We start from the raw sequence: 57735 nt of genomic DNA, 5'->3' as shown, positions 1-57735 counted from the left end.
GCGGCCAATTACAATCCCAAATAAAAATATTACAATAGCCATAAACATGAAGAGGGCTTGGATATGGAGTAGGCGATCAGCATGCACTTGCCCAGCCCCCGATGTAACCCGCTCCGTAGGACTTCTTTTCCTGTTCTGGTATTCATCACACCAAATAAAAGATTTCACATGGTTTTCATAATTGGGGCATTTGTAGTAATAACGGCCAGGATTCATTGCAGCTTCCCCCGCGCGTAGCGCCAACATGTTACCAGCCCCACACGCACAGGGTGGCCCCTCCGCGGCGGTGTCATGCTTCAACTCCATGTTTCTACAGACAAAAATGGAACCGAACAACTTAATCAATTTGGATGTTAAAAACAAATATCAACTACTATAGTATAGTTGACTCAACAACACATATCGATTAAATAAACAACAAACAAATGTATAATTGGTTAACTTGATTCCACATGGATATGGCAAGATTGTCTCTTTTCTGATTCCATTCTGCTGTAGGATCTATTGACTCAACGAAATCTACTTCTGCATTTTCAAGCACATCTTCCACAGATAAGTTCTCTGGCTCAAGCTGCATTTCAAATGGATCAGAGTCCATTTGACCTCTGATGAAGTTATGGAGCAAGAAACAAGTCATTATAAGTCTATTTTGTATTTCAATCGGATAGTAAGATGGGGAACGGAGAATTCCCCATCGCATTTTCATCACACCAAATGCTCGTTCGATAACATTCCGCGCTTTCGTGTGCCTCATATTGAATAATTCAGTTGGATTCTGTGGACGAATAGCATTGGGGCCCCATTCTTTGAGATGATACCTCACACCTTTGTACGGTGTGAGAAATCCGTCGCTGTTCGCATACCCATTATCACACAAGTAGTAGCTTCCTAAGAGAGGCAGTAGTGTGTCAAACAACAGAATGGTGTATGAGGGTTAGTATGTAGAAGCAAGAGTAGGCAAGGGGATTCCAAGGCAGTATATAACCTTTAGGGACTTTAAGTCCATTTGGTCTATTGATTGCATCTCTTAGGATTCGAGAATCACCGGCTGAGCCCTCCCAGCCAGATAAAACATAAACAAAACGAAGCTTTCTGTCGCAAACAGCCAGTACATTCGTCGATATTTGGCCCTTCCGAGTTCGGTATCTTGCTTTGTCTGCGTTGCTCACTGTCACGTTTATGTACGTGCCATCTAAAGCACCCAAGCAGCCCTAAAATATGAAAAGAAGTGTTCAAATTTAATAAAGTAAGGACTGAAATGAACGGGCTTTACAACCGAATAAACTGTACCGGAAAACACTTCCACCGTGGATCTGTACAACCATCATTTACGGGTTCAGGTGTAACTAGAAGATCTCCATGAAGTTGCAATATTGAACTCAAAATTGAGTGAATGTAGTGTGATATCGTTTGCAATGAGCGACGAAAATTGAAGCCCACAATGCGATTTTTGCTATGATGTGCCAAAACACCGAGGAACATTGCAACTTGCTCTTCGACTTTAACCCACCTTCCGTCAATCAGCCCAGTCCGCTCGCGGAGTAGAATGCATAATCGACCAAATGTATTACGATCCATTCTAAGATTGTTTATGCAATCAACATCAGTAAGGCCTACAAGACGCGTTAGGTGAGCGACTTGTGCCGGAACACGTTCTATTATCTGGTAAGGCCGAACATTTAATCGTCGTTGACGAAGTGATCGGCTGTCGCGCATACATTCCAGAATAGCTGTAAACAACAGCCTATTCACACGATTGACCTCGTGATACTCCTCCACAAGCAGCGACACATCATCACGTTCATGACTACCAGGCCTCGCAGGCAACATCTCCAAATACTGGGAAATGCGAGGGGTTTTGGGTGAATAAATAACAGAGTGCAGAAAGTATTTACAATTTGGGCAAAAATTCGGCAATTCAACAAAACAACCAAATCCATAACACACGACCTTCGTACTAGCAGGCGAATCCCCAAAGAAGAAAACAGAATTCAAAACCGAAGAACAACCCATGAAATTAAAATCCATAACTCAAAACAGAGCTCAAATCGCCAGAAAATACACGAAATATTATAACTTGGGAAAGAAAATTGCAAAGTTCGGAGAATTACCTACAATTCCAGCGATGTGTGGGACTCTCCGTCGTCTTCAGCGATGAAGAAATATCAGAATTTTGTATAGTTGAGGAGACGAGGGTTTGTTATTTCAAATTGGTGTTCAATTGTCGGTAGAAAATAATTCAATTTATCACAAATAGAGTAAATGAAGGGCTATTTTAGTCAAATAACTGGTTGTCTTGTTGTAGATTTCGAGGCATGAAATTTATCCGTAGCAGATCGAGCTGTTAACAATTGGGGTGAAACAGTGGTTTTTTGACGGAACGGAGCTCTATCTGAGTCCGTTATGGGTTTCATAATTTGCTACCAAACGAAGAGAAAAACATAGATAAAAAGCCTTAACCATGCTCCTGGCTACTACCAAACAAGATAGCATGGGACTGTGGTGATATTGAGGTTACGGGATGCAAATCTTGCCACCTGCTTGGAGACTTTGGCTTTAATCTGTAAACTCGATCGAAGATTAATCTAATTCCGCTAAAAGTCGATTCGGAACACCTATGGTTAAAAAAAAACAATTAAATCAAGAAAAACTTACATTAAGAGTAAAGAGTGCCAACTAAGTCCCAGCAATTTGGATTAATTACATAAATTACGAAAATTATTCGAATAACTGAAGTATATCAATGTGAGAGCTGGATGCATATTCATCTACACTTTATTTTATCTATGCTTATTAATATAATTAATATGATCATACCCACTATGCAATTATTGTTGTACGCTATATTATCAATTAATGATAGTATTATTAAAGTAGTGAAATATGGGTGGAAATAAAACACAATTTCAATCAAATACAAAATGAAATAGAGGATCTAACGATCTTATTTAAAAACATTTAATTTTATTCATCTGTAAGTTTCACTCGATCAGTTGGCCCCAATTAGTATATTAATTTGTCTATTTGTCACTACCAACTTACCATTTCACTACAAAAGAGCCTTCTTTGTGTAGTATATTTCGGTATTGATTGCATTGTTTACACGTCCATTAGTTAAATAAATAGTTTAAATTTTAATTAGTTTAGATCTTAAGAACTTATAAATTGGAAAATATAAATGAATTTTAATTAGTTTAGATCTTAAGAACTTACAAATTGGAAAACATAAATGACATGTATTAGTAAGGGCATCCACAGTGGGACACCCTAAGCAACGCTCTTTGTATCGCCACATCAGCATTTTATCCTCCTCCCATTCTACCTGCAGTGGGGCGGACTATAGTCCGTCCTAAGCGACGCCCTAAGCATTTTATTTATTATTTGAATATTTAAATATTTAAAAATTTGGAAAAAAAAAACTTCATTTCATTAAAATTAAAACATTACAATACGAAATAAAAAAACTACAAATTCTCAACGGCGGTGGTTGCGGTTCCAAACTTCTTCAATCATGTCGGTCATGAGTTGAGTATGGTCTTGTTGGTTGCGCATTGAGGCCTGTCGCTGTAGAACCTCACCGAAGCTCATCGGTAATCCTCGAGTGACAGACGAGGTCGCCGTGCTGGAGCTAGATCCGGCTTCATCATCCACCCAATCGGTGACATGTCCACGTTCTTGTTCGACTATCATGTTATGCATGATGATGCACGTATACATGACGTCGGCGATGACTTCCTTGTACCAGAAACGCGCCGGACCTTTCACGATTGCCCACCGCGATTGGAGCACCCCAAAAGCCCGCTCCACATCCTTCCGCGCGGACTCCTGCTCTCCTCTCACCAATTGGGCAGTTGATCGTCTTAAAAAAAAAGGCCACCTTGGGTATATGCCATCGGCCAAGTAGTACCACATATGATGTCTGCGGCCGTTGGCAGTGAACTCGATGGCCGGGCCACGACCCCTGCACTGATCGGCGAATAGGGTGGATGAGTTGAGGACGTTGATGTCGTTGTTCGACCTGGCTACACCGAAGTAGGCATTCCAGATCCAGATGCGATGGTTAGCGACGGCTTCCAGAATCATCATAGGGTGGCTGCCCTTGTAGCCACTGGTAAATTGGCCTCTCCACCCCACTGGCGGAGCTAATTAAGGACAAGGGGGGCCAAAATTTTATGCTTATTACTACTATTTAAGAGTAACTAATATCAAAATTATCATAATGGTCTAGTGGTATTGCACTTCTTTCTCATTGCTAAGGTCACGTGTTTGATTCTGTTTGACCACAATTTAATTTTCTTATTTTGTTAAAACAAATTGGTGTCTAAAACTGTAACCATTGGAAATATATTCAATAATATTTTATAATTGTGTACTTCTTGCTGTAACAATTGTTAATTTTTTATTATATTTAATAATTATTATAAGAAAATGAAATTTTTTTATTAAATATTAGTAAGGTTTAGAAAAATAAAATAGAATGTTTAGGTAATCTAAATGATGACGAATATTGTTTACGTTTTCACCGAAACTTTCCCCAAATAATGTAAAAGATGATTTCTGAGTAACAGTATTACTTCATGTAAAAATTTATCGCACCCCCAAATTAAAAGTTTTGGATCCGCCACTGCTCGACCTCGTCGGACAGTTCTTCCATTGCCAGTGCATACAGTTGATGCTCCCTAGCATCCCAGGGAGGCCGTGCACCGTCTCGTGCATCCGCATCAGACTCTGGCAATCATCAGCAGTCGGGCGTCGCAAATATGTGTCGCCAAAAGCCTCCACAACTAACTTACAAAAAGGGCCAACTGGCGGATCGCAACCGTGCACTTCTGCAACGGCGTAAGTCCGGGTCTGCCGATCCCGTCTTCCCGATACTGGAAGTACTCATCACGTCCCTCCAACGTGTGCACAATGCGGAGAAAAAGATCTCGGGTCATTCTAAAACATCGGTGAAAAACATTCGGGCCCCACCTTGGATTCTCGGCAAAATAATCTGCGAACAGACGTTCGTGCGCTACGTCGTGCTCACGGGGGACATACGTCCGACGTCGTATAGGGCGAGGGACCCGCGCCACCGCCGCCGCTTGCTCCCGCTGCATTTGTGCCAAACATTCCGCCTTGGCTTCATTAACGACATCGAATAAGACTCGAGTCAAGGTCCGTCTGCAGCCATCCGATGTACTCAAATCGTAGTTGTCGGGATTCATTTTTGAGACGATGAAAGAGAATAATTGAAGAAAAATTGAAGAGATGTGAAATTTGAGTGTGTGAAATGGTAGAGAATTGTAGTGTTTAAATAAGAAAAAATTTGGAAAAAAATAATAAAACGCGTGAGCATCGTTCGACCCATCGTCCGCGTCGTCCACAGTGGCGGACGATGCGACGGACGATGGGGTATCCTCCGCGCATCGTCCGCACCATTACGGATGCCCTAAACGTGGACGAAATATCGTAATTTCGCATTGAGATGAAAGGAAAACAGCATATGGTAGTGGAGTAATATATTGACTTGTTCGAGTTCAACAAGAATTATTTTTTAACAAAAAAATACTCCATACTTCAGTGGAAATGGATGTATAAGCTTATTAGAATATGTTATGATTAATAATTCAAAATATGCTTTCCAAATGGGATTAGAAATGACAAGAACAAATGTACAATACTTTTTCCTTGCTATAGTAAATCTCTAAACAATGAATCAAGAAATTGACCTAATACAATGTAGAAAAAATACATTAATAACCAAATCCTCAACCAGACCCGTTATCATTAATATTTGAATTTGAACAAAGATAGATGCAAAGTCCAATCTGAGTAGATGCAATCTCATTAATATTAGAGAATTAGAATAAGGATTTTTTGTGGGCTATATAATTTCATAATTATACTTTTCCATTGAATGCATATATATCTAATGAATCTTTTATTTCAGGAGATTATATTACTTAAATACACCAAGTGATGCGAATCTTCGAATCATCTAATAGATACTAATGCTCTAGATAAGAGCATGACATTTGCATGTGTTGAAAAAGAACCTTTATGTACAACAAAAATTTCAAAAAGTGAATATTGATGTGAGACATGGAGTATAATTATTTATTAATTTCTTATATTAAATTTTTTGGCCTAGTGCAGGTGGATTCTTGTTCCACAGCCTCTTAAAGGTGGTGGCGCCACCTTCTTAAGCAATTTCCGCCAACTACTCCACCCCCACCTGCCCCTTTTGATTAATCGTCAAAAATGTTATTCCATATACTTCACATTTTTAAATCTTGAATGAGTCAAAGTGGGCTTTAAATCTTGGACATATGAAATATTTTTAAAGGAAGAAATTTGTAAATGTAAGTTAGTAGTAATTATTGTCTTAAGGTTACGTTGCACTCTCTCTATCGCGCGCTATCAATAGTTTTACAAATATTATAAAGAATTGAGACTGGTTATGAAGAATTAATAGTGGAGTAGTATTATTTATGATAATAAGACAAATATTTTAAATTTGTATAGGAATTAGTATAGGAGTATTTAGTGGTATATTCAAACTTGAATGGTTCCTAGCTTCTGCGTCTATATATATTCTCATCAATCATATTTCTCATACAATTAGCTTAGACGCCATGAGCAATTACAACCAACCTCAAGGTGCACAGATATTAATTAATAAGTATAAATACATATCCTACTAATATACATATATGATTTTGATGTGATTCGTGTTTATTGTAATTGTAGCAGCTTATCCACCACCAGGCACGGCCGCAGCCTACCCGGTGGAGCCACCGGGAGGCTACATGGCGCCTCCGCCACAAGCTGGTTTTGCGGTGAATGATCCGCCCGCAGACACTCAGTCCAGGGGCGACGGATTCTGGAGAGGATGGTTACTTTTCTTCATTCTCTACTCTTTTTTAACACTCTTATTTTTGTGCATTTAAATAAAAACATTGGTTTTAATTAATTCTCTTCTCTTCTCTCCTCTCCTGATTGCAGTTGTGCTGGTTTGTGTTGCTGCTGTTTGTTGGATGCTTGTTTCTGAGCATTATGCAGTTTGGAGAAAAACATGGTCGTTTCATCTTTCATTTATTCACGTGTGTTTATTTTATTTATGTTCCACTTTTCATATCATGATTTGGGATTAAAGTATTGCTGTATTATTACTATATGTTAACAAGAATCATGACTTCCCCTTAAATCATGACTTATTGTCAGCACTCGTGATATTCGTGGGTGAGATCGAATGATTGGGATTATGAATATTATAGTACTAATGAGTAACTTAATGTTGTAAGTTCATTACGCTAACATATTATCTTATGGAGTTCTATAATTTTTAGTTAAATCAGTATGATCAACTTTAGTAAATACTATAAAATTAATTATAAAGAAAATATCGTTACTACTTTAATCAATTTTATAAAGTAGTAATTATTATTTCAAAATAAATAATTGATCATAAAGGAAAGTATTTTTTACTATAGCCAATCAAGTCAATTTTTAAAATTAATTAATGTACTTACTAAGTAGTACTACACCATAGACATATATATGCAAAGTTGTCTTTTTTTTGTTATGCTAAATACTTCATCTCATACTGTCATTTAAAGATGTTTATCATTAAATATTTTATTTAACTTACTTGTTAATAAATGAATTTAATACTACTAGCTCATACCACTCATATTTTTTCACAAAAATAAAATACTATTAGTAATAGTTTTCTACTAACTTTCTTCCTCGTTCCTTTACATTTCTATACATTTTCGACTAAACAAATTGATACATCTATTCAGTAGGGAGTAATATTATTTTGAAAAACCCAGAAAGCTAAAGCAAGATTCATTTTAATTTTGAATGCAAAAATAAGAAATAATATATGTAAAAAGTACCCCATAAATGTTTAACTTTATATGCCCACAACCTAAAATTTTATAGTAGCTTTTTATAATGTGGAAGCTCATAATTATTTACACATATCATTGGTTGATGAGTATACTTCAATTGGTTCATTTTAAAAATAATAAAATTGAGAACTGAAAACTCTTAACAGACTATAGTGGCTTATTAATAGTACATGAAATTCAAGCCCTTGTATTGACGTTTCAAATTTCGAGGATTCCAGCGCAAATATATTATTTTTGGTTCGTTAATAACCTCAATTAATAGAGTAACAGCTCCTTGTGTCAATATTCATCCCTTAATCCTAAATACCACTGGTGGTTGAAATCTGATGATTAAATCAAACAATACACACAAATCTAAAGCATCATCAACAGCTAGGAATGAATGTAAACCTACGCGGGTGAGCCAGTCGAACCGACCAAACCGCACCAGCCACAGCCGGGTCTTAGTCGAGTGTATTGATACAACGAAGCAACAAAAATGTTAAATAACCGAAGCATGCGGTGAGAAGAAACCACTGGAACCTAGCCGCAGCTTATCTTTCGTGTGAGGAAGAGGTTCCGATGGGGGCACGAAAACGGCCCCCGTCGAGGGGTTTCTTCTAGTCTGCAGCTCGTAGGCATATGTGGGAACGAATGGCCGCAGTAGGGTTTCTTTGGTCGAACGAGATATTAGAAACTCGATCCCGATGGAGGGTTGAGCTCAAAATCCCCAGGAATGAAAATCGGGAGCTGGTTCGAGACGGCATCCCTCTTGAATCTCGAATCTCGAGGCAAGTTGATGGGCAGCTTATCCTGTCCGTCTTTTGAGCTCGAGCCTCCTTCACCTCTCAGCCCGTCTCTGATCGGAGCACTGAGAAGGGGGCCGCCAAAGAAGATGGATTCTCCCGTGTACGTCAGCTTATCCGACTGGTGGACCGCGGGCTTAGCTAGGGGCGGTGGAGGCTCTCGAACGGGGGCAGCCAGTCTCTTATCTTGATTGCTTGTCGCTGCAGTAGTGTTTGGTAGAGCAGACGGTAAAGATGGCCTTTTTCGGGCTTCAGCTGTTGATAACGGAACGGAGACGTACCTCCCAGCTTCCTGATCCCAAACAACGGACGTTCTTTTCACGTCTCGAATGAAGGAAACTGCCGGAGCAGCAGTCAGAGCAGTCGGAGCAGAGAGCAGGAGGGTGTCGGGACCGCTATGCCTCTGCATAATCTTTTCGTCGAAACCTGAGGAGTTAGGGAAGACCGGGTTGTTTCTAGCCGGAACAGCCGCTGCTCTAGAGGCCAGCGGCTGATCTGAGACGAGAGGGTTCAGACCGCGAGGTTGTGGAAGAGGGCTCAACGAGACGGATTCGTGAACATGACCCGGACTGCTGAAACTGCTCATGCTTTGAGTCCCGGTCTCATACTCATCCCGGCTGCCTTGACTCGGGGCGAACGAGTGCCTCCGAGGCGACAGCCTGAGATCGTTCCGGGCATCTTTGTTTCCTCCGGTGTCGGTGCTCATGCTACTTTTGATACTACCGTTCTCGCTCGAACTTATCTCAGAATCAGGCAAACGACGACCATCAAGAGGACGCAATACAGACGACGATGCCCTTGCTTTTGCAGCTGCTTTCATTGCGTCACTCGAGTCTAGTTTAGCAAGCTTCCACGCACTGATCCGAACTCCCTTTTTCGGCCCCTTATTTCCCTTCTCACCCGATCCGTTAGCATCCGGATCAACTGTAGACGGGATCATACCAGGTCCTAACTGCGGTGCAACTTCTTCCTGAGATGCATAATTCGGAATCAGAAATAGTCTTCAAACACGGCATGGGTAGAAGAAGACGAGGACGACCCTTATAATCAAGAAAGTCACTCAATTAACGTAGAAGTGTACCTGATAGTCAACAAAAACCCGAGGAGGCGTGCACCAAGCACCCTTATATTGCAGCCCCAATGAACTTCCGCCACTGAAACCAGTCGTTGCAGAACCAGATGGAGAATATAAAATATCCGGGACCTCCTCGTCGACTGATGCTCCTGGAGGCACTTCGCTCATGGCCCTCATTGCCACGACATATTCGTAAGTTGTAATGCCCTGTCGCAATAAAGAAACCGATTAATCACTAGACGTATCCAAAGGAGATATATGGAGGAAGAAAACGGAGACTGCATAGAGGTGAGAGTCAACCTTTCGTATTAGGATCATGTGGAAAAAGAAAAGTTCGCCCAAGGGCACACATGCCAGCAAGGACACGGCCGAACATAAAGCCTGTAAACGAATAAAACACGAAATGATAAGAAAGACTCCACTTTATAATCACGTATTCAATTATTCAAACAATATATTCATGAAGGTGTTACCACAACAGTTGCAAATGGGGCACGGGAGAAACCATTTCCTAGCCGATCAACTATTTGAGCCTCCATATAATGCTTATTGGTGAAGCAACGAACTAGAACGCCAATGCCCACTCCAGCTTCAACAACAAGCTGGGGAAAGAGACAGGACAAGAGATCAGTCGCCCCGAACGTTTAGAGTCACTAACTCTATAATTCCTAGAGCCTTACCCAAACTAAACTGATGCCCATAAGTGAGATAAATGTGGCGTAGTTCTTCCGCCCTACGCAGTTATTGAGCCACTGCAAAGCATTACACAATGATGTCAGCTACTAAACACACAAATTTATTTCAATCTTCCTAATCAGAAAGGGACAATGCACGAAATCAGTGGATCTACCCGACAATGATGATCGAATCCATCCACACACTTGTCACAACTTCGACAGTGCTTGCTGAATTTCCGAACCTATAAAGAAGTATGCGGTCAGTGAGAAATAATACTAATAACAGATAGAAATCTCAGAAACAAATAATCTACCTCAGCGTTGCACAGCGTGCAAAACAAAGCATCTTCCCCTGTACCTTCCAGCTCAGCTGTTTCATCCTGTTTGCGGCAATCTTCAAGAACAAAGATTGCGCAGAGAAATCCGCCGAAAAAATGGCAGAACGAACTCCTTCTTGGAGGTACCGCTTGAGTGTTGGATTTCACAGACTCAACCGAACCTTTCTTACTAGAGTTAGCTCCAGCAAAGGAACTTCTTGAGGGAGAAGATGCACATGAATGAGTTCCATTACTACCTTCATCATATTTCCTTCTCAGACCATGTGCAATCGATTCACGCTTTTCCCTTGCCTCATTCATTAGCTCAGGGTCGAATTTATACATGATGCCGGGGTCTGCCGGGTTTATTGCAGTAGATCGAACATAAAGAATAAACACCAATATTGCCTGCACATGAAGAAAACCTTGATACAATCAGTCCTTTTTCAGTAAAAAAATGCTTTATTATTATAGGTTGAAAATTGTCTTTTCCACTTCAGAATATACAACTTCTTGAAATCGGAATCTTTATTTTATTTTCATGAATAATGGCTGCCTACAACCCAACGATGCTCACGCAAAAGCCAAGAGTTTCCTTCACATTATGATAGTTAAACAAGAAACCTTCACTGTATTGACCTTGATATTTAAGCAAAGCCTACTTTAAGTTCAACTTTGAAATAACACACTTCTTACATATTTCCATCGGAAGAGGCTCAAATAGCACCACTCATGTTCTTTTGCCACTCCCTTTAAAAAAATGAACCCCTTTTAATGGCTAAAGTCACTAAGTGAAGGGATCTCTATTGTACTAATTGAAAATATGCTACCTACAATTAGCTACTTCATTTTGCTCATTCTTTTAAAATCATGAATTCCATATTTGAGACATACTCCATGCCGAGCTTTTTAACTTTTAAATTTGTGTGGATCAATATTACTGCTGTCTAATCAGTGCCCATAGATTGTAAAGGTTGGTGTAAAAACATATGTATATGTGTGTCTGCAGATAAAGCACATACCACTGGGGAATAGACACCCATTAGAACGTACTCCCATATTCGGCCTCCAAGAAATGGAGCAAAGAAAGCATAAAATGCCACCACTAACAAGCAAAATACTGTAATAGCAACAACCTGCGAAAAGACAGATATTAAAGGCACGGTCAATGGGCTCACATCTGGAATAAGTTATGAGAATATTTGAAAAGCAACATTAATACAGAAAGTTAAAGTCATATCCTATTATGATGAGATCCAATCGCATAACCTATAATGATAAATGATGAGATGGCAGGCTTAAAGTAGCGAATAATCCAAATGTTGCTCAGATTCCTCACAATTTAATAAAACAGACCACTCGTTGCTACAAAATAGTGAGATACTAATGATCATTCCTTCAACCACACTTAGAAATTACTCTCTAGCAAAACACACAAGCCAATGCTAAAGCATCACCATTCTCATCGAACACAACCAAATCCACGAAATGTGATTGCACGGGCCACTAAACTTTGAAGTTAGTGACCTTGCTCTCTTACAAACTAAAATGATGTACACAAACTTGCCAATTTATTATACAGCTTAAACCAATTCAAGAAATATAAGTACATAGATCATAACAAACCCCAACCCCAAAAAATTCCAGTTCATAACACCACCATTAAATTAGTTGTAAAATTGGCCAATACCATACAAATCAGCATCCAAGCATAAGCACATAAGATTAAAGAATCCAAAAAAAAAAAACGTGAAAACAGGAAAATGAGCTAGAACAAAAACCTGAAAGGTGTGTGCCGGCAACTGCCACCCATGTTTTCTCACCATCACTTCCTCACCTCACCACAATAGCTGCTCTCACCCTTTCACCTCAACCCCCAAATTGCACGCACTCCAGCGTCAACTGTGTGTCAAGGTTCCAACTTTACCCCTCCCCACACCCTGAAAATCAACTTTACTCAAATGGGGTCAGCTAAAACACCTAAACAGCTAAACTCAAGAAGCGGGAAACAAATGCAGCAAAAACAAAAAAAAATCCCAAAGAAAACCCCCAAATTACCCTCTCATTTCACCTAAGCCGCTGCTGCTCTCCTTTTTCCTTCGACCCCCAAATTGCACGCACTCCAGTCTCCAGGGTCAACTGTGTGTCAAGCTTCCTACTTTACCTCTCCCCACACCCTGAAAATCAACTTTACCCAAATGGGTTCAGCTAAAACACCCAAATCTAGGAAGAGGAAAAAAATGCAGCAAAAAAAGAAGGCCCAGAGAGAAACCCTTTTCCCCTTTTCTCCCAATCAAAATATTCTACACAGGAATTGCACAACAGTACAAGACAAAAGTTACAAAACCACCGGAATTGGTTAAAGCTTTGTCCGTTTCCAGTGAGTTGCTGCAAGAAAAATTGAAGTAGAAACAGACAAAGGGACGGCGGGGAGAAGTTGAAGGCCCGGTGACTATGTGTTGTGTGTGTTTTTTGGAGTTGGTAAAGTGCAATTAAAACATTTTCCTTACATACATTCTTGATATAAAGGAAATGAGATTTTAATGTTGTCTTGTTGGTTAGGCCCCACCATAATTTATTAGTACTACTACTATTATTTTGAGTTTTTAATATTTTTGATGGGAATTACCTCAAAAAATCAAGGGAAATATTAAGTGTATATTTTCATTTTCTAATGTTATGCTTATAATTGTACTTATGAATGGCATTATTCTCAATCTCACCGGTCACATCAATTCTTAATGGTTGCTATAATAAATGATGAATCTAACGATAAATGCCTTTTTTTTTTCTTTTTTTCTCTTTGTAACTTCTCTCTCTATAGTATATCAAAAACTTGGAAATGTCTAGTGTTTCCGGTAATCTTTCTGGCGAAGGAAGAAACGGGTGTCGATGGCTCCGATTCGAGTACGAAAAATGTTGGTGTCGTGAAAGAGCTGATCTGAAAATTGTTGCCGATGCAAGACGTGAAAGCTACGGAATGTTGTATTTTGTTTGCCAGAACAAAGGTAAGGTCTGTGGCTGTAATTATTTTCGTTGGTGTTATCCCAAGTCCACGGGCGTGGATTGAGTTGGGCAGATTCGACGAGAAGATGTTGAGGTTGAGGGAGAAGAAGTTGATTCGGAACATGTAATTCGAAATTGTGGCGGAGCAGTCGGATGGAAGTGGAAAGATTTCTTTGTTGTATCGGTGGCTTGTTGTTCGTTAGTTATTGCAATTTTAGCTATTCTAGTTAGTTTGGTAGGTTAGGTTTAAACTTGTTGTTAGAACGTAATTTTGGTTGTAATTTTTGGATTCTGTTGCTATGGAAACTTAATTTTGGTTGCGATATTGTTCTGTTCCAGTTTTGAAAAATTTGGTCTATTGGCGTAAATATTTATGTATAGATAGTGTAAATATTTATGTTGTGATTCGATGGTGTAATTACTTATTAGTTTTGATGGTGTAAATAATGGTTATCTTTTAGTGTAAATATTTTAGCTTTGTTCAAGTAAATATTTTTGTCAAGTTTGCATATTCTGTGCTGAATGTACATATGTAATGAGTTTTTTTAGTTCAATTCTCCAAAAGTTATGAAATAGCAAAATCCAAATCAACAACAATACACAACATACTACATAAGAAGAAAGATTACAATATTCAACATTCTACATAAGAAGAAAAATTACAACACATAGCAAGAATATTGCAATCTTCATCTTTCGTGTCATTTTTCGTATTTGATCAATGATCGACTTAAGTGCTTCACACTCCTCAGTCTTCAGTCGCAATTCTTCTTCGAGCACACCATCCACCCTTGTTTTGCATCTCAATTGTTCTTTGAAGTGATCTCGTTCAAGCCTAAGTCTTTCAAAGTAGTTGTCTTCGCTTGTGGAAACCCCAGCGACAACCCAACGGAAAAAATTGCAATCATCTTCCTACATAATTAATAATGACAATTAAATTCTTACTACAAAGTCAAAGCCAAAGCGTGATATGATTGTACTCTACCTTCCAAATTCGGCATCGATAGTAACGTCGTCCAGGATTAGCATCCGTCGTCGCAATCTCAGCTTCAAGTCCATGATCACAATTAACATATTCTTCACGAGGCCAACTCGGCCAACTCACATTCAAACTTGATTGGGAGGAAGAAGACATTGGCGCAACAACCTGGCTTGAAATTAAACCATTGAACAGCGGTTGAGTTCTTGGTGAGGTGTTGAGGGTTTGAGCTCTTGGTGAGCTTCTATTTCAGATCTGGGAGGGGGGCAAGGGACTATATATAAGGATAGCATTCTGAATGCACTCAAAATTATCATTTTAGCTACACAAATATTAATATCGAAACTGATACTCACAAATAAATTTTGTAAATAGTCCCTGAAAATAATATCACATGTGGAACTCAAAATTCATTCAAATATCAAACACAGTACCTAATATAATAACGTTTCCAGTACCAAATCAAAAGTACCATAACATTACAATCCAAAAAAGGACAAATAAGTGGCTACATCTTGCCCACCACATACTACAAAAAATCATCAACAGTTTGCCATCCATATTTCATGGCCAAAAACAGAAAAAATCTACATCAAATGTTAAGCTTCCAAAGAAGCCCATAAAGTTCAAAACCTACATTGTTCAAGTAATCAGTTTTCCATAATTCAACCAAAAGAAACCTTCCCATACATTTAATGCTCTTGTTATGGGGCTGGGACCCGGGGGGCCGCGGGGTTCCCTCGAGGGTTGGGGCCCCCGCCAGAATGGTGGGTTCCCCGGGGGTGGCACACCCCCTATTGGGACCAGGAAAAACTTTTCCCCTTTGGAGTGGGACCCGGGGTCGTTTTGAAGTTCTCCCCATTTCCCGTGGCAATCGTGCATGTTATCACGGGCCGTAGGTTTTTTTACACCCTCGGAAACTCCCGTCATCATCTCAAACATGATTATATTTAGCAATTTTGTTCTTTTTTAAAAATTACCGATCATTGATTTTCTTCTAATCTTCCTGGGGGCCCCCCGCGCGGTTGGGGGGGGTCTCGGCCCCTTCCAAATTTTAGGCCAAGATTCCATCCCGTTGAAAGGATCAAACATGCCCAAGGCCGGGCGCGATCCAGAGTAATATTTCCCCATAATCGAAAAGTTGTCGATTTTGAATAAAGGGGGCCGGCGCTGAAAGGGGTACCACCACCGCCCCACCCCGGCCCGCCCCCACCCAAATTGACCACAAATTGACCCTTTGGCCGGAACCTGGGAAATCGTATCACCATTAAAAACGATCTCCAAAATGTAAATCAAGTCACCCCTGATTTCCTTTATCACGGGGGACGAAAGTCTACTTCACCCTTGCCCTCAATGATGCCTCCATTTGCCCTTTCGGCCCCGTTTTTATTATGGCCTTTTTTAGAGTAAACATCTTAGAGTTAAATGTCTCAAAATGTTGTTTACCAATTTTCAAATTTTATCAAACACCTCCTCCTATATATATAATCCCCCACATTTGCCTCCAAATTTTCAAGATAAGGGAAAAAACATAAATTGTTTAACTGTACATATTTGAAAATTTTTGTAAAACTAATATTATAGTGCTAATAAAAAAGTAGTTTAAAATACATAATATTGTATAATGTACCGGGCGATTTTTTTGCTCGAGAAAAATTTTTAACCCTTTTTTCCCTTGGGGTACAGCGATGATTTGGGGTGGGAACACTCGCAACCCTCCAAAATTCCTTTTATTCCCCCGTTTTGGCCGGAAGAAACCCCCACATCCTTTTTCATATGTTCCAAAATCTCTTTTTTAAATTATTATACATATGCCCCCAAAAAACCCTGTTCCTTGGGATATTTCACCAAAAGATCATCCCCAAACCCAAATAAAAGTATTGTTAATTTTTAAAAAAATATAAACATTTTTTATTAAAGTAGGGCGGGCCATGTAATTTTGTCCTTTTGGCGATCGACATAAATACATATCGGGAGGGTTTGCCCATATATCCAAAACACGCCGGGAATTCAAAAACCCTTTCCATTGTTGTAGCCTTGTTTAAAGGCCCCCCGCAAGGGCCACCCCCATTGTTCGGATCGATCCGGGGGCCGGAATCCGCCCCATACATCCCCCGCAAGAAACACGCCCGGGGAAAATGATGGGGCGCCCAACCCACCTTGGGGCCAAACAAAATAGAACGCTTTCCGGGGCGGGAAGTGATCCATCTGTTTTCCTGTACCGTTGTACACGTAAGAGCATGATGTCTATTTAACGTCTGTACAACATAGTCAGTCGTGTTGTGTGTTGGATTCTTTCGCAGGTATACAAACCATGAACAACCAACTCCACGACAAATGGCGCGAAACCTTTTGGCATCATTTACCTTGATGTGAATATCCCTTTTCGACATCACCGCGTACAGCCGGAGCACCTCCTTAAGGTAATCTCTGCTGCCGAATACATCCCCAACATTCCAGTACGGCAACTCAGTTGTGAGGATGAACGGTTGGCAATGAATAATGTTCCTTCGTCGACCTTGTACTTCATCGCTGTCAACCATATCAAGTACACCCCCATTGGCCACATCATGTAGCATGTCTGCTTCTTCTGCAGCTCGCCGCGCGTCCATTGTGTTGGGGTTCTCAACTACCGGTGAGAATTTGCGCCGTTTGGTGGACTTGCTTACACCTGAAGCAGATGTGCTCGAGCTAGGATGAATAGAACCGACATCTCTGTGTTCATTTTCAACGTTCGGTGTCTCTTGTTGCTGGTTCAGCTCCTCGAAGTATGAAACAAATAGTTGCTCGTCCCGGCACATGTGTGCTAGAGATATGAAACGGCACACATCCACCTCATCTTCATCCTCGCCGTCGCTACCCTCATTATGTAGAGGGCAATCATCCTCAAATAACGGGTCTCCTGCTCCAGCCATGTTATTCCCAGATGGGACTTCCACTCCAGCTATGTTTTCCATAGAGGAGGCTTCTGCTTCAGCAATGTTATCCACAGATGGGGCAGGTGCTCCAGCCATGTTGTCCCCAGATGGGGCTTCTACTCCAGCTATGTTTTCCATAGATGGGGTTTCTGCTCCAGCCATGTTATCCATAGATTGGGCAGGTGCTCCAGCCATGTTGTCCCCAGATGGGGCTTCTGCTCCAGATATGTTTTCCATAGAGGGGGCTTCTGCTCCAGCCATGTTATCCACATATGGGCCAGTTGCTCCGGCCACGGCTTCCTCATGGTAGGTTTCTGATCCATCTCTACCCCAGTTTGAGCTGAACGGGTCTTCTTCATCGCCAAACAAGCTGGAATAATGAGCTTCTATATCTGCCAACTTCTCAACAAACTGACCCGTTGCTTCTGCTTCTTCAAAAATGTCCAAATTAGGACGATACACATCGCTCCCTATCTCACTTCCCATCTCATATACACTTTGTATATCAAACTCAACATCCACATCTGTATGCTTCGGCTGTGCCGAGTCACCACCACCATCAGCAACCTACACAATATTTGGAAATCCAATTTTCAGTAGTTAGACAAATATGCAAGTACCCGTCCAATATATATGTAACACCTCTTACTCGATAGGGAAATCCACCAAATAAATGATGTCACCATTTGATATCACGATTATTCAAATAAAAACAATTTCTCTTATCTTTCACTAAATTTTCCATAATTTATTTCGGCATTCGGCAATAGTCTAAATAGATTAATTTGCTATACTAATTTCTTTTCTCATTCAACTTCAACATTCCAATTAAATTTATAAGTTATAGCAAACAAAAAATAAAACCCAATAAAAAGTCATGACAAGCACTAAATCAATTCTAGAATATATATTCAACCTCAAGTATTTCAATTAAAATTCACATAATTCGGCCAACACAATTTTCAAATCCAAATTTTTACTTTCAAACAATAATTAAAGCAATTTATATCCATTCACATCCTATAACATATATTTGTAGCTACTTCAACCATTTAATCATATGATAACACCTTATTCTTATGGATAATAATTTCAATCCTCACCCTATAATTAAAATATAGTTTCATCAAAAAGAATACCTCATTAACAATTTCATCACTGTGTATAGCTTCCAGTTGTGTTTGGGCAAACTGAATTGTGGTTGGGTCAACAACATCATGTTGTGTTTGGCCAGATTCAATTGTGGTTGGGTCACAAATGTGAACTTCTGAAGATTGTTCAACTTCAACATTTATAGATGTTCCTGATGATGCCACTTCATGCTGCAAAAGAAATATCTAATTCACTACATTATTCAAGCTAGCAAAAAATTTACAGATATGATACCTCAGGTACTACTTGTGGTGGGGCTCTTTCCAATTCGACTTCAACATGTACTGCAGCTTTAGAAACAGAGTGTGTTTGTGCCAACACATCATGCTGGCCTACTTCAACCTACAAAACCAAAGTGACAGTTAATATAAATTGCATAGTCAGTCAAAAAAGACATTGAAATTTCACTTTTAGTACCTGATCAACATTTCCAAATTCATCCATCAAGTTTTTCACAACTGATCCTTCTTTCTCAGCATCTTCCATTCTCCACTTCTCACGTTCTTTAACCAAACTGTCTTCAAGATACTGTTCAAACTCAATGTCCCGTTCATACCATCCAAGCAAAGGTATGTCTCCATTCACCTTCATCTTCTTTTTCGGCTTCTGTTTTGGTATAACCATTGGAGGCTCGTCAATTTCTTCAATCACAACCTTGGACTTAGGATTGATATAATCCTTCAAATATTCCATTTGGTCCCTCTTATGTCGTGCTTTTGCTTCTGCCACCGTGGTCTCAATAACATACACATGTATCAGTTTCTCAAACTTGGTAGCCAAACACAAAAATCGTGTGAAGTGTTCCTCGTCGAGGAGAGGCGAAAGTGGATGACCAACTTCACTGCCATGGCATGCATGGTTGTGGGCCGGATGACAGTAATAGAATTCACAAATCATCTCTCTACGATACTTTAATCTCACCATTACTGATGCCAATTCCATCTGATCGAAATGCAAGATACTACATTCATCCACATAGTTCAATCGTCCATCAACATACTCATCCTTCGAAAAAAGACCACCATGGTGAATGGCCAAACTGAACCTATCTGGCCTATTAGCTGTATGAAATTCAAATCAACATTATTGTTAAAAATCATCCAACACAGAAACATCAACAATGTCTAAACCCTATACTTTACCAAAATTTTCCATATTCAAGCCTAAGTACTGAGTAAACCCTAAAAATCAAGTCTTTGGCCTATATAGTACAAAATCGGACAATGCAAGGAAACAAAATTACCGTATTCATGCCTCGGGTTGAAGTTGGTTCTACTTGGAGGACATAGATTCCATGTCTCTGGTGGTATGTCGACGAGCATCGGCGAGTCGTATCGAGTGCCGGAGCCGGATGCAGACCCTCTCCCCCCCGAAGACGAGCCGGATTTTCGGCCTCCTTTCTTTGGAGGCATTCCGACGAATGGAGGATTTGATGGAGTGAGGGAGAGTGAGGGAGACGAAGAATTGGATGGAGGGAATGGAGGGAATTTTGGAGTGAGATAAGTTGAATACTTCTTAGTTGAATATATTTTGTCTCAAAACAAGGAACAAGTTCAAAAAATAAAATAATAAACAAAAAACAAAATAAATATACTCTCCCATCACATCGCCTCAACTCAGTCTGCAAAACTGAAAAGTAACTCCTCTTAAAGCCCTATAATGCCCTCCATGGCATTTTGGCGATTTTTCAAATGCATAAGGGTATAAAAGACCGACAGGTACCAAAAATGTAATTTTTAGGGACCAAAAATGCTATAAAATTTTTACAGGGACCATTGGTATATTTTATGACAAGATCAGGGATTAATTGTGTAGTTCACTCTTTTTTTTATTATTGTTATAGGGAATCTTACGATAAATGTCAATGTGTAAATAATTTTATAGTGAATAAAACAAGAATACAAGATGTGTTCTAATAAGGGATGTGGTGATCGGTTAACTTTCTACGTGTCAAATTAATCAGCATGTATAAATCTACTCTTCGGATACAAAATCGGACTATATATTTAAAATCATAGAAATCATGTATGAAAACAAATTAAGATTTCGTAATAGACATTAGTAGTACTATGAGAGGGTGATGAAATTCATGCTTATAAATTTAGTAAACGGTGAAAAATTTAGTCACTTTATGTTTCGCTTAGAAACTAAAAAATCTAAAACTGTGAAAAATTGACATTTAACGAATTCGTCAGTTTTTAGTATTATTTTAGCAACCGCATTTGCATGCAAATTTGGTCGAATCTCACTTAATCAAAATTATATATAAAAATTTAGAAAAAAAATCAAATTGATTTTAAATGCCTGCATTGATATGGATTACTAACAAATTACTCCTTGTATCTTAGATTCTACCGGTAACTTCAATAGGCAAATACCCTCTGGTAGGATTGATAACATAGGAATAAATTTTTATGAAAAAAATGTCATTTCAATATACAAATATACTTTGGCAGTGTAACTCATCTAGGAATAAAATTTTATGAAAAAATAGAATTTCATCCCTAAATGCATGCGCTTAAATTCTATTCCTCTTGTCCGTCATTTATAGTCTCATTTTGATTTGACACGAGTTTTAAGAAATGTGAAAATGAGTTAGTGGAATGTGAGTCCCACTTTTTTATTATGATTTTATAATAAAATATGAAGATAATGATTTAGTTGAATGGCGAGTCCATTTAACCTAAAATCGAAAATAAAACAAATGGGTTTTTAAATCACGGACATCCCGAAATGACAAAATGAAAGTGTTGGGGTATTATGTTTGTTAACTATTTCAAAATTAGAAAGTATAGTACTTTTTAAGGACAGACTAATAAAGAAATACTTAGTTCGTACTTCAGACAGAAGGAGTGTAATCTTCAATCCTTTCATAGAGAATAGTCTCATCATGTGTGGATGGTACAAATTTCAATAAGAATTTGGTAAAATAAGAGAAAAGGAGAAAAAATAGATAAAGTATGAGATATTGAGAAAAAAAAATAGATAAAATATAAAAGAATTTTTATTTATTTATTTAGAACTGAGAGACTATTTTTTGTGCATAATAGAAGCAAAAAACGATGAAAGTTTTCTTATTCATCTTTCTTGTCTATAAAAATCCAAATTTTGATGCTCAAGACTCCATAGATGGTTTGAACTGTATAATAACAATGATCTATTTTTTCGCTCGAATGGTTTATAGGGGAACCCTACCTTCTAAAATTTATTTTCTGTATATGTCCTATAATTTGTACTCCCTCCGTCCTATGATAAGTGAGCCACAAAATTTTTCGGCACGGAATTTAAGAAAATGGGGTTTTGTTAGTAAAGTGGAAAATGAATAAAGTAAGAGAATTAATAAAGTGCAGAGAAAAGTAGGAGAGAGAATGTCAAAAAAGAAAATGACTCACTTATCTTGGGACATTCCGAAAAGGAATATGAGTTGTTTATCTTGGGACGGAGGGAGTAATTGAATTCGTGTCCGTTTGAAATGACACAATTGGACTATTTTTCATTGACAAAGGGTGTGATAATAAATAAATTTATTTATTATTATTATATTATTATTATTATTGTATGAGGAGAGAGCAAGTGTGTAGATGGGAAAATGAAAGTAAATTTCCCAAATTTCGGTATACAATTATCGTAGAACCCCCTTTTCTATCTGAATCCAATTAGCCAGCTGAAAAACCCTGATCAACTACGATGACGGATCCAAGGCGCTGCTAGAGACGATTGTGAATTCTCGAAGTATTTCGGTAAGACAATGTTTGTGATTTAATTATTAACACTTCATTTCTGTTTGTAATTTTTGCTGATTTTCTGGAATTTTTCACATATGTTGTTTTCATTTTTGCCTCATTTATCTTCGAGTACTCGAAAAATGAGAATCTCTAGGGCTGTGCCGATTGATAGACTGGAATCCATGAGGGTAATCTTTGATGATTTTTGTCGGTAGCAATAAGAAATTTAGAGGCCATTTTTTTGCAGAATTCCGAATTTCATCGTGTTTATGGCTATGATGTTCTAATTAGCTTCTGTTTTTGTGTAATTTTCCATGAGCAGTGAGGAAGATCCGGTGTTTTGCTTTCTTTGAGTTTTTCATGTTCTGTATTTTGCAGCTTATAATTGAGTTTCTCGTGCTCACAGTTTAATCAATGCTAGAAGCAGTAGTTTGGAGAAACTGTGGATGCTATGGTGGATTTTGAGGACAATGTGGGAGGTGGTGAACAAAGCATTGCGTCAAATGTAGTGGATATTGTAGATGCTGCAAAGAGTCGGGAGGGCCAGGTAAGCAGTTCGTCTAGAAGAGATGCTGTGGAGATTGAAGGAGACACCTTTGAACCACATGATGGCATTGAGTTCGACTCCCATGAGGCTGCCTATTCGTTTTATCAGGAATATGCAAAGTCTATGGGTTTCACCACCTCGATCAAAAACAGCCGCCGCTCAAAGAAAACAAAAGAATTCATTGATGCTAAATTTGCATGTTCAAGATATGGAGTCACACCAGAATCAGAGAGTGGTGTCAGCAGAAGGCCGAGTGTTAAGAAGACGGATTGTAAAGCCAGTATGCATGTGAAGAAGAAACGGGATGGTAAGTGGTATATTCATGAGTTTGTAAAGGAACACAATCATGAGCTTTTGCCTGCCTTAGCATATCATTTTCGTATCCATAGGAATGTGAAGTTAGCTGAGAAGAGTAACATAGACATTCTGTATGCGGTTAGTGAGAGGACGAGGAAGATGTATGTTGAGATGTCGAGACAAGCTATAGTGAGTCAAAATTGTTGCCTCACCAAGAATGAGTTTGATCACCAGTTTGACAGAGGTAGGTTCTTGGCCCTAGAAGAGGGGGATGCTCAAATTGTCTTAGAATATTTTGTGCAAATCCAGAAGGAGAATCCTTGTTTCTTTTATGCAATCGACTTGAACGAAGATCAGCGAGTGAGGAACTTGTTCTGGGTCGATGCAAAAAGCAGGAAAGACTATGCCACCTTCAATGATGTTGTGTTCTTCGATACTAGTTACACAAAAAGCAGCGAGAAGATGCCTATTGCTCTGTTCCTTGGGGTGAACCATCATTTCCAGCCTATGATGCTTGGATGTGCATTGCTAGCTGATGAAACCAAACCAACATTTGTTTGGTTAATGAAGACATGGCTCAGAGCGATGGGCGGCCAATCTCCGAAAGTTATAATCAGCGATCAAGATAAACAATTGAAATCAGCAATTGAAGAAGTTATGCCATATTCACGCCATTGCTTTGCTTTATGGCATATTTTGGAAAGAGTCCCCGAAACCCTTGCCCACGTGCTAAAAAAGCACGAGAATTTCATGAAAAAGTTCAACAAGTGCATTTTCAAGTCATTGACAGATGAAGAGTTTGACATGAGGTGGTGGAAGATGGTCAGCCGATTTGAGCTACAAGAAAATGAATGGATTCATTCAATCTATGTGGACCATAAAAAGTGGGTTCCTTCATTCATGAGGGATACATTTCTGGCTGGGATGTCCCCACATCAGCGATCGGATAGTGTGAATTCCTTTTTTGACAAATACATTCATAAGAAGATCAATTTGAAAGAGTTTGTGAGACAATACGGGGCAATAATTCAGAACCAGTACGAAGATGAAGACATGGCAGACTTCGATACCTGGCACAAACAGCCGGCACTAAAGTCGCCTTCACCTTGGGAAAAACAGATGTCGGCAATCTATACCCATGCTATATTTCGGAGATTCCAGATAGAGGTCCTGGGTGTTGTAGGATGCCATCCTAAGAAGGAAAAGGAATACGGAGGCAACACCACTTTTAGAGTTGATGATTGCGAGAAAAATGAGAATTTTGTAGTAACATGGAATGAAGCAAAGGTAGAGGTTTCTTGCTCTTGCCTAATGTTTGAATACAAAGGTTTTCTTTGTCGGCATGCAATGATTGTCCTCCAAATATGTGGTCTTTCCAGTATCCCGTCTCAATATATCCTAAAGAGGTGGATGAAAGACGCCAAAAACAAGCAAATGTTGGTCGAAGGAACTGAAAGAATCCGAAATAGGATACAGAGGTATAACGATCTATGCAAGCGTGCTATTGGATTGGGAGAAGAAGGTTCCTTGAGTGAGGAGAATTACAACATTGCTTGCCGCGCTCTAGTTGAAGCTCTGAAAAACTGCGTAAATATAAACAACGAAAACCCTGTAGATTGCAGTAGTAACACAGGTGGACTTCGTTTTACTGAAGAAGAGGACCTGCTGCTCCCACCTGCCAAAACCATTAGGAAAAATAACACAAGCAAGAAAAGAAAGGTAAATATTGTTACATCCGTTGAATTTCATTTCGTTTTTAATGCCTCTTTGCATTGCACAAAAGCTTGTATGAGGTTTTCTGGAATAACTGTTACCAAACCTGACTTTGACTTTCACTGTTGAAACTTTTTACCCCAGACGCAGCCAGAGCCAGAAGCAGTTGCGATTGATACTCAAGACGGTTTGCAGCAAATGGTGAGCTATAAAGTTTGCAGTGTATCAAAGTGATAACATTTAGTTGAATTTTCGACATGCCTTGAGAGTAATTATATACTATTTTATATGATATCATATGTTCTTGTTTTAAATTATAGGAACCTCTAAGCTCAGAGGGAATCCCTTTAAATGGATACTATGGATCTCAACAACATGTGCATGGACTGGTACGCTTCTATGCAATTGACGTGGAAAGTTTCGTTTCTATGATGGAGTATTGTGCTAAATATACGATTTTTGTGGAATGTCAGTCTTATCTATAAACACGACTCTTTCTTATACTCCAGTTAAATCTGATGGAGCCACCAAATGACACATTCTACGTAGGTCAACAGACTATGCAGGGACTGGTAGGTTCACTGTCTTGCTCGTTATACATATACGCCCCAGAGTGAGTCAATGTAACATATACGATTTTGTGATTCAATTTTAGGGACAATTGCATTCCCTTGCTTCTAGCCATGACAGTTTCTATGGTGCTCAACAAAGTATGCCTGCAATGGTAATATGCTTTCATTGCCATGTCTTACAACCTCTTAACAACAGCTACTTAGAAGAGTATTTATCTTGTGCTGTTTCTTTTCAGGGGCACTTGGATTTTAGACAACCGACGTACACTTATGGCATGCAGGTAACTTGCAACAACGATATACTGAAAAACATACTAATCACTTCACGAAATAGGTTCACATTTTATAACTCGATTTTTGCAACGTGCGTATTCAGGATGAGCAAAGTATTAGACCAGCACAGCTGCCTGGTACGGCTAGACATGCTTGAGAATGCTCTACATATATGACGAGGTTTCTCCTTTTTTGAACTTGATGTTGTAATATGTAGATAATTTAGCAACTCAATCTCCACAAGTAACCTCCTAACAAACGCAGCTTATGTTTGTTGCAAGTTATTAGGGAAAAAACTGTGAGTTGGATATTTGTGATCAATATTTCATCTTACATTTCTTTTCAGTGTGTTTTTTCTTAGAAAGTTGTTAGAAAATTCTGCTAGATAAACAATGTGGAGTAGCTCTTCTGAGAGAGAAGCCATGAGTAGTGCCTTTTGCAGTTTGGTTAATTTAGATATATGATTGGAACACTTGATGAATTAATTCATAAGGCCGAGGCATTGCTCATTCATCATCATATCATCAACCAATCTCTTGTAAGCATAACTAGATTCACCTTCAACACAGTCATTCTAATATCCAACTCCACTGTCATTTTCTTTTCTTTTTTTTGGGAAAAATAATTTTCAGATAATACTATAATAGATTAAATTACGTCGTTAACAATTTCTATCATGCCATTAGGTTTATGACAACTACGTCTTGATCAGCACTTCCAGCACTTGTCCACGTTTCTTTATTTTTGACGCATTTGTTTCTCGTGTGCTGTGGAAGTCTAATAATAGTGTAGAATTATTAGAAAATATTTATATATAAAATGTGAATGCTAGTAATATGTAATTTTGCACACGTTGTTGTATAAATGTTGAACAATTAAATGTGATTGTGTGAGGTATAAACATAGTAGTTACTACAGAAGAGGGGCAATTCATGCACGGACGAGAAAATTCGAAAATTCAAATTCATACACTCCATGATAAATAATTCACACTAATAATTTTTATTAATATATTGCATACATAGCGTGTTATTAAATCATTGTCTGTAAACAATAAATATAGCAACGGTCACTTTGAATTACAACTACATACTAGTGACAAGAGTCCAAGATAATTATTCTTTGTTTGTATGCCGTTAAACTGTCAGACTGTGTCGGTTAATATCTTATTGAATCTCCAATAAACATGTAAACAACAGTTTGCTCATTTAAAAGGAAATTAACAAACTTTTAAAGCATAATTCAATTTAAAATAATAGTGTAATAGTACCAAAATAGTAGTAGTACAACTGAGAAAAAATGATGATCTGAGTAAAATCAAGATTCAAGAATGATCAAAATCCAAATTCGAACTTTTCTTCATTCTCTTCTTAAACTGATTAGCTGCACCCTTCATCACTTTAGCCAATCCCTACACACACACAAAAAATATCACCATCCAATCTATAAGATTACAAAAACAAACTTAGAAGTTGTACCTTGGGACTAGGTGAAGGGTGGCGCCGCGGAGAAAACCTGAAAGACCTCCGCCTCCGCCTCTTCATCTTGATGCACCTGCTCACATTGTTAAGCACAGCATCGGTGAACTTCCTCTTAATTTTCCCAGCAATTTTCTTGGTGTTTTCAAGCAAGCCCACTTCTTCATAAGTGAGCAGCGCAGCGCGGGGGAGGAGAGGGGACCAAATGGAGCTCTGGGCGTAGTTGAAATCCAAGGCAGAGTTGTCGGGGAACTTGTAGAGGAGGTCATTCGACATGGAAGATTCTAGATACTCCACCACCATTAAGAGTGGCGGCGGAGCGCCGTCGCAGGAGATCAGAGGCATCGGAGTTTTGCGCTGAGAAATTTGTTAGTTGTCAAGAAAGAACAGAGAAATGTTGTCTTAAAAGTAAATCGGTTGAAGTAGCCGTTAGAGGTTTTGGACTATTGTGGCAGAAAATGTACATTACATTCGTATTAAATATTTCCACACCAAATGTTTTTCTCTGAGAATATTAATACTTGATCCCAAAAATATGGCATTGTCTCGTGATTTGGATCCACTATTCTTACTACTACTATTTTATTTATTTTTTAATAGTTCGTCTATGGTGATTAATTTCTATGGTTTGGTGACTTTGTTTCATTACTAATTTGATTTGTATGCAATAAGAAAATTAATTTAAGATAAAATTAAATTAGAGACCTAAGAACTAAACTACAAATACAAAGGAAATAGCTATATAACTATGGAAATACATAGAAAAAGAAATTTAAAGAAAAAGTTTGGAGGCTCAGTTTAGCATGGTCTATATTCATGGACATAATTTTACTAAAAAGAAACAATATATGGCCTCAACAACCATAGATTTGGCTACGAAACCTAACCAACACTTAGGAATCGTAAACAAGTATTCTCAAATGGTACATAATCCACTTGTTAGGATTCATGTCGTCATCTAATGATAGCGTTTACTCATACAGAAAAGTTATACTTTCTGGGTTACTTAATTCTAGTGTTTAATCAGATCTACATCTCCGTAATGTAGGATTCATTACACTTCAAATTTGAATTACATTGTGTTGTTTCTACATCTCGGTGGCTTAGGGTTCATTATACTTCAAATTTGAATTACATTGTGCCGTTTCTACTTTAAATTTGAATTACATTGTGTCGTTTCTACTCCAAATTTGAATTAGGAAACGCAGAAACGCAACGCCATTCTATTCTCGTTTTCTTTAATATTTTCATTCTTAATTATTATTAATTGATTATGAAAAAACATTAATTAATTATGATTATCAATTTTGTAAAAATGATTATATCGAAAAAAGTTTATCCTTAATTGTATTTAATTAGAGAATAGATTTATCATTTAATACTCCATCCGGTGTATCGAGGAGTACTATATTTTAGTGAGTTATATCCATTTATAATGTAATTTTAAATATAAATCATTGGATTAAACAAAAAAATTAATTAATTGTTTTCATTACTATCTTAAACATCAAATACACACTCATGTTATATTCACACAAAACTAAATAATAACATAATTGATCCTAATTTTGTTACCAAACGAAGGCCTTAACATAAAAATTAACTCCGACAAAAAATGACTCCACTCCACTAAAATTACTATACAGCTTTAATTTGGGTGCTCAAGTACCAATCGAATCAATTGATCGCAATGAAAAATACACCCTCCAAATTTAAAATAAGTAAGTACTCACTAATTTTTTATTTTAATGTACAACTAATTTTGTGAGATACCAGAAAATGGAGAAAATTTGTGACAAATAACCCTAATCGAATTTCACACGATCAAAATTGATTCAAGAATCCATCAAGAAATTATGAAGAATCGAAACCCAAATTGGAATTTTTCATCTCCATCACCATCAGTTTAGCCGGAGAGAGCTCCTCCCCCGCCTCTTCATCTTGGTGGCTCGCACAGAATCGGTGAATTTCCTCTTGATTTTTCCAGCAATTTTCTTGGTGTTTCTAAGCAAGCCTACTTGTTCTTCTTCCTCAAAAGTAAGCTTTCTTGAAACGCCGCCGCAGCGGGGGGACCAGATGGAGCTCTGGGCGGAGTTGTCGGAGAACTTGTGGAGGAGGTCATTCGACTTGGAGGATCCGAGATACTCCACCACCGCCGCAGGTGATCACAGGCAACGGATTTTGCGGTGGAGGAGGAGATGAAAATTTGTGATTAGGCGGTTTTTACTTCTGGAGAGAGAGCAGAGCAATGGAATTGGGAAAAGACTAGCCGTTATTTATAGGGTTTGGACCAATTGACCAATGTAGTAGTCATTTTCTTTTACTTTCTACTCTCTCATTTTTCTTTTATTTATTCATACAAATTTAGTACTATAATCCCTAATTAATTTATTTTCAATTAATCATTAGTCATGTATGTTCACTTTGTAATATTCTTTTTTTTAAAATAAAAAAAAATCATATATGTATTGTAATACTAAGCTTATGAACTTTAATAATGGTACTACATAAAATATGTAAATATATCATATAATATCTATAAATTTAATTTAAAAATTTAAACTCTTAATTTAAAAAATTCTATAATTTTAGTACATGTTTTTATCGTCTATATTTAAGTATTAGGTCATCCGCATTCCAGTTTCTTATCCGTCTCTTAACCGTCTCATCTCTTCACTATTCATGGACCCCACTGTACTTTTCACCCATCTTTTAACTAAGAGACAGCACCTGCATCCCTCCATCTCTTAACCATCTCATCCCTCCATCTCTTAACCATCTCATCCCTTAACTATTCATTCAATTTTATTTTTTATTTTTAATTCCAACAAATTCAATTAATAAAAACACACTTCATTAAATAAAATAAAAATTACAATTTAAAGGCCTAAAAAATTAAAAAATACATAATTAAAATCCTAAAAAAAATTAAAAATACATAATTAAAATACTCTAAATTAAATTATAAAAACTACACCGCCGGCGAATCATCCCCCGAAGTCGGCGGTGCACCCAAGTTAGATCGATCCGAATACCAAGTTGAGCTTTCATATGCTCAATTCCGTCCATATGGGCTTCAAATTGGCGATGATTCATTTTTGAAGTGTCAGCCATCATGGCGAGCAGGTACATGGACATTAGGGTGTTCGAGCCCGTGCCGGAGCCCGAGCCCGCCTGGCTTGATTCGCCGCGGCCCCTCCCCCTCCCTTTCCCCCTCGCTCTAGCCGCCTTCGCCGCCTTGGTCCCTTGGGGCCGACGTCGTGAACCGGAAGACCCCCTGCATCATAGTTTGGCGTGCCCTCTTGTGAGGTGTTGCCTTCGCCGCCATCACTAGATGAGTAGTGGCCACGCGCCGTGTGCTTCGTGCGTTTCGAGCCTGACTCGACACCGCCAGCCCACCTTTCAAGGTGGTGGACTTGCGACCAAACATCAACATGCTTGAAATCTTTACCGACGTCGTCTTTGAAGACCCGCAACGTCGCTCTCAGAATGTCGGCTCCACTGGCTCCGCTTTGGTAATTCGCCTCTTCCGCCCTGTATATCGCGCAAATTTTTTTGACATCTTTGTCATCGGTCACAATGACTGCGGAGCATCTTCACGTTGCGGGCAAAGGTCTTCTTCGGCCTTCGTGCGTTGTAAACTTCGGTGACTTTTTTCCAGAAACACATGTGGGTTTGTTGATTCCCGACGACAGGATCGTACGAGACGTTGATCCAAACGTCGTACAGAGCCAACGTCTCCTTTTGGTTGTATGGACGACGGGTGTCGTCCCCCACAACCTCGTGGTCACCCTCTTCCTCCTCCGCATTGACGCCGATCCTGGCGGAGCCTCCACCTATCGGCCGGTATTCCAAAGTGCGTTCAGCCGGATATTCTCCGGAATTTGGGATAATCCCGGCGATTGCCCACACCTCTGGGGGGGAGGGACGATAGTATACATCCACATCAAAATGTGGTGTTTGGTACGCCGGCGGAGTCGTTGAGCCTTGGGTGCCCGACGACGAACCGGAAGTACCCAAAAAGTTGTACATGCTCACCCAATCGTCAAACGAGTTCAAGTCGAACCCGCCGGAGAGCCTCGAGCCGCCGCTGGAGTTTCCATCGCCAGACATTTTTTCAACAATTGGAGAGAAAAAAATAGATGAGTTTAATGTTTGTGTGTAAAATGGAGAATGGAAGAGGAATGAAGTATTTATAGAATAATAAAAGAAAAATAAAAAAATATTGAAAAATTCTACCGTTTGCAATGGTCATTTTACCGTTTAAATTTTTTTTTCGAATTTTTGAATTAAAAAAAAATATAATTTATGACGTCATAATTCGACGCCCACTCGCGGGCCGGCGAGTGGGCGTCAATGCTATCCGCCAGCGCGCGCCACGTGGCCTGCGCGCGTGGCGTGACAGCTCGAGGCCGACCTCTTCCACACGCGACGCGCGACGAGCTGGCTCGTCTCTTCGAGACGAGATGCATGCCGCATTGCCGTCTCGATGCCAGCTCGTCTCGTCGAGACGAGACCGAGACAGCATCGAGCCGCGATGCGGATGCCCTTAGTACTTGTTATAGGAGTACTATTATAGCGATTATAATTTATTTTATATTACGATGTTTAGTTATGAAAGAAGATTGTTATGAATAATGATTACAACATCACCGTTGTGCCTGTTCTTTTGATGTGTTATCGACATTTTCAACTTGTCCTACAATCCAATTTAGGTCCCTAGCATTAATTCTCACTTCATCACTAATTGAACCAAAGTTATTTGCCTTATATAAATTTTCAATATTTTCTTATTTTTATCATTAAATTTTTATTTATGAATATAAATACATGAACTTTGATTTTTTTTCTTTTTTTCCCTGATAAACAATTCCGATTTTAGATAAAAGCTGATGTGGAGTACACCATATAACCATCTACGCGACAAAAGGTAATAAATTATTATGACATGTTATTAGCTTACAAGTACATAAATTTCAATAATTTCTAATTTCTATTCTAAAATTTTATTTTTCTAATTTGAATATATGAACGATGAGTCTTTTTTTAAAAAAAAAGTTTTCCAATAAATAATTTCAATAAAAATACAAGTATTTTATAATTGATAATAATTTTATCATTTTTAATTACAGTAATTTTTTATTGTGTTAGACAATGAAATCTCGTATTATTAAAACCTCATTGCGTGCCTGGCATGAACAATATTTACCATTCTCTTCCTCACTCTTACTACTCTTACTTTACCAATTTTAATTTAATTCCAGGCATATCTTTGAAGTATTTTAATTACTAGATAAATAATTTGATGTTTTTATTTATATCTGTGGTTTACCGCTTAAAACTCTCCACCCCAACCCCAAAATTCTGCCGCCGCCAGGTATGGCCGTCCGCCGCCGTATCATTACGTCCATCTCGTCTTCCACCTTCAGTTGCAATTGGTCGCGCTGCATATCCTCTTCCGCCACCAATTCGCCTCCTCTTATATACGATTACTCCAAAAATTCCTCATCCACCGCCGCCGCCGATCAATCTGTTACCCTCCAGCTCCTCTCATGGGGTCGCGGCGCCTCCGGTCAGCTCGGTGGTGGAATCGAGGAAACCAGGATATACCCGGCGCCGGTATGCACCATCATTGCCCCACCTAATTTCTCCCTAACTCGCTCAGTACCCGGCCGTCTCCCCCAACTCAGTGATGGCGAGTCGCCGTTGGAGGTGGGTATTTCTTGCGGGTTATTCCATTCGGGTCTGCTGGTGGACGGAAAGCTGTGGATTTGGGGGAAAGGTGACGGCGGCAGGCTTGGATTCGGCCAGGAAACCTCGGTTTTTGTTCCTGCACGGAACCCTAATTTGGAATCTGATGTGAGAAGCATTGCTCTCGGCGGCCTCCATTCCGTCGCGCTCGATGTCCTTGGCCGCGTATTTACTTGGTCAGTGCATGATTTAGTACTCTGTTTCGTTTTAATTTTGATTGATTTGTAGCTAGTGATCTGGGGACAACTTTTGGCTTAGTTCTGTTCACTGAGTTGTTTATTGTGGAGATTAATAGTAATAGGCATTTTGAAGAATTGTCTTTGTAATCACAACGCTTCTGCATCTTAACTGTAGTTAAATTTCGTTGTCAGACAAAACTCAAAAACTATGATTTCATTGCATGTTCTGGCCTCCATCGATTTGAATCAGGCTATACTGTTTGCAAATCTTGATACCTCTTTTTACGAAATGAAGTTTTCAGGGGTTATGGTGGATTTGGTGCACTTGGGCATTCGGTCTATCACAGAGAGCTGTTGCCTAAAATGGTCGAAGGATCTTGGGATGAAGAAATGTTCCATATTGCAACCAGTGGAACACATACAGCTGCCATCACCAAATCTGGTTAGACACTTGTTCTCTTGAAGTATTTTTTTTGTTAAACGGACAAGTCTTTCCTTTCTAGATTATTGGATGATTCAACTTTTGTGGATTCTTGAAAGCTTAAACCTATTGTATCATATGTTGAGTTGTTGCTATTTTTAACTCACTCGACCATCATATATTGGATGACTTAATTCTGTTAGCATTGCACATCTGAGTGTAAGTTTATTCGCCTCAATGGTAGTGATCTCATCCCATTAGCTTGAATAGAATTATATGCATCATAAGTATGGCATGAGGATAGAGGGAGAGTTACTTTTATACTGTGCCCTTGCATTACTCGGATTTGTCACGTCTATATTCTGGTACTACAAATCTGAAGTCCTGAAGTTTTATACTGCTGTATTTTTCAAATACTGTAGTTTATTGTATCTAAATCTCCTACTATGATATTGTGATAAAGGGAAACTCTATATTTGGGGGCGAGATGAAGGGGATGGTAGATTGGGTCTTGGTCCTGGTCGTGGCCCAGATTTTGCTGGTGGTCTCGGCACGCCTACTGAAGTAAAAGCAATGCCTGAGCCAGTGGCTGCTGTTTCATGTGGCGGCTTTTTCACTATGGCATTAACTGAAGGGGGTCAGCTTTGGAACTGGGGCGGTAAGTATTCCATTTCCTAGTTTTTGATGTGATTGAAGAAATTGCAAAAATAAGTAACCAATACCAAATATTACAGTTTTCCAGAACCATTTATACTTTCCAGCATAGTTGAAGTTTTATATGTTTCCTTTGTAGCAAACTCCAATTATGAGCTTGGTAGAGGTGACAAAATTGGTGGCTGGAAACCCCAACCTGTTCCTAGTCTCAAAGATGTTCGCTTAGTGCAAATAGCTAGTGGTGGATATCATTCTCTTGCTTTGACTGGTACGGATATATGCAAATCTTATTAGTCTTAAAGCTTTTATGTATCTGACATTTCCTTGTCGTGCATACATAATCAGATAAGGGAGAAGTTCTTTCATGGGGGCATGGAGGACATGGTCAACTAGGTCATTCTTCCCTTCATAGTCGAAAAGTTCCTGAACCTGTTGTGGCCTTAGCTAATGAGAAGGTCACTTATATTGCTTGTGGAGGTTCATCATCAGCTGCTGTAACTGGTACTAAAACTACTTATATCTGCACAAATATTTTTATAGTTAATGCAAAACAATTCTCAGAATTACAAAATTTTGATATATGGCATATGGATATCAACAAGACTGATACAGTTTCTCCTTTTTCATACTCCATTCTCTTTCTGTTTCTGTTTCTTTTGCTTATGTAATTTGTTAGATAATTGAACAAATTATAAAGGGATTACTGAGAAAAATGCTCTTTGCTTGACCAGATAAAGGGAGCTTATACATGTGGGGGAACGCTGCAGATAGTCAACTTGGCGTTCCTGGACTTCCAGAATTACAATCGTCTCCTATCGAGGTTAAATTTCTCTCCGATGATGATGGGTTAGGAGACCACAAAGTGCTTTCTGTTTCTGTTGGTGCTTCTCATGCTATGTGCCTCGTTTCAAGATCAAGTTGCTGACAGGTGAACTAACTATCCCCCTCAAAAATGGTCTACTCTGCTGAGACATTGGCAGCATTGTTTGTAGCATCAGGTTTATTATCATATATCAGTGGTTGGGATATCTCCTAACCCTTCTGGATTTAGTGAAGAAATGATGAAAAGTAACAAAGAGATAGTATTGGTAAGTTTGCTTGAAAAGAAGTGTGTGCTTTTGACTCGGACCAAGATTGGATCTGCAATAATCTGGTGTACCCTACTTGGACCTTATGTTTTAGGAACATTTTGATGGTGTGGCCCTATATTTGATGGTCCTTTTATGTCTCATTACTCTATTTGAGTTGTCAATAGTCAATCATTTTGAATGCCACATGAACAAGTTTTGAGCAAACAGTATTTCAACTTTGATTTTGCAGAAATAATAATATTGGACTCCCTCCTCTGTATTGTATGCTTAAAATAAAACATAAACAATTGAAAATACATTGCTTAATTGAATTATCTACGAAAATAGATAAAGTAACCTCTTAAAAGCTGAAAAGTTTCAACTGCATTACTCTTGGACTTGTTGTTGAGTAATGTCTGGCCATAGCCCCAGCATTGAAGTTTTATTCAATGTTACTTAGGTGAAAAAAAGAGAGTAATGAATTAAAAATGTAGGCAGTACTACTTGGTAGTCTTGAAATATTCAAACAATATAGATAACCTTCTCTCTCACATTATTTCAAAACAAATAAAATAACCTATATTCCAAACAATATTTTATAGTATTGAAAGTTACTTTAATTTAGCTTCTAGCTCTTTCTCTGTGATCATTTAACCTGTATTTTTACAGCACAAGCAAACATACAAATCTTCACTTGAAAGTGAGAGAAAATAGAAGGGGACTGGAGAGAGTAAATAAGCCTAGAGAGAGAAAAGATCCCCAAATGGGACCCACAAACACCGACGCCGGGATGCATGTGCAACACCCGCTGCTCTGCGTGCGCCCATAAATGATTGTAATTTTGTAACGCCTTCCTTTTACTCTCTCTTTTTAAAATACTATATACTCCTTCCTTTAATAAGTAAATATATACTCCATCACCATAACTTTTTTCTTCTTAAATTAGTGCTTTTCAGTAAATTATACTCCACTAAAAGATTACTCATGTTGCACTTTTATGTTGGATCTTTGAAAGTAGTCAGAATCTCACCAATTAAAAAATAAATATACTTTTGGGGATTCTTGAGAGGAATAGAGAAACAAATTATAATTACAATTTATGATTCATATATTCGGAGGATTAATATTTAGAAACCTTGTGAACATGTTTATATAGATATATAAAAAGATAGGCATGTACTTTATTTGGATTATGTTAGGTGTATCTACACATAACACATCTAGAGCAATTATTAAGAAATGCAATTTGCATGACCTAGATTCCTATGTCTTAATTCAAATCATATAGTAATTGTGATGCTAAGGTTATTATTTTAAAATGCTACATCTCACCTACACTTGAACGTCCCGCCATATGTTCTTGACGATTTAATTAATTTCAATAAATACATGATTTGGACTGTACAAATAAGTTGTACAGATTTATTTGAAAACAACACGCACACTTTGTAGAACTACACATATTGAGTCGGTTTCAACTACACAACTTTTAATAATTAACTTTAAAAAGGCGACGAAGACAAAATTTAATTTAATGAATATAAGGATATGAAAGACAAAATATATTTGAAAGTAATAACAGACAATTACCAACAACACCAACAAAATATAAAATTAAAAAGAGAGAGACACTAACCTATATTGCCACTCCTTCATATACTATAATATTGCGAATTATGGAAATTCTATGCAACACATGATTTAATACCTTTTTTTTTTTTTTTTTTCTGTATACCATCCTTTTGCAATCTCTCTAATTTCATCAAATCTATAATTATTACATCTTGTGTTGCATAGAATAGCCGGTTAATAATATCAACCGATATAATTAAAAAAAAAAAAAAGAGCTATATCAAAAATATCAATCCAAAGAATTATGAAATCCGGCGCACTGATAGGCCGGCCTCGATAGCTGGTCTCCGGCGCTGACGGGGCACGCCGCCAGCCCCAATGGCGGCGCTGCCATGCAATTATACGACACGCACACCGCTGCCGCATCCGGCAGCGCGGACCCCACCTCCAACGGGAATCCCGTCAGGTAGTTATGCTGCAAGTAGAGCGTCTTCATGGTCCCCACCACCACGCTCTCCACGTACTCCGTCGCCACGCCGCCGCTCAGCCGGTTGTTGTTCAAGAAAAGCGTCTCCACCCCGGCCAGCGCCGCCCCCACCTCCCCGGACAAAAAGTTGTGGCTCAGGTCCACCGTCGACCCCTCCACCGCCGGCCACGGCGCCGACGCCGGAATCCCGCCGGAGAGATTGTTCCGTTGGAGGAGGAGCGTCGCCACGCCAGGGCGGAGCAGCGAGCCCGGGACGGGCCCACTGAATTGGTTCATGCTCAAGTCCACGTAGGCGAGGTCGCTCAGCGGGTCCAGGGACCCGCGGAGCGGCCCCCACAGGCGATTGCTCGCCGCCGACAGGTACCGGAGCGCCGGCGGCAAAGTCGCCGGAAGTTCGCCGAAGAGTAAGTTTCCGCTGAGGTCGAGGTGGATGAGCTCCGGCGGGAGGTCGCCGGGAAATTCGCCGGAGAGGCGGTTTCCGGCGAGGACGAGGATCTTGAGGCGGGGCGCCGGCGCCGGAACGGCGCCGGAGAGGCGGTTCCGGCTGAGGTCGAGGGTGTGGAGGTCCGGGAGACGGAGGAGGTCCGGCGGGATGGGGCCGGTGAGGCGGTTGTTGGTGAGGGAGATGACCCTGAGGCGGCGGAGGGAGGCGAGGTCCGGCGGGATGGGGCCGGTGACAATGCCGGCGAAGAGGATGAGCTGGGTGAGGGCGGAGAGGCGGGAGATGGCGGGGGAGAGGGAGCCGGCGAGGCCGGGGGAGTCGGAGAGGCCGGTGCCGAGGGTGAGGATGGTGACGCGGGAGCCGGAGCAGGTGAGGCCGGCGAAGGAGGAGCAGGGGTCGGGGGAGGAGAAGTCCCAGGTGGAGAAGAATTGGGCGGCGGTGAGGGAGTTCTTGATTTGGCGGAGGGCGGCGAGGTCGGTAGGGTGGATTTGCGTGCTGCCCTGTGTGAAGAGGAGGAGGAGGGGGAGGATTGGAAGCACCACCCAATTTTTGGCCATATTGTTGTAGAGAGTGAATGGAGAGGGAGGGGGGCTTTAATATGACAGTGAGGAGTGTGATTGCATTTGGTGATAGTGAGGGTGGCTTTGGATCTGACGTGGAATTATTATTATTAATTTCGGCATCCATGTTATGCAGTGTTACTCAATTTAATTAATTGGAGATTATTTTGTACCGTTGTTGGTAGACTATTCGACAATGCCAAGATATGTCAAATGACAAATATTTGCATGTTAATATAGGGGTGAAAGAGAGGAAAGTATACAATTCAGGGCCAATTTGAGGAGAGAGAGAGAGCGTGTAGTATTATAGACTATGGACAGGCTTTATTAAATAAATTGGTGTAAGAGATTTACAGAGTGGAATTTATCTGACACGGCACTTGGGAGTTAGCAGCAACAGCTAACTGGATTTTGACCATCAAGGGGTCGCAATCACATCTTGTTTTCACTACCAAACTATTGTTACCACCCATTCAAATATGTTGCACTTTTTCTTCAACTAAATAAATTAATTTTAATAAATAGATTCAGTCCTGCAATCTAGACATTAATTAATCACATGAAATATAACATTTTTAGAGTTCTAGTCGTCAAAATGTGATTATTTGGACATACCAAGTCAGATTGCCACTTGGTATGTCAAGATCATAGAATTTTTATTCCCAAACAAGTATTTTCGATCTTTTCATATTCAAATACCCAACTTCTTTCGTATCCAAACTGTAGGGATCAGATCACTCGGGATTCGCTAATTACCAGGACCTCTTTATTGATTGATAAGTGAGAGGTCGGCCTCTCACTTAACAAACACAACACAGAATCAACGGCCACAAAGCTGGATCCTGGTGAGAGCACCACGTGGCAAGCATCGGTGCAGCTTGGGTAAGTAATGGATCAAGTCGGGTTGGGCCAACATTACTCAAACATTGGGCCAGAGCATTTAATCAACATGGGACAGGCTCAACACTTAATTAAATACTAAAGGTCCAAAAGTAGACCACAAATATTCAACACAAACAAATGACTACAAATATATATATATTCTGGACCAGATGAGTATTTTGATATCGTTCAAAAAAATACTTATCGATAGAAATCCATGGGTTCCATACTAAAACCAATTGGTAATAGGAAGAGTGACCCATTAGAATTATATAGTACTTTCAGGTCTATGTGAACACCGATGTAGGATAGTTATAATTTTATACTCCTATCCAGTTTCAATTGCCAACACCCTCCATCAAACCCTTCAAGGTGAACTTGAAGGGGTTGGACTTTTTTTTTTGATCGATTGGACATCTGGCCCAATTTTTTCTGTCGGTTGAACCATTGGCCCAAATTTTAAGCCCAGATATACTGTCGTTTTCGGTTTTAGCCCAGATATACTGCTGGGTCAGTTAAATTTGACCCACAATCGGCGACCCGCTCTGATCATGGGTTACATCCTAAAACCAATTGATAATAGGAGGAGTGACCCATTAAAATTATATAGTGGTTTCAGGTCTGTGTGAACACCGATGTGAGATAATTATAATTTTATATCTAGTTTCAATTGCCGACACTTATGATTTTATTCTTTCAATACATTTTAAATCGAATTTATTGGACAAGATACCTCATGTCTGTTACGAAGGTATATTAGTAATTTGAAACTTTTGAAATTCTAGTCAACAAACTGAAGTTACTTTTGCTCAAAATTTTACTGGTGTTAGTATGCAAGATTTATGAATACATTCTGCCTAAGCCCAATTCCATTTTTTGGCAGTCGTCGCGTAAATTAAAATCATTAATGAGCTTCGCATTTATGTGTTGTTTGGTCGATTAACCTAAATGGAATTGAATAGATATTTCGATTAATCATTTATCAAGCGATGACAATTACATCGAAGTGACGAGAGAATGGAGGAAAGGATCTTGAGAAGCCAAAAGGTATTTTTGAATCCAAGTTTGCACTACTCAAGACTCAAGTGAAGAGGTGTTGGAGAGGAGCACATGATTTCAAAGAATACTACAATAGGGAATATGAAATGAAGCGTGTGGTTAATGATGCGGAATGTGATCTTACGCAATCCGAAGCCGCATAAGACTACACATTTAGGGAGTTGGTCTTCCTTGAGGCATATATGTCACATTTTTGCTCTGTTATCAGTCTCATCATGGACCGTTGCTATTGAATTTGTGTAGTTTCTCTCCCCCCTCCCCTCTTGCTAGTAGACTGTTTTGGTTTATCAAAGCCTAGACGCTACATGAGTAGTATAACGACAGTTTGTGAGGTCTATCTAGAGGGGAAGCAAAAAACTTGTGTCGTTTCAAAAGTTAATGCTAGTATTTTTTTAAAGGATGGAACGTAGGTAGTACCTCTTGATCAAAATTGTAGAAAGGGTCTAGAGAATACTACGTTAACGGAACTCTATATTGGACATGATTGAATAGTCACAACTAGACAATAATAAGCACAAGTGGCCCCAAATTTCAAGCTTTGCACCTCCAACTTCTTAACATTTTGTGTACCCCGTGATTGCTCAAATTCAAATGTATGCATAAGTTTATCTATTTATGGCCCAATAAAATTATCTCAACCTCCAAAAGTATTGCTGATGCATGTGAGCTTGCAACATTACAAAACGGACTCCACTTTACTTGATGGGGGAAATAATTATTAACCAATATGTTGGTGTCATTGTTTCACAATAATACAAAACAAATCTTATCCTTCGTCAATAAGTTGTAGGTCATTAGACAGAAGTAATTGCCAAAATTAGCGTGGAAAGTCACATATATAATAAACTATTGGAGAAAAAGTGAGAGGATTTCTCTTGTTTCTTTCAATCTTATACAGAAAAAACAGCTATAGTACACTCTGCTATCAAAAGGGATGAAAATACAGCAAAATCAAAGAATAACTTATCTACACTCCTAACTTATAAACTTCCCTAGCAACCATCCTTCACCAGGACAAGTTATGGAACAAAAATAAGCTTCGTCATCATCAGGGAACGGAGGCTGGTCGTACCGTCAGAAACACAGATTCCTTCTTCTTCCATGAACAAAACAGTTATATCCACATTAAATTACCTATGTGAAAGAGCTTTTTTTTCTCTTGAATGCTGTCGCTACTCTATGTACATTGTTGGACATCAAGAACTGCCGGCCACCTCTGCGGCCCGTTGCCTCATCATTTCCATCACAGCAGCCCTTCGTCGAGAATCGGACTGCTGTTGCAACCTTCTCATATGCTCCTTCAAGTCCCTGCATCAGTAGGTGAGTGTGAGAATGTGGCTTTGATGATAATTATGAGAATGAGAGATTAGCTTGGGCGAGAGCTTACTTGCATCGTGGCACACTGCATTCAGATTCTTTACATGCCCGAGCGTGAAGCTGAAGGAGATACCACATTTTCTTGCACAAAACACAGCCTCCTGAAGCGCGTACCTTGCAGACCATACCGTGTCGGAAAAGTCCCTTCACCTTGCGGCAGTTTGGATATTGGCAGTGTGGCGATCGGCATTGAGAGGCATGCACCAAGAGATCAAGCATTTTCCTCAACTGCAAGTATAAACATTAAGAGTTACCTCTCGTAAATCATGATACGCATAAACCACTGTGTAAAAGAGATGTATATTCACTTGGATTTTTGTGATTGTTCAAGCACTCTTGAATTCTAGTAGTGTATCTCACTTACGCCGTTGTCATTGTTAGCACGCGTACCTGTGTCACTCTCAACTGCCGAGCCTCTTTGTTCTGTGCATCGCGGTCATTAGATGGATGATTTGTTAATACGTGAGGATGATCGATTCCTCCATCCTTCGAGTAACACCCATTGCATACATCATAGTCGGGGCATGTCTCGCAGCGCCAACCTTGCCCGGTTTCAATATCAAGGTGACATACATTACATGTTGTCACGAAAGCTGGAGCAGTAGGATTGTGGAGGTGATAGAGGACCATCATTGAGGAATGCTTTGCTCGGCGAAGGGTATCATACTGATAATGGTTTCCTTGACAAAGGCTAAGGAAAGCCTGTCTGGTGTCAAAAAATTCACTCTCCAGAATCTCATCTTTGTCTTTGGTATCATCGGGCACACCATTGATCTCAACCTGCCAATTCATGAATTGCTTACTCAAAACGCTATATACTAAGGCAAAATAAATAGAGCAACTGCAGAAGAGGAAACACCCTCGAGTTTAAGGATATGAACTTGCCGGATATAATGAATGCTTGTCCTTCAGATTGATAGGATGTCTCTCCCTGTCTTCACGTTTTCTCTCAGCATCATAGCACCTGAAGTGAAAAAGGATATGTTCGATAATTAAGCTGCAGGATTAGTATCCCTCATAGCAGGATAATGTATGTAGACTATCAGCAAGAAATCATTAATTTCTCCTTGGGAAAAGCGAGATGGAGGTGTAAAGCCCTCACCTGTCACAAAGCTGAAAATTCTTGCACTGTCTGCAAGACCAACTTTTACCCGAGAACATCAGAATGCAGCAATGTGAGCATGCATGTTGCAAGTGAACCATGATAAAGTCTTCCTTCATTGGAAGTATTGACTCGCCCAGCTATGGAAACGATGTAAAGTTATTAAAGAAAAATTAGAAGCAGCGAGCAAGAAGACTTTTACTTCGATAGGTGTTATACACTACAAAAATAACTATCCATAAAATATATAGATACTAAAATTTGGCAATAGCATATGCAGATCAAGAATTATGAAACAGAGGAATTTACTTTATGCATCAACATCAGATCCTTCGATGCATTGCCAGATAGATCTGTTTGGCCAGATGCTTTGAGAGCTCTTTTGGTAATACTTTTCTTTAAAGGTCCCTTCTTATGCTGTTTTCTCCCATCCTCATCTTGTTGCAATTGGAAGATTATGTCCTCTGCAGCACCAGGCCAATAATCCCCATCGAAGTATGGCAACCTAGCTGCAGTTACCTTTGCTCTACATTCAGCAGTGGTGACAAAGAAATGATCGTACATATTAGTAAGTTCGACCACAATGTTTTCCTTTGCAGCTTTCCGCAACATTGCCAGATACCTTCAAAAATACGATTCAAGGGTGTGTATTAGGCTATTAGCAGCAGACAACCCAAGACTACAGGTTTCTCCCCGTAACCGTAAAAAGTATAGAGCTTACCATTCCCGAAGTTTATCGGATTTTGGTGTCTTCTGAATTTCTGGATGGCAATACAAAATGTAGTCTTCTCCCTTTAACGGAGGGCAAGCCCAAATATAGCAGCTAGTGAAACCACGCTTCTTACAATAATCCAAGTATCCAATCTGAACAAAGAAGAATATATTATTGTTAACTGAATGCAAACCACAATTTTGCAGCCAATTCTGGTTGAAAAATGACAATATCCAGAAACTTGCCAGAATCTCATGGTACACATATGTCCGAAGAGCCTCTCCACTCACTGCCCTGACATCTGGCCTGAAATACTTAACAGAGTCCAAGTAAGAAAGGTAGACCCGGCGGTGATTGGGTTGTTGACACTCTGATCCAAATTCTTGAACATACATGCCAAACAGGCATACTTCAACACCTTCAATTTTTTGAAATAATAATACAACCTGGTACATAGAAATGAAAGTGTTAATAATTATAATGACACATGAATCTAATACCAGATAGATCAGCTTTTTTTGCTACATGTAAGATACTAAACTAATCTAAGTAAGTATATAAGGATTCCATTATACTCCAGTTACTTAGTGTACCATATGCCACTGCAAGACAAATATATTAAGCGATACTACCAACCTGCTTAGTTTATGTATATTTATTTTTCTCTCAATTAAAAATGACAGTGTTTTGTGTGTCTTTTCCTAATACATTTGTGTATATATCACACCTTAGACTTATATGGGAACTCCGTTGGATAATTCTCGTCCTGGAAAATTTCAAGAAATCTTGGTTTAACTTCCAACTTCTTGTCCACTGATGACACCACTCTAACAACAAGTGATTCTGCTCCTGGGACCTGGCACAGTAATAACAGCAAGCACACGAAAAATCTGGAATAAGTATGATATTTAGATTCAATTTGTCATATAGTTTATTTTCCACTGTAGGAAATTGTTAATCAGTAAGGCCTACTATTAAAATCTTCTGATTGGCAGTGTTTTTAAAAAGAGAAAAAAGAGGTTTTGGGTCACCTCATCATAACTTTTTCCTTGAGCCCTTGCTCTCTCCTGCCTTTCTTGTTTCAGCTTTGTAAATAACCGCTGCTCCATGTGGTCACTCAAAATTGTTCTAGGCAAATCTTTTGCACCTAAAACAGCGCTCTGTGGTAATGGCATGCGTTCTCCTCTTTCGACTTCTTCCATATAACAATTTGGACAAGTATATTCAGCTTGTCCGCCATCATTTCTTCTACCATTGAATAATGCACAGATCTGATGCTGCCAAGCTTCGCACTTGTCACATTGAACCCACTGCATAGAGTACATTTTTAGTAACACAAGGAGAAATTTCTCATGGCCAAAACAGAACATGAGGTTGGACAGATATGACATACCCATTCTTCAGTTTCCTCATCATTTTTCTTTTTCTCCATCTTTGCCTTCGGAATAGTACTTCCATCAACCACAATTGTGTCCCCACGGGACTCATTATAACATGGGATGCAAAAGAAATGCCGAGTTTCACCAGCTCCAATGGTATAATACATATGATTCCTTTTAATGCGGGCACCACAGGGTGTACAATAGATAGGGGGCGGTTCAAAGGAAAGCTTCTCAACTGCACACAACTGGCAAGAGTTTTCACTCATTGAATGCTCCATTGCCTGGTTCTTCTCTGCTTTTGCTTTGCTCTGTGTAACAAAAGGTGCATCGTAGTTCAACATGGAGATGAAAATACATCAAGTGTCATAAGAATTAATGGCAAAAGGTACTGAGTTCAGCTAAAAGACACCCATATATTTTGTAGAATCTATTTTTCAATGCCAAAATATTGGAAATTCAAAATAATAGGCTGAATACAAACAGAAACAAAAGAAGAATCAGTTGTCGAACAACCACACAAATTAACGAAAATGATACTTTCACATGTAAATGATATTCAGGGATTTATAAAGGAGTGCATCCATGTAGCATGTCTGTGGAAATCTTATTGATCAGAAAAGATGCAATCACAAGTTTGGTAAAGTAGACATGACAGAAGAGTACTATACTGACCTGCCCAACCCAACGTCTAAGACCTGCAATATGCTGCCGGACTTGTTCAGGGGTGAACAACTCTGTCATCGATACTCCTTTAATTTTTGGCTTCCCAGACTTGGATGTACTCTCAGAAGGTAATGGTGGATTTTCCATCTTAGCTAGTCCCATTTCCTTTTCATTCTTAACAACCTCGTGTGTACCATATCCAACAGGATTTTTCGATGAAATAGTATCTCCTTCAGGTTTGGGGGGCTTTTGGGTGTGCTTATCATCCAAGTTATCCTTTTTCATTTCGATGTTCTTGGAATTCAACTGTCCAAGATTTCTAGGAATTTCCACTTTCACTTGAGTACTTTCATGCTTCATAGGAATATGAGATACATCATACTGTTCAGGATGCTGTGCATCCTGAATGGGAGATTCATTTACAGCAAAAGGCGGTGCAACGGGAGTTTCTGTTTCAGGGACTACAGGCTGTGGGACTTGTTCAGTTTTCATGCGTTTAATGGAAGGTTTTAGATCATCGGGAGTTTCAGGCATCACAGGGCTTATCTTAGGCATTGACCTTCCAGCAGTTTCAGCAGTATCAAATGATTTACTGGAACCATTGATAGAGTCAGGCTCACAAGCAAATGCCTTCATTTGCGCCTGTTGCACATAACTCTTCACAGGAACACAGACAGGACAGCTTGCATCACGACAGCGTCTATGATGATTGAGTAAAACTCTGGTAGCGCAACAACGTGGATACGGACACTGAAATACATTGCAATGTTCCATATGTTTCAATAGCTTTTGAACTGTCAAGCAGTTAGACTCTTGGCATTTGCCTTCTGGAGCAGGACATCGCCGAGCATGTCGCATAAACAAGAGCCACCGCTGTTGGTTCTTGAACTGTCGTTCGCGATTAAGGTAATTAGATCGGCTCGCACCATTGCTCTCGCTGGGAGGTTCTGCTGATCTAGAAGCATCAGATTGACCAATTATTGATTCTTCAGATGATAAATTATTTAATTGAGCTACATCTTGGCCTACTAATCTATGCTGGAATTCGTCTTGCACATTTTGATCCTGTGAGAGTCTTCCTGATACATGAGACACATCTTGAGAATTGGAATGCCATTGACCATGCAAGGACGCATCTGGTTGAATTCCACCAAAATCACTTTCTGAGTTGGAAAATTGTCGTGGATGGAAAAACTGTTGCATCTGATCAGAAGATTGACCGAGTGATGAGGTCACATCCGGTGTGCCAGAATGATGGGACAGCATCTGCCCTCTAGATCGGTCTTCCATAGAGTTATGTTGGAACTGACTGTGTGTATCAGAGAAATGAAAGGGGTCAGAGCCTTGTGATTGCATACCTTCACCACGATTCTCCGACCCATGCCCTGGATTTGTCTCAGAAACCATATTTATCGACAGGTGAGATTGACTAAAAGGTTCATTCTTTATGGCAAACTGGTTTTGAGTTGGCCTTTGTTGGACCTGATTATGGACAACTTGATGGCGCTGAAATTGATGAGACTGCTGTTGTAATTGTTGAGTAGGTTGTGCAAGATTTTCTCTAACTGAATACTGTGGCTGATTATTCGATTTCTCCAATTGATCAATTGGTTGAGATTTCACTGTTGTAGTCGCTTGTTGCAAGTGTACATGATAGTGACTATTAACCATTATAGGAGAGTTTGTTTTTGGCACCGACTGCATGGATACAGCATTCAGGCTCTGATTATTAATCATTGATCCAACTGATGAATAAAAGTTTCCCGACCCTGAGGCCTCAGAAGCACTAATTCCATATCCATCACCTATCACACAGAATACCTTGCAGTGAGAACAAAACTTAAGAGCTCAACCGCGATAAAGTTTCTTCGTAAACACTATTTTGTTATGTTTTTCACAACATATCACAAGCGCATACAAAAGGAAAAGCGTATCTAGAAGAGAGAGCACCATACCCTGCATTACTGGTCGCTGCTGTTGGTCAAAATTTTGATGCATGGGCTTATTGGAGTTTCCATACATTGTTCCTGATATTCCAGGACCATTCATCGTGGACATATTGTTACCCATCATGCCCAGCCCCCCATTTAAAGGACCATTTGATAATCCATAAGACTTCTGCTGTAGCGTAGATCTGATTTCACCACCCATGTGGCCTCCAATATTATGAAGGATACGACTGTTTTGGCCAATAGCACGCTGCTTTTGCTGCATAGGCTGCGATAGCATAGATGATTCACCAGCTTGAAATGCACCAACGTTATTGGATGGCTCCATTTTCATGAATGACTGGTTATTAGCATTGTTATTCACTTCACTACTGTTGGAATTATTAAATCCAGGAGTAGGCATCATTTGGCTGGCCATCCTCTGAGAACCCATGGATGTCACCATGCTATTTCCCCCAGAATTGACAGAGAAAGCAGAAGATGACTGTTGATATCCACCAGATAGAGCTCCTAAAACAAATAATGTGTGAGATAAGATGGGAGTGCATGAGCAAGTCAAAATTAATGCTTTGGATCAGAATACAAAAGTACCATCAGATGAACCAAAAGCACCACCATGGACATGGCTGGAAGACCCATTTCCATGCATCAAGTAGTTCCCAGAATTGGCACTGTTGGGTCCAATTGTATTGGAGCTGTTGTTAACCATAAGTGAGCTATCTACAGATTGGGTCTCATTTATGTTAGAACTTCCACTTTGTTGCAATCCTGGAGTTGGAATCATTGTACCAATAGAAGGAGACGAATTAGCATGAGAGAATTGTTGGTTGTGATTACTCATGGGCAGTCGCTTAATCAGAACATGGAGACGGCTTTCCAAAGTTGCTTGGTTCAAGTACTCTTCCTGTCACAACCCACAGGAAAATGAATCTTAATTCTCGTAAATAAGGCTTAGATACACCTGAAAACACTCTCACACATGTTTTATCAAAAGGAAAAAAATGTTATCCATAAAAAATCATTTTTTTTCAAATTACAAGAAGAAATATATTGTCAGAACTCAGAAGAAATGATGCAGTATAAGCAGATGTCGTTAGAGAAGAATAACATGCAACACACCGTTGTTTTGGCACTCTTGAATAAAGCCTCTTCTAAACGTTTAACTAAATCGATCATTTTCTTCTGTGACACCTCATGAGACTGTTGACGTCGCTGCATAAGAAATCCCCATCTGCAACAGATAAAAGCATCAACTTTAGCACCTCCGTCAATTTAAAGCAGCATGTATATGGAGTGATATCTAGCGCTTAATTCATAAAAATCGAAGCTTTCCAACAAGCTTGTCTTCCATGACAAGTTAGCACAGTGCACAAGTTAATCAGGCTAATCTTTCCTACAATGCCTTGTTTTGAGTAAGGCTAAGCCAGACATGTATCCGATTGCTCATTTATTGTCAATTATCAAGAGAAGGTGTTCTACTGCAACAAGAAATCATAAATTCAAGTAAATTTGAAAAGAGCAACCACCACTGTAAAAAATACTACTGGAATCAAACACAGCATTCTTAATAACACATTTCCAAGAAAGTTGCTTTGTATTATTTCAATTTCTAACGAATCAAAAATCATAACATCTGACTTGGAAAAAGCATAAACTAGTTCACTATAGCAGTCATAACAGTGAAGTATACCACTGATGGATGGATATAAGTAATGAAAATTCTTACATCTTTTCTTGCATATATCTGCGTGTTTTCACATATTCAGGACCCATATTCTGCATACTCCTATTCATACTTGGATTTTGCATCTGGTTAGGCATAGGATTTCCATTTTGCTGTGGTATCCCAGTCATCATGGTACCAGCTTGGTTTGGTACCTGCCCCGCGAACTGCCCAGAATGGTGCGTTTGCAAATTCATACTTTATTTGGCTCAACAAATATGTAGTCAGAGTTCCATGTAGAAACAACTAAAAACTAGTTGGACAATTGCAGCTATATAAAGTGAAACTTCCACCGATGCAAATAGGGACAACATAACCAAATGGTCCAAATCTGATCAGAGTTCCTGTAAAATGAAAAGAATGGGCATTAAACTAGAAAAACAACCGAGAATTAAAGAAAGTATCACAAAGTTTAGCATGCACACATGATGCAATTGCAATCCCATCTTTTCCAGAGAGCTATGTCTGGTTTCGTTAGAGTTCATAGCAACATCACAAACTTAATCTTTAACTCCTTAAGTTGCTATGCAACTTCCAATTCACGTAACTAACTTCAAGGGCCACACTATTTAATCTTTATAACATCAAGTCATCAATTAGGAAAATTTTTACTTCAAATAAAAGTTATGATAGAAGCATTAGACTACATGAAGTTATATAAACATCGCATAGGAGCAGTGGCTTTTCCCGCATATTTTGGCGGTGAAGCCTTTTTTTTGTTTCAGAGATCATTCATTTGAGACATTGAGTGGAATGTGATCCATCCAGGTGGTGGCACGAGCCCCTAACTCGGATAACCCAATGCGATAAAAATTCAATCTTGCACTGATAAATACATGCTGGAAACAGTCTTTAAGCATAACAAAAAGATTTAACAGGATTACTATCAATTGCTTGGCCATCATCAAGCAATAACTAAATTAATTGCTGAGAATATTAAGTACTAGTTCAGAACCCTGATCACATGCATAACATTAATCATAATTAAACTAAATTGGAGCATTCCAATCAAATTCACAGTCTCAAATCAATCGCAAACAGCGGATTAAGCTATACACAGCATCCATCAAGGCTATGATCAAATTTGGGGGAAATCAAATTCGAGCACTAAGTTTGATCGAAAACAATAGCAATCAACAGATGAATTCAACAAAGTGCTAAAAATCAACTCACCCAGTGCAAATCAATGACGGCGAACAACAATGCAATCGCGATAAGAAGGGGCTGAAACAAGCAATCAATTATGCAAACAAGAAATTCAAAAGCCAGCCGAAAATGGCGGCGCCGATGCTCGAACGACGTCGTTTGTTGACGCGGTGAAGAGCGATGATTCGTGGAAGGAAAGAATTGAATTAGGCGTTTGGGTATTTTCGTTCATTGTTGGAGTCTAGTGAATTTTTCCTTTTTTTTTGGTTACATGTACATCAGTTTAAAATCAGTTATGCCCAGAATTGAACGTATATTGGGTCAATTTTTAGTTTTTACTCAATTTGTCTATTATTTCAAAAGAGTCAAACTACATAGTTTCCTTTTTTATGACTCAAAGTATACCTTTCAAAAATATTTTTTTTTCTATTTTATTAGTATGCTCGAATGTTGTGGTTTCTATTTAAACAAATTAAATAATTCTCCATTGCATGAAATTTTATAAGAGCGTTAAAATTCAGTGATGGATCCAGGATCATAAGATGGAAGGGGCAAAATAAAATTTATAGGAAGCTAAAGGAGAGGGGAGGGGCAACGTGGAAGCTATTGAAGGGGGCGTCTATGGAAAATTTACGTCGGGTCCATGATAGCGGGTCGTCGGGGATCCGCCACTAGCATTAATTATAGAGGTTTAATTTGAGCTAGGTTATATAAATAGTTGAATTAATAATTAATGAACAAAACAAAAAGTTGAACTCTGACACTAGTTTCACAAGCTTGGTATGCATGGGTGAACTCAACTAATTTATATTGTGCATGAAAAAACATTCTAGATGTAGAAAACACATTTGGTTTAATTAGGCTTACATTGTAAAAATGAGGGAAAATATCGTCATTATGTGAAATATGTGAACGGTGTAAAAAACATTCTAGATCTAGGAAACACTTATTAAAATCGGCTTACATTATAAAAATGAATGAAATTCTCGTCATTGTGTGAAGTAAATGAAAGATTGTAGGGAAGTAATAGTAGAACACTAGTGGTGTAATCAGATACTGTCCATACATAAGTTTATATTTAGAGTTAGAGCACATGTCAGATGATTCACAATAAGAGAAGTCGATAATCACGTTGATTATTTAGAGAATCAAAATGTAATTCAATTTATAGAATTCATGTTCTCCTATTAGGGTATATTTTCAATTCATAATGAATTAATTGCATGTTAACATGCTTTTAATGTCTAGAGTAGTGACAAGTGGTAATTGCAACTATTCCAAATAAACCTTGATTGTGAAATTGGCACCCCAATCTAAGTTCGTTATTGTTAATTTTAGAGTTTATGAGAACAATAATGAATTGGTTCGTTTATAGCTAAGAAAAATTCTTTTTTTTTTTTCCAGTGAGATGAGACGCTTTTTCTATTAGCACACTTTTTTCTATCTCTATATTACTTTCTACCAATTTTGTATTAAAATTCGAGACGTTTCAAAAATTTCTATTTTTGAGACGGAAAGAGTTCGTGATATTATGCGCTAATAATCCATATGTATATGTCATACTAATACTCTCTTTAACAATTTACTCACTTTGCACCCATGAAAATGTCACACTTGTTGAATAATATGATATTTTAGGAGACATTGGAGTATATTTTAATAAAGAAATAAAATGTAATTGAATGGATTAATGATGAGAGATTAAGATAATTAGAGTATACATAGATAGGCTAACAATTTTCGACACGAATACACGTGAAATTAATGGACTTGGGCAAGCCTTTACTAGTTCGTATTCTATTAGGAATCTGTTAAATAAATACTGTATTTTTTATTTTTATTCTATAGGTTCGTGTAAATCAAGTTTAACTAGAGTGGATCATATTTTTATCATGTAATATCAGATTCTAATAATGTAAATCAAGTTTTTATTGTGAATTATTGGTATATTTTAATCATGTAAATCAGGTTGAGGTTTTAGCTGTCGTCTCAACCCATATTACATTGTGCCGTTAACAGATTCGTGTCGTGTACCACGGGTCCAGAATGTTTGAAGTTAGTAGGTCGTGTTCGTGTTATCGTTGAGAGTTTCCTTAATAGGTCAAGGGCAAATTAGATCTTACTGAATTGAGTTTCTATTATGTTGACCCGATAACGATCCAACCTACACGATTCACCACCCTGTATTTGTTAATGATATTTCTTAATTAGAGTATATATAGACAGGCTAATAATATTTGACATGAATACACGTGAAATTAACACTTGGGTCAACCTTTACTAGTTCATGAGTTGATCTGTTAAACAAATATTTTTTATTTTTATTTTATAGATTCGTGTAAATCAGGTTTAAATAGTGTGAATCATATTTTTATCATGTAATATCAAATTCTAATCACGCGAATCAAGTTTTTATTGTAAAATTATTGGTATATTTTAATCATGTAAATCAGGTTAGGGTTTTTAGCGTGTCGTCTCAACCCATATTACATTGTGCCGTTAACGTATTCGTGTCGTGTTCCACATGTCCAAGTTTCCTTAATAGGTCAAGTGCATATTAGATGTTATTGAGTTAGAGTTGTTAAAGTGCGACATTTGTTGCTAAAAAAGGGTGAAACATAATTAATGTTTGATGATTAAGTTAATATTTTTGGATGACGATGAATTCACAAGTACAATTAAAGCCTGAGAAAAATCCAAAGTCCGTTACTATATAATGGCGTGCGCGAATGAAATGTGAAAACGATCACCGGCGATAGAAAATTCAGCGCTTGCTCAATTCCCCTTTCCCAAAACCCTGAATTTTCAAAATAAAAACAAATCCCACAATCAAGGATTCAACAAATCCCACAATCAGGAATTCAATCGAGCAGTTGGTTGACTACCAAGTATGAGGAAGAGAGAGAGAGAGAATCCCTGCGGGATTTGCGGGCACTACCACAAGTACGAGGAGGGCGAGGTCTGCGGCATCTGCGGCCACCGCATCCCCGCCACCGTCGAGAAATCCGTTGTCCACGTCAGCGCCTTCGCCTCCCAGATCCTGCCGGACTTCCTATATTTAGGCAGCTTCGACAATGCTGCCCGCTGCGAGCTTCTCAAGTCGCAGGGCATCTCCTGTATTCTTAATGTGAGATCAGTTTTACTCCATCACCAATTTTCATTCTTTCAAATTCATCTTTATTCATACTTGATTTGATCCTATTGTTGTTACTTGTTTGTAGTTCACCAATTCAGTTGAATTCAATTGGATGTATGTATGTATAAAGCTAATTGTTTTGGTTGAATTAGGAATTTTTGTACTTAGTGATTTTGTTTTGATCTTGTTGACTGTGTGCCGAAAATCAGTGATGTGCTTTTGATTTCGAATTTTTGTGTTTTTGTTGTTGTTGTTTACTTGTGTACAAATGGTATATATGTGTGATGCTTATAATGAAGTTGGGATTGAGGGTTTTACTCTCTGGAGTAGAGTGGAAGTTTGGCTCTGAGGTTATTGTACATTGTGATCCATAACTTGTATACTTGTGATATTGTCATATTGATTGACAAGTGGAATATACTACCTCCAAATGGTCAGATATGTTTAGACAAAGCATATAACTGCCTATGAGCTTCTAAATTCGAATTTTGAAATGTGGCATGTATCTTTTTGGGACAGTCTAGGATGCGTAATTACTCTATACTACTTTCCCTTCGTATTTTGGATTGGTTTATATTACCAAATGGAGTGGAGATGGCATGATGATTATGCCTGTTCTTTTCTATAAAAGTGAGGGCTCTTTTTTTACCAATATGGTAACACTGTAACAGGTAACCATTATGTAGTTTTTCATTACTTTTCCATTTACAGCCATCGGAGGGAGCTCTGTCTCTTTCTTTCTAGTTGCTTGAATTCGAGAATTTCAATTGAACTAGTAGGTTCAATATGCTCAACTTTTGGTGGACATGTTCTGTGTGATGTTCAATCTTTCGCTGAAAAGGATCTTTTCATTCTTTTTGAAGATTTGATTTTCTGTGGTGCAGGCTGTCCCTTCTTGTCAGAATTTGTACAAGAACTCTTTTACTTATCACCGTCTACAGTATGATCAGAAACTTCCATTCGATGATGCGATTCAGTTTCTGGGTAAGTTTACTGACTTTACTACTTATATGGATGAAAGTAATGGTTCTTCTCAAAGGGGAACATAAGAAGTCGGACTATATCAATCTTAGGATGCTAATTATGGCTTAAATCAAGAGGTAGATAATGCATATGGGGAGTTCGAATCGTTTGTAATATAAGCTGAAGTTTGTTGAGATCCCAGATTACACTGACATAAATTATATTGAGTCTTATTATGAGTTTTCATGTTCTACAATCTCGTTTGTTCCTGACGCAAAATATGTCTTTCGGTTTCTTGTTCTTCGCATTGCCCTCGTTCTTCACTTCTTGTTTGATCCATATGATCTGAACTATAAACTTTTCAAAATTCATTTCTACCTTTAAATATCTGCCAATGCTTCGTAGCATTTGCATACAAACTGTAATTTGATTGAGCTATCACTCCGACATGTTTATGCAGAGCAATGCGAAAAACAGAGGGCCCGGGTTCTCGTGCACTGCATGTCTGGTAAAAGCAGGTGAACTTACTATTTCTGTATCAAGGTTATTTCACCTTAAATGTCCTCTTGCATATATCGACTGCTTTTGCGGGGAATACTATTCTGAGTGCCAGATCATAGTTTAGATTCCTATCAATGCGACATATAGTAATATATTCTACAGGTCTCCCGCCATAGTAATGGCTTTCTTGATGAAAAGCAAGGGCTGGAAACTCGCACAGAGCTATCAATGGGTGAAAGAACACCGGCCTTCAGTTGAACTAAATCCAGGTACGGTTACACTCTGCCTTGATGAGCTTGTATTAGCTTCAATCATCTCTAATATATCAAAAAGTTTATCAAAGTCAAAGATTAACATAGAAGAAATGGATAAGTAGTGTCACATTTCTTCAAGAAATCCGGGATCTTACATTTATAATATATATATGATCTTTGCTTATGCAACGATATCTCATCATCTAACACATCCCTGTTCCTATCAATTTCAGCGGTCCACCAACAATTACAGGAATTCGAGCAGATAATATTCGGTTCGATAGAAAATAGTGGTGTGGGCATGCCTAATCTGTCTTTTCTAAGCTTTGGCTTCTCAAGGCCAAATGACACACCGCTAGCTCTAGCAGCGGCACCAGTTTTCACCAACACTAGTAGCAGTGCTTCTATCTTCAACCGTCCCTCACTCGACGTGCCCCCTCAAGAATTCACCTTCGGGGCTGGCCCGACTCCTCATAACTCCGGTCTCAACATCAGCACCAATATCCCTGCTGTCAACGACTTTTCCATGGATGGTTCTTGATTGGTGGGGTTCCGATCATATATGCTGCTAGTGAGAAGTAGGGTTTTCCGGGATGCAAAGTGATGATGTTCAGCATCTCCAGCCTTTGATGAATTGAATGAATCTTACCACACTTCTCTCTTGTGAAAATATATAAAGATGAGAATTTCTTTGTTTTGAATTTGATTAGTTTTTATTTTTTTAATGTATAAACTCATATAATGGCCTTGTCACCATTACGGCTGATCAGAGTAAAATCATGAGACAAGATAATAGTTAGATGTACAATATAGGATACGCAACGATAGAATTTGTATAGGAAGAAAGTAGTTATACGGGTGAGATTGGTTAATCTTGAGATATATTGTCATGAATCTGAGGTTTTGAAAAAAAATTGCAACTGAGATAAGATTAGTAATGACTTTTTTTAACAAACAACCATGGCAAGTGAACGTCTCCAAATGACTCTTAGAAATGACTTGACGATAACAATGGTATGTTATTACAACTATAACAATGAATTTATACTTCCTTTTTCTTTATAATATCAAAACAGGGCCGTATTTTCAGATAAAATTCAATCGTATTCATCAAACAAAATTACCACAAGCCCAAATATGAAGAGTTTTCATTTTTTTCAGTCATGGTCCCAAACCCAATGAATAATATGTGATGAATTTTAACCCAAAGAATACGAATTTAAAAGGAAGGCCCAATAAGTTTTTAAAAGAAACATATTGGAGAAAGTCCAAATTTTAGAATTAAAAAGCCCAAATTATATAATTTAAGAACATATTTTTAAATTAAAATTCGATGATTGACACATAGATATCATCTTTACATTCCTATTTAATAAGGAATGAGAATGAATTACTATACGTATAATAACTTAACCAATAATTTTCACGAAAGGAAAATGAATGCTAAGAAAGCAAGCCTATTCCTCTAAGCAAAACAACACAGAGAATAAAGGAACATGAGTTGAATATCAAGATGAATATATATCTAGACAAATAAATAGCGATCATATCTTACAAATACAACTCCTTCCTTCCGCACCTACACAAATATTTTAGCATGGTATGAACATGAAAGTTTTAATAGTGGTTGAAAATTGTAGCTAGCTAACTAATTTCCACGAATGGGTTGTTGCACCCCATGAGAAGAAATTTGTAAGTTACTTAGCCTTCGGCTTCCACCGTGGCATTGGTGGTCGGCATTGCATCCCCTCATGTAAGGGTTAGCCGGGATCGGTTTCTCGTCCAACGCCCTCTCCTTGTAAGTATCTTGCACCATTGTTTCACCCTGTGCCTCTGCCGTCGACCACAAGAGGCCACACACCACAAGGGCAAATGCCAAGCTCACCACCATCATCTTTGCCATGACTAACTACTTTTTTTTTTTTTTTTTGGAAATAGTAAAAATAATAACTTTATTTGATTTGGACATGCCCATTTGTTTTGTGGGTTAATTGCTGTTTATATACTGCATATGCTTCTAAATTTGGATGTTTCTTTTTTGTGTGGATTATTGCTAGCTAGTTGTTCAATTGGAAACGAATTTCATGGACATCCTTGTTTCCCTCACATCGAAAATGAGAAATTAATGAATGAATGGCTTGATGAAAATAGATGGCTAGCTATTTGATCGTTTTAGAACTTTGATTGATTTTGAAAAATTATCACCAATTTTCACATATAATTTTGGAATGCAATAAACTATCTACGTAGTTTTAGTGGCACTAACTATTGTTTTTTTGTCAAAATATAAAAGGTGGGTAGTTACAAATCTTGAATTCAAATAACGATATTTTGATTC

At 38.7% G+C, this 57735-nt stretch overlaps 9 protein-coding genes across 17 annotated transcripts; 3 read left to right on the top strand and 6 right to left on the bottom strand.

Annotated features, from left to right (window-relative positions):
• Positions 1-7: 7 nt before the first annotated feature.
• On the bottom strand, positions 8-1830 carry LOC125195268. The gene is made up of 4 exons (XM_048093444.1): positions 1291-1830; positions 986-1211; positions 443-888; positions 8-310 (listed from the first exon to the last, which is right to left on the bottom strand). The coding sequence occupies exons 1-4, from the start codon at positions 1828-1830 to the stop codon at positions 290-292; spliced, it is 1233 nt and encodes a 410-aa protein (XP_047949401.1). The 3' UTR covers positions 8-289.
• Positions 1831-3474: 1644 nt separating this feature from the next.
• LOC125195267 lies at positions 3475-4083 on the bottom strand. The gene has a single exon (XM_048093443.1). It carries the CDS (start codon positions 4081-4083, stop codon positions 3475-3477), a length of 609 nt encoding a protein of 202 aa, XP_047949400.1.
• A 4089-nt stretch (positions 4084-8172) lies between these two features.
• LOC125194118 (probable protein S-acyltransferase 19) lies at positions 8173-13246 on the bottom strand. 5 transcript variants are annotated; one of them, XM_048092162.1, is made up of 11 exons: positions 13025-13246; positions 12811-12940; positions 12534-12703; positions 11775-11888; positions 10750-11160; positions 10609-10677; positions 10439-10510; positions 10232-10360; positions 10059-10139; positions 9765-9965; positions 8173-9653 (listed from the first exon to the last, which is right to left on the bottom strand). In XM_048092162.1, the coding sequence occupies exons 3-11, from the start codon at positions 12576-12578 to the stop codon at positions 8568-8570; spliced, it is 2208 nt and encodes a 735-aa protein (XP_047948119.1). In that variant the 5' UTR covers positions 12579-12703; positions 12811-12940; positions 13025-13246; the 3' UTR covers positions 8173-8567. The 5 variants fall into 5 exon arrangements, with proteins under 5 accessions (XP_047948119.1, XP_047948120.1, XP_047948121.1 ...); XM_048092163.1 differs by having other exon boundaries at positions 12811-12929; XM_048092164.1 differs by having other exon boundaries at positions 13103-13246.
• A 9149-nt stretch (positions 13247-22395) lies between these two features.
• LOC125195908 (protein FAR-RED IMPAIRED RESPONSE 1) lies at positions 22396-26279 on the top strand. Of its 3 annotated transcripts, none has more exons than XM_048094191.1 (8): positions 22396-22547; positions 22939-25095; positions 25234-25290; positions 25410-25478; positions 25599-25661; positions 25745-25813; positions 25898-25942; positions 26038-26279. In XM_048094191.1, the coding sequence occupies exons 2-8, from the start codon at positions 22984-22986 to the stop codon at positions 26089-26091; spliced, it is 2469 nt and encodes an 822-aa protein (XP_047950148.1). In that variant the 5' UTR covers positions 22396-22547; positions 22939-22983; the 3' UTR covers positions 26092-26279. The 3 variants fall into 3 exon arrangements, with proteins under 3 accessions (XP_047950148.1, XP_047950149.1, XP_047950150.1); XM_048094193.1 differs by lacking the exon at positions 22396-22547 and having other exon boundaries at positions 23255-23386; positions 23469-25095; XM_048094192.1 differs by lacking the exons at positions 25745-25813; positions 25898-25942; positions 26038-26279 and having other exon boundaries at positions 25563-25661.
• Positions 26280-27153: 874 nt separating this feature from the next.
• LOC125197228 lies at positions 27154-27828 on the bottom strand. Its single transcript, XM_048095944.1, has 2 exons — positions 27413-27828; positions 27154-27345 (listed from the first exon to the last, which is right to left on the bottom strand). Exons 1-2 carry the CDS (start codon positions 27755-27757, stop codon positions 27259-27261), a joined length of 432 nt encoding a protein of 143 aa, XP_047951901.1. The 5' UTR covers positions 27758-27828; the 3' UTR covers positions 27154-27258.
• A 4914-nt stretch (positions 27829-32742) lies between these two features.
• LOC125191759 (RCC1 domain-containing protein RUG3, mitochondrial) lies at positions 32743-35648 on the top strand. Of its 2 annotated transcripts, none has more exons than XM_048089170.1 (6): positions 32743-33339; positions 33645-33784; positions 34227-34421; positions 34557-34685; positions 34763-34918; positions 35149-35648. In XM_048089170.1, exons 1-6 carry the CDS (start codon positions 32792-32794, stop codon positions 35340-35342), a joined length of 1362 nt encoding a protein of 453 aa, XP_047945127.1. In that variant the 5' UTR covers positions 32743-32791; the 3' UTR covers positions 35343-35648. The 2 variants fall into 2 exon arrangements, with proteins under 2 accessions (XP_047945127.1, XP_047945128.1); XM_048089171.1 differs by having other exon boundaries at positions 33166-33339; positions 33638-33784.
• A 1380-nt stretch (positions 35649-37028) lies between these two features.
• LOC125193026 (LRR receptor-like serine/threonine-protein kinase FLS2) lies at positions 37029-38557 on the bottom strand. Its single transcript, XM_048090727.1, has one exon. It carries the CDS (start codon positions 38543-38545, stop codon positions 37349-37351), a length of 1197 nt encoding a protein of 398 aa, XP_047946684.1. The 5' UTR covers positions 38546-38557; the 3' UTR covers positions 37029-37348.
• Positions 38558-41306: 2749 nt separating this feature from the next.
• Positions 41307-50809, bottom strand: LOC125193847 (histone acetyltransferase HAC1-like). Of its 2 annotated transcripts, XM_048091768.1 has the most exons (17): positions 50571-50809; positions 49401-49741; positions 48794-48905; positions 48266-48578; positions 47681-48184; positions 45735-47530; positions 45074-45370; positions 44712-44990; positions 44408-44536; positions 43926-44126; positions 43690-43832; positions 43278-43590; positions 42969-43108; positions 42752-42830; positions 42257-42646; positions 41877-42094; positions 41307-41797 (listed from the first exon to the last, which is right to left on the bottom strand). In XM_048091768.1, the coding sequence occupies exons 2-17, from the start codon at positions 49592-49594 to the stop codon at positions 41686-41688; spliced, it is 5220 nt and encodes a 1739-aa protein (XP_047947725.1). In that variant the 5' UTR covers positions 49595-49741; positions 50571-50809; the 3' UTR covers positions 41307-41685. The 2 variants fall into 2 exon arrangements, with proteins under 2 accessions (XP_047947725.1, XP_047947726.1); XM_048091769.1 differs by lacking the exon at positions 41307-41797 and having other exon boundaries at positions 42004-42094; positions 42231-42646.
• A 2441-nt stretch (positions 50810-53250) lies between these two features.
• On the top strand, positions 53251-56098 carry LOC125192710 (protein-tyrosine-phosphatase IBR5-like). The gene is made up of 5 exons (XM_048090337.1): positions 53251-53670; positions 54564-54663; positions 55103-55160; positions 55306-55412; positions 55631-56098. Exons 1-5 carry the CDS (start codon positions 53434-53436, stop codon positions 55936-55938), a joined length of 810 nt encoding a protein of 269 aa, XP_047946294.1. The 5' UTR covers positions 53251-53433; the 3' UTR covers positions 55939-56098.
• Positions 56099-57735: the final 1637 nt, after the last annotated feature.

The sequence above is a fragment of the Salvia hispanica genome, chromosome 6 (assembly GCF_023119035.1).
Source record: "Salvia hispanica cultivar TCC Black 2014 chromosome 6, UniMelb_Shisp_WGS_1.0, whole genome shotgun sequence".
Taxonomy (NCBI): domain Eukaryota; kingdom Viridiplantae; phylum Streptophyta; class Magnoliopsida; order Lamiales; family Lamiaceae; genus Salvia; species Salvia hispanica.
This window is presented reverse-complemented; position numbering and strand designations above follow the sequence as displayed.

Coding starts and splice junctions, on each gene's coding strand:
- LOC125195268 (XM_048093444.1), bottom strand. CDS start 1,830: ATGTTGCCTGCGAGGCCTGGTAGTCATGAACGTGATGATGTGTCGCTG. Junction 1,212..1,290: donor CACGGTGGAAGTGTTTTCCG/GTACAGTTTATT, acceptor TTCATATTTTAG/GGCTGCTTGGGTGCTTTAGA. Junction 889..985: donor TGGACTTAAAGTCCCTAAAG/GTTATATACTGC, acceptor TGCCTCTCTTAG/GAAGCTACTACTTGTGTGAT.
- LOC125195267 (XM_048093443.1), bottom strand. CDS start 4,083: ATGATTCTGGAAGCCGTCGCTAACCATCGCATCTGGATCTGGAATGCC.
- LOC125194118 (XM_048092161.1), bottom strand. CDS start 12,578: ATGGTGAGAAAACATGGGTGGCAGTTGCCGGCACACACCTTTCAG. Junction 10,361..10,438: donor TGGGCATCAGTTTAGTTTGG/GTAAGGCTCTAG, acceptor CTCTTTCCCCAG/CTTGTTGTTGAAGCTGGAGT. Junction 9,966..10,058: donor ACATGATCCTAATACGAAAG/GTTGACTCTCAC, acceptor TTATTGCGACAG/GGCATTACAACTTACGAATA.
- LOC125195908 (XM_048094191.1), top strand. CDS start 22,984: ATGGTGGATTTTGAGGACAATGTGGGAGGTGGTGAACAAAGCATTGCG. Junction 25,096..25,233: donor ACACAAGCAAGAAAAGAAAG/GTAAATATTGTT, acceptor TTTTTACCCCAG/ACGCAGCCAGAGCCAGAAGC. Junction 25,943..26,037: donor CGTACACTTATGGCATGCAG/GTAACTTGCAAC, acceptor GTGCGTATTCAG/GATGAGCAAAGTATTAGACC.
- LOC125197228 (XM_048095944.1), bottom strand. CDS start 27,757: ATGCCTCTGATCTCCTGCGACGGCGCTCCGCCGCCACTCTTAATGGTG. Junction 27,346..27,412: donor ACCCTTCACCTAGTCCCAAG/GTACAACTTCTA, acceptor GTGTGTGTGTAG/GGATTGGCTAAAGTGATGAA.
- LOC125191759 (XM_048089170.1), top strand. CDS start 32,792: ATGGCCGTCCGCCGCCGTATCATTACGTCCATCTCGTCTTCCACCTTC. Junction 33,785..34,226: donor AGCTGCCATCACCAAATCTG/GTTAGACACTTG, acceptor ATTGTGATAAAG/GGAAACTCTATATTTGGGGG. Junction 34,919..35,148: donor ATCATCAGCTGCTGTAACTG/GTACTAAAACTA, acceptor TTGCTTGACCAG/ATAAAGGGAGCTTATACATG.
- LOC125193026 (XM_048090727.1), bottom strand. CDS start 38,545: ATGGCCAAAAATTGGGTGGTGCTTCCAATCCTCCCCCTCCTCCTCCTC.
- LOC125193847 (XM_048091768.1), bottom strand. CDS start 49,594: ATGAATTTGCAAACGCACCATTCTGGGCAGTTCGCGGGGCAGGTACCA. Junction 47,531..47,680: donor GCAGCGACCAGTAATGCAGG/GTATGGTGCTCT, acceptor TCTGTGTGATAG/GTGATGGATATGGAATTAGT. Junction 42,831..42,968: donor AATTTTCAGCTTTGTGACAG/GTGAGGGCTTTA, acceptor TTTTCACTTCAG/GTGCTATGATGCTGAGAGAA.
- LOC125192710 (XM_048090337.1), top strand. CDS start 53,434: ATGAGGAAGAGAGAGAGAGAGAATCCCTGCGGGATTTGCGGGCACTAC. Junction 53,671..54,563: donor GCATCTCCTGTATTCTTAAT/GTGAGATCAGTT, acceptor TCTGTGGTGCAG/GCTGTCCCTTCTTGTCAGAA. Junction 54,664..55,102: donor TGATGCGATTCAGTTTCTGG/GTAAGTTTACTG, acceptor ATGTTTATGCAG/AGCAATGCGAAAAACAGAGG.